This window comes from Salmo salar, chromosome 13, assembly GCF_965601325.2.
Source record: "Salmo salar chromosome 13, fSalSal1, whole genome shotgun sequence".
Classification (NCBI taxonomy): Eukaryota; Metazoa; Chordata; class Actinopteri; order Salmoniformes; family Salmonidae; genus Salmo; species Salmo salar.
This window is the reverse complement of record NC_138303.1, coordinates 82,377,314-82,449,402: the sequence shown is the minus strand read 5'-3', so window position 1 is coordinate 82,449,402 and position 72,089 is coordinate 82,377,314.

Genomic DNA, 72,089 nt, shown 5'->3' with positions numbered 1-72,089 from the left:
CCTCACCTCCTCCCTATAGGCTGTCTCATCGTTGTTGGTGATGAAGCCTACTACTATTGTGTCGTCTGCAAACTTGATGATCGAGTTGGAGGCTTGCATGGCCACGCAGTCATGGGTGAACAGGCAGTATAGGAGGGGGCTCCTGCACGTACCCTTGTGGGGCCCAATTGTTGAGGATCAGTGAAGTGGAGGTGCTGTTTCCTACCTTCACCACATGGGGCCGGCCCGTCAGGACGTTCAGGACCCAATCGCATAGGGCGGGGTTGAGATCCAAGGCCTCAAGCTTAATGATGAGCTTGGAGGGTACTATGGTGTTGAATACTGAGCTGTAGTCAATGAACAGCATTCTTACATAGGTATTCCTCTTGTCCAGATGGGATAGAGCAGTGTGATGGCGATTGCATCATCTGTGGACCTATTGGGACGGTATGCAAATTGCAGTGGGTCCAGGGTGACGGTAAGGTGGAGGTGATATGATCCTTGACTAGTCTCTCAAAGCACTTCATGATGACAGAAGTGAGTGCTACGGGGCGATAGTCATTCAGTTCAGTTACCTTTACCTTCTTGGGTACAGGAACAATTGTGGCCGTCTTGAAGCATGTGGAGACAGCAGACTGGGATAGGGAGAGATTGAATATTTTCGTAAACACACCAGCCAGCTGGTCTGCGCATGCTCTGAGGACGCAGATAGGGATGTCGTCTGGGCCGGCAGCCTTGAGAGGGTTAAGAGACGACCCTCTCTGTCGGCGCCATCTTGCTATATATCCACTACATTCCTAAAGAAAATAATGTACTTTTTACTCCATACATTTTCCCCGACACCCAAAAGTACTCGTTACATTTTGCTTAACAGGACAGGAAAATGGTCCAATTCACACACTTATCAAGAGAAAATCCCTGGTCACCCTACTTCCTCTGATCTGGAAGACTCACTAAACACAAATGCTTCATTTGTAAATGATGTCTGAGTGTTGGAGCGTGCCCTTGTCTATCCGTAAATTTAAAAAACAAGAAAATTGTGCCGTTTGGATTTACTTTGATACTTAACTATACTTAAAACCAGATACTTTTGGACTTTTACTCAAGTAGTATTTTACTGGGTGACTTTCACTTTTACTTGAGTCATTTTCTATTAATGTATCTTTACTTTTACAAGTATGACAATTGGAATGAATATGGATGGCCCTCCCTGAACGCTTGAAAAAAAACAAGTGACCCTCCCCTATACCCAGAATAATAATTAAAACATAAAGTGCATAGACGATAACATGCCTACTGTTTACCCCCACTCCTAGGACAGACAATAGACTTAGGTATGTAATTTTAGAAACTGTTCTTCGTCTCTTAAGCATTACATGGCAATGCAGCGTGCAGGTCTACGGGCCAGATGATTGGGGTTCGCAGATCGCTGCGGACATGAGTAGGAGTGAAAATATGTCCTTTATAATAAAATAATTTCATGAATCTCTCATCATATTCTAGGTTATTTTACATGAGCAGGTTGACGTTTATTGGAATGAGCCTTGTCCTGGAGGCAGAACTGAGCAATTTCCACTAGATGGGCCATCTGCAAAGTCAAAATTATCCGATCATGCACTTCGTATAGCCTAGGCCTATAGTATAGCTATAGGCTATGTATAATTTGATTGAGACCACAGGCACACGGTGCACCTGATATTGCGCATTCAGCAGAGAAACAGGGATGAGGGTCAGAATCGGGCAATACTGAAATTTCATTACAATTTACATGACCCTCCCCTGACTGAAATTGAAAAAGCATTTTTCTCCGGGTCCCAGTTCCAAAAATTTAGAACAGTCTCTTGATAATGCGCAATTCCATTGAAATACCCAATTTGACAACATGATGTCGTCAACCACTACCACTACTGGCAACAGCGAACGTTCAGCCTGCTGCACAGCAGACCTGGGTTCAAATACTATTTCAAATATCTCAATTACTTTCAAATACTTTCAAGGTAAGTATTCAGATACATTTTATTTGAAAATAAATAGTTTAATATTTTAATGTATTTGGAAATGCACTTGGAAACTAAAATACACTGACTCAAATACACTCCCATGCATTTAACCCATGTATTTGAAAATAGTATTTGAAATAAGTATTTGAACATGGTTTTTACAAATAACCATTTAAATCCTCAAATAAAATGACCTGTTCTGGGCTGTTATTTAAAAGTTATTTTAAATAACAGATACTCAAATACACATGTATTTGAACCCAGGGCTGCTGCACAGTCACCATAGAAGCTTTAGTCTGGAGCGGCCAGTTAAATTGTGTTTAGAAGCAAAGTTGGTAGAATCTTATTCAAAACGATTCACAGCTGGAAGTGCTGCCAAAGGGCCTCCACCAAGTATTAACTCTGGGGTGTGAAGACATGCAATCAAGACATATTCCTTTTTTTATTATTAATTTGGATGTGTTCTAGAATGTTATTTTACCAGGTTCTATACATCGGTAGGAAAAACATCAAATGTAATCCATTTTAAGGCAGCAAGTATGTCTCTAGCTTCAACAGTGCAGTATACCTAAAAATACAAAACAACAATACACACAAATCCAAAAAATACTAATTAAGAAATATCAGAACGAGCAATGTCATGGTGTGTATAGACAGTATGGAGAGGATAGGAAACAGGATAGGAAACAATGTACAGAACATAGGGCAGCAGTCTCTAAGGTGCAGGGTAGAGTACCGGGCGGTAGCTGGCTAGTAACAGTGACTAAGTTCAGGAAAGGGTACTGGGAGGAGGCCGTCTAGTGGTGACTATTTAACAGTCTGATGGCCTGAGGATAGAAGCTGTTTTTCAGTCCCTCGGTCACAGCTTTGATGCACCTGTACTGTTTCCGCCTTCTACAGTGGCTTGAGAAAGTATTCACCCCCTTGACATTTTTCCTATTTTGTTACCTTTCAACCTGGAATTAAAATGGATTTTGGGGGGGGTTGTATCATTTGATGTACACAACATGCCTACCACTTTGAAAATATTTTTTATTGTGAAACAAACAAGAAATAAGACAAAAAAACAGAAAACTTGAGCGTGCATAACTATTCACGCCCCCAAGTCAATACTTTGCAGAGCCACCTTTTGCAGCAATTACAGCTGCAAATCTCTTGGGATATGTTTCAAAAGCTTGGCACATCTAGCCACTGGGATTTTTCCCATTCTTCAAGGCAAAACTGCTCCAGCTCCTTCCTTCAAGTTGGATGGGTTCCACTGGTGTACAGCAAACTTTAAGTCATACCACAGATTCTCAATTGGATTGAGGTCTGGGCTTTGACTAGGCCATTCCAAGACATTTAAATGTTTCCTCTTAAACCAGTCGAGTGTTGCTTTAGCAGTATGCTTAGGGTCATTGTCCTGCTGGAAGGTGAACCTCTGTCCCGGTCTCAAATCTCTGGAAGACTGAAACAGGTTTCCCTCAAGAATTTCCCTGTATTTAGCACCATCCATCATTCCTTCAATTCTGACCAGTTTCCCAGTCCCTGCTGATTAAAAACATTCCCATAGCATGATGCTGCTACCACCATGCTTCACTCTGGGGATTGGTTCTCGGGGTGATGAGAGGAGTTGGGTTTGCGCCAGACATAGCGTTTTCCTTCATGGCCAAAAAGCTCAATTTTAGTCTCATCTGACCAGCGTACCTTCTTCCATATGTTTGGGGAGTCTCCCACATGCCTTTTGGGGAACACCAAACATGTTTGCTTATTTTTTTCTTTAAGCAATGGATTTTTTATGGCCATTCTTCCATAAAGTCAAGCTGTGTGGAGTGTATGGTTTAAAGTGGTCCTACAGACAGATACTCCCATCTCCACTGTGGAGCTTTGCGGCTCCTTCAGGGTTATCTTTCGTCAGTTTGTTGCCTCTCTGATTAATGCCCTCCTTGCCTGGTCCGTGAGTTTTGGTGGGCGGCCCTGTCTTGGCAGGTTTGTTGTGATGCCATATTCTTTCTATTTTTTAATAATGGATTTAATGGTGCTCCGTTAGATGTTTAAAGTTTCAGATATTTTTTTATAACTCAACCCTGATCTGTACTTCTCCACAACTTTGTCCCTGACCTGTTCGGAGAGCTCCTTGGTCTTCATGGTGGCACTTGCTTGGTGGTGCCCCTTGCTTAGTGGTGTTGCAGACTCTGGGGCCTTTCAGAACAGGTGTATATATATTGAGATCATGTGACAGATCATGTGACACTTAAATTGCACATAGGTGGACTTTATTTAACTAATTATGTGACTTCTGAAGGTAATTGGTTGCACAAGATCTTATTAGGGGCTTCATAGCAAAGGGGTGAATACATATGCACACACCACCTTTCCGTTTTTATTTTATTAAATTTTTTGAAACAAGTTATTTTTTTAATTTCACTTCACCAATTTGGACTATTTTGTGCATGTCCATTACATGAAATCCAAATAAAAAATAAATGTAAATTACAGGTTATAATGCAACAAAATAGGAAAAACGCCAAGGGGGATGAATACTTTTGCAAGGTATTGTATATGGTAGCGGGTGAACAGGCCATGGCTCGGGTGGCTGAGGTCCTTGATTATCTTCCTGGCCTTCTTGTGACACCAGATGCTGTAGATGTCCAGGAGGGCAGGCAGCATGCCCCCGGTGACGCATTGGGCTGACTGCACCACCCTCTGGAGAGCCCGTCCCAGCAGGGATGCTGCCCGACAGGATGCTCTCAATGGTGCAACTGTAGAAGTTTGTGATGATATTAGTGAAATATTTGTGAAATTGTGAAGAGTTTGTCCTGCCTACCAGTAGCAATACCACAAACATCATCATTGCCATGTGTTACGGCCATACAGCAAGCACAAAATTCTGAGAAAAGACATGCTGTTCAAAGTAGCTGTGCCACCAACCAGTATTACCTAGCAGCCTTCTCTCTGATCTACATGGAGCCGTACTAAGCAGCAGCAGCAGCAACTCCCCTATGGCTTATCTCAAACCACCTGTCTCACCTAACCTGACCCTGTCTCTCATGTGCTGCAATATGATGTGATCCCAAACAGTACAATATATACTGTCTTTATACTGTCACACAGGTATAAATGGGAAATATTATGGGAGTCTCATAACCTGTTCAGAATGTCTCCTGTTTCATTGCTAATTCAAACCCAGATTAGGAAGTTCCAAGAGAAAGTACAGCCATTTTATCGCTTTTTCCAGTCAATACCACCTTAACTGCTGCTGTTCAAAGTTTTTATTTATTTTGTAAAATCTCTAACTGTTTTAATGCGGTCATCGATCACACCCCTCTTCCCCCTCCTACCCCCCTAGCAGAGGAAAGACAGAGTCCTTGGGTAGTGCTTACAGATTGATCACCTCTCATAAACTCAATATAATGACAGAGAGAGAGGCCAGGCTAATTCCTGAAGTGATAGATGTTTTGTAAAGTGACTCAGAGTCCTGAGGAGAAACAAACAGTCCCTGGTTATCTGCTCTGAAGTTACCGAAGTGTAGTCAGTAATGACAGTGTCTGACTATGAGAGAAAGCTTCGAATAAATGTGAATAGAAACACCCTCAATAACAGACAGCACAACTAGGGAGCTGCAAACAGTCAAGCAATGGACGTCTTTTTCATTCTTGGATTATTTAACTTATTTGTGAACAAAATGGTGTATGTGTGTGCGTGTGTGCAGTGGTGGAAAAAGTACCCAATTTTCATACTTGAGTAAAAGTAAAGATACCTTAAATGAAAAGGACTCAAGTAAAAGTGAAAGTCACCCAGTAAAATACTAATTGAGTTAAAGTCTAAAAGTATTTGGTTTTAAATGTACTTAAGTATTCTTATATTAAGCAAACCAGACAACATTATTTTCTTGTTTTTTTTAATTTACGGATAGCAGGGGCACTCTGACAAAAATCTCAACCGAAGCATTTGTTTTTAGTGAGTCTGCCAGATAAGAAGCAGTAGGGATGACCAGGGATGCTCTCTTGATAAGTGCGTAAATTAGACAATTTTCATGTCCTGCTGTCACGACTGTCACGACGAAGTCGGCTCCTCTCCTTGTTCGGGAGGCGTTCGGCGGTCGACGTCACCGGCTTTCTAGCCATCGCCGCTCCATTTTTCATGTATCCATTTGTTTTGTCTTGTTCCCGAGAGTAATGGGCAGGTGGAGAGAGTAAACCAGGATGTGGGCAGGTTTCTGCGGTCCTATTGCCAGGACCGGCCGGGGGAGTGGGCGGTGTTCATGCCCTGGGCAGAGATGGCGCAGAACTCGCTCCGCCACTCCTCCACTAACCTCTCCCCCTTTCAGTGTGTATTGGGGTACCAGCCGGTTCTGGCACCGTGGCATCGGAGTCAGACCGAGGCTCCTACGAGTGGTTCAGACGCACGGAGGAGACCTGGTAAGCCGCCCATGGTCACCTCCAGCAGGCCGCGCTACGCCAAAAGACCTGCGCGGACCGTCACTGCAGTGAGCTGGGCCCGCGGTTTGTGGGGCCATTCAAAGTCCTGAGGAGAGTGAACGAGGTTACAGGTTACAGCTTCCCCCCAATTACCATATTAACCCCTCGTTCCATGTGTCTCTCCTCAGGCCGGTGGTGGCTGGTCCACTCCAGGAGTCTGAGCTACGGGAGGTTCCTCTGCCCCCTCTGGACATCGAGGGAGCCCCGGCATACTCCGTCCGTTCCATCCTGGATTCAAGGCGTCGGGCGGGGGGCCTTCACTACCTCGTGGAGTGGGAGGGGTACGGTTTGGAGGAGAGGTGCTGGGTTCCGGTGGCGGATGTATTGGACCCTGAACTACTGCGTGAGTTCCACCGTCACCGGCCGGATCGCCCTGCGCCTCGCCCTCCGGGTCTTCCCCGAGGCTGGTGTTGATGCACCGCTGGAGCCGCGCGTCAGGGGGGGTACTGTCACGACTTCCGCCGAAGTCGGCTCCTCTCCTTGTTCGACCGGCGTTCGGCGGTCAACGTCACCGGCTTTCGAGCCATCGCCACTCCATTTTTCATGTATCCATTTGTTTTGTCTTGTTCCCTGCACACCTGGTTTTCATTCCCCAATCAATTCATATGTATTTATTCCTCTGTTACCCATCATGTCTTTGTGTAGGATTGTTTGTGTTACGTGTATCTTGATATTGTGGATTTTGTTACGCGCATTACTTTTTGTCTATGTTCCGTGTTTTGGGCACATTTTATGTTATTTTTGTGCTGTCATTTTGACCAGAATAAAAAGTCCTAACACTCCTAACACCTGCTAAGCTTTCAAAATGTAACAAGTAAATTTGGGTGTCAAGGAAAATGTAAGGACTAAAAAGTACATTATTTTCTTTAGGAATGTAGTGGAGTTAAAGTAAAAGTTGCCAAATTTATAAATAGTAAACTACAGATACCCCAAAAAATAACTTAAGTAAAAATACTTTTAAGTACTACTTAAGTACTTTACACCACTGTGTGTGCATGTGTGTCTGTGCGCATACGTAGATTAATGCACTTGTTGATGTTTTTTTACAGTATTGCCACCTTTACCACTCATACCTTACGAGTAATTATGTGATGCACTGTGTTTTGCCAGTGTGTGTTGTTCAATACCACCAGTGAGATCACTGAGGTCATTCAGATGTCAAGAACCTCAACAGGTATCAGAAACAGCCCTCTACCACTGGACTCAACAAGTGTTATTCCTCCAGTCTGCCTCGTCAATAACTAATAAACTCCGGGACCATCAAGGACAGATCAATGTGATCCTTTCTCCTACTCTATTTAGTGGTTGTTTATTTATTTTTGGACATCCTGAATGTCTCATTATTAATATAGTCAGATAACCAGTTACTGGCCAGATTTTAAATTAATCTCAAATAACATAACGACACTGTCACGGGCTGGCTCGAGGAACAACAGGAGAGGTAGAGTCAGGCGCAGGAGACAGAGAGTTCGTGACCACACTTCTTTATTTGAAGCAACTGTATGTGGTCGACAAAGTATAGGGGCGCAGCCCTTAAAGATTCTGCGGTGGTGTACACAAATAAAATAAACCACTGGCAGAAGGAAAACTCAGTACACGTTCTTTTCGCACAAAAAACCCGGACAAGTAACACAATCACGTACAACCACATACATCCTACGCTAACCTAAATAACCCCCCCTTACTAATGACTAACCCAAAACAGGTGCGTGCCTACCTAGACCTAACCAAACGAAAGTGAAACAAAAAGGGATCGATGGTAGCTAGTAGGCCGGCGACGACGACCGCCGAGCGCAGCCCGGCCGAGGAGGGGCGCCACCATCCGTCACTGTCGTGACAGACACACTCTCATCCAGATCGTTCTTTGTTAGTGAAAAAATATTTGCTATGCTGGATGGAAATCTCCAGCCCTGGGTAATGCTGTTTGATTCTGGCCATGAAAGAGGGCCATTAATAAAGTTCTCTGTGCTGAAAGCGTAAGTACTTGGGTTATTACGTGCATAAGCAGGAAATTACATGGATTAGCCGCAAATTCATTTTCCAGGACACATGCTGTCTATGTGCCTATCCTGCCTGATTGGGGAAAATGGGGAGATAGAAAAACAATAGGAAATCCAATGACTAAAATGAGCATTCACTTTACTGTAGGAGCTTTCCTCTCATAAGGGGTTCTGTTGTGATGGACCAAATGTCAGCTAATGGATTGGCTCTCCAACAGAACAGCAGCCTTCATTGGCCTCCTCATCCCAGCCTCGCAGGCAGCCCACTCACCACCCACTGGGCACACACTGGTTGAGTCAACGTTGTCCTGCTTATTTTTATGAAATGACGTTGAACCAATGCGGAATTGATGTTAAATTGACGTCTGTTTCCAGTGGACATGCCCCATCACATCACTACAGTCTGTCTGAGTGCTCAGGCAGGCAAAACCAAGGATAGAACTCACTCGCTCACAGAGCCCCTTCTGCATGCAAACTCAATTATATTTTAATGGTCTCTCCCCAATCGAAAATATCCCACAATCCAGCTCATGTGTTTAATAAAGCAGATCTGATTATGTGGGAGGACGAGTTTATTAAAACTGTATTTCTTATTCAAGGGTTTGTCTGCTATTATTTCTCAAAGTTGCAGCATGTTCTCTCCTGCTCCTTTCCTTCATCTCTCCTCTTTCAGCAGTGTTTTATGTAAGTTTTCTCTGCAGTCGTATGAGGTGTTTTTTGCTACATGGTATGCTGAGTCTGTTAGCCTAAACTCCTTTTTCTCCCCATTACTTAGTTAAGTATTGACCTCAGTCATGCTGCCTAGTCCTCTTTCGAACATAAATCAGAGGGCTGTATTTTAACAAACCTAACACAATGGTAAATCTAAGCTCTGTCAGAAATATTTTTGCTATTTTCACAGTCGTTATTATGGGCGCAATAGCTGGTGATGGCACGAAAGGGCTGGGTTTTGATTAATTAACAAGTTGTAGGTGTGATGAAGGCTTGACCACTCACTGGCCAATCAAGGTGTTCCATGGCTTAATACTGCATACGCTTCTCTAAAGTTCTGTTATCAGGAATCAAGGTAAAACCCAGATGCAGACTGTCGAAGTAACAATATTTATTATAGCAACAGGGGCAGGCAACGACATGTCAAGGCAGGCAGGGGTCGATATTCCAGAGTATAGGGGCAAAGGTATAGGACGGCAGGCAGGCTCAGGTTCAGGTCAGGCAGAAGTTGGTAATCCATAGGTGTGGCAAAGGTACAGGATGGCAGGCGGGCTCAGGGTCAGGACAGGCAGAGTAGTTTGGCAGGCGGGCTCAGAGACAAGACAGGCAAGGGTCAAAACCAGGGGGGGGCGAGAAAAGGAGCGACTGGGAAAAGCAGGAGCTGAGAAAAACCGCTGGTTGACTCGACAAACAAGTCGAACTGGCAACGGACGAACAGAGAACCCAGGTATAAATACACAGGGGATAATGGGGAAGACGGGCAACACCTGGAGGGGGGTGGAGACAATCACAAGGACAGGTGAAACAGATCAGGGTGAGACATCTGTAGGTTATTGGTGGTCTATGCATTGTCATCAACTCCAATTCGGCTGGGGTCAAGGAATACGCTTGTCCTAGTCCATTGTGGATTGATCCTACAGTTTATTAAATAGCACAGGCTACAGACTAGTAACGATTAAAACAGCACCACTGAAAATGTCTGACAATGTGATGCTGTGTCTTTGGCATCATTAAACTGAAGACTGTTATTTTATCAAATCAATTCTCTGTAGTTATTATTACGTGATTAAACTAATCACGTAAATGTAATTAACTAGGAAGTCGGGGCACCAAGGAAAATATTCAGATTACAAAGTTATAATTTTCCTAATATAACTTTCAGATATTTTAATATCTGATCAATTAGTCATCTAATTAATGAATTATTCTTTACCTCACGTTAGTCTCATTCCAAACATCATAAATTGTTGGTTATCTGCACGAACCCAGTCTTCACTATGAATCATCCATACATCAATATTTATTAACTAACTAAATAATCACAGAAATGCATAAACAAACATTAGTACATATGGTTACAAGGAAATAATAGGGGAGGTTCCCTAGTGGGATAAACCGATATTACGGCTTGGTGGACAAAAGGGAAGTGATTAAGTGGATAGGTACATGTGGTATAAAAGGAAAATACATGTTTGTAATTTGTCTGAAAAGAATTGCTGTGTAACAGAGTCTTACTGTTATGTTAAGTACATTGCCTTCAAAAAGTATTCACACCCCTTGACATTTTCCACATTTTATTGTGTTACAAAGTGGGATTAAAATGGATTTAATTGTCAACGATCTACATAAAATACTCTAACTCTAAGTGGAAAAAACTTTTTTTTTATGAATGGAAAATAAAACACTAATATATCTTGATTAGATACCGTAAGTATTCAACACCCTGAGTAAATACATGTTAGAATCACCTTTGGCAGTCATTACAGCTGTGAGTATTTCTGGTTAAGTCTCTAAGAGCGTTCCACACCCAGATTGTACAATATTTGTCCATTATTCTTTAATAAATTCTTCAAGCTCTGTCAAGTTGGTTGTTGATCATTGCTATATAGCCGTTTTCAAGTCTTTCCATAGACTTTCAAGTCGATTTAGGTAAAAAATGTAACTAGTCCACATTCAATGTCGTCTTAGTAAGCAATTCCAGCATATATTTGGCCTTGTGTTTAAGGTAATTGTACTGCTGAAAGGTGAATTTGTCTCCCAGTGTTTGTTGGAAAGCAGACTGAACCAGGTTTTCCTCTAGGATTTTGCCTGTGCTTAGCTCTATTCTGTTTATTTTTATCCTAAAAAAACTACCTAGTCCTTACCGATGACAAGCATACAGTACCTATAACATGATAGGCTACAATGACTTTGTTCATGATCATGCATGCCACAAATGACATGTAACTAACTATAAGTTCCTTTCTTTCACTGGTGCCTTTTCATTATCTGCATAGATCATTTTTTATTTTAAGACCCCTTGAAGTATAAAAAAAATTTAAGAAAAATTACTGCTATTAGCCCATACAAACGCATTGAATAACAGATTCACCACATGGAACAAAAGATAGTCCCCCCCAAAAAATCTAAAGGAAGTTTATTCTGGAGAGATATAAAAAAGATCAGGAAACCGTTTTTTTTGTTTGTATTTAAGCCCTTGTTTTTGGCATTAAGTCTCCATAAGGACATGTGAAGCGAAAGGTGTCGAAGCCTTTGAGCCCAACAAATGGCAGGCTACCCCACCCAAACCCAGAGGCCTTGAAGCACCCTCCTGCCGCACTGCTGCGTGGATTCCACCTGGCGATCTGTTCACCGTCTTCTCTGATTGTATCCCCCTGTCTGGTACAGATACCCCCCCCATCCTCTCTCCCGAGCTTTCACTCAACTCCAGCACACAGGCACTGTTGGGGCGAGTGACTCTGAACTTACAATGGCTAGCCCCAAGTCGTTATATATTTTATTTTTTTCTTGTGCATCTTGCTATTTGCCTCATGACTCCTGCATGCTTTGTTGACTACGAAATGTCTTTACCCAACAGTGGGACAGACTATGTTTGTTCCCACACTCAGGACTCTGACTCTCTATTGATTACACAGACTTTTGGCCTCCCATCCCATTCTAACCACCTCTCACCGGCTTTGTATTCATGTTACCTGATGAAATTGCTGTACAATATGATCTTGTTGCCATCTGATGCACATTCAGACATCATAAATCAGCACTGCAGAGCTCTCCCTGTCCTATGCCGTGCCTTGATTGTATTACTGTTGATGATATCTGGAAATGTGCATGTACACCCTGGCCCATCTATAGTTGCTAGACCCAAATCTGACTTGCACTCTGATATCTGCTTCACTGATTTCTGCTCTTGTAAAAGCCTGGGTTTTCTGCATGTTAACACTAGAAGCTTATTACCTGAAATGGATAAATTGAAAGTGTGGGTTCACAGCTCCAATCCAGATGTGTTGGTCAATACTAAGACGTGGTTAAGGAAGAGTGTTTTGAATACTGATGGTAACGTTTCTGGTTATAACCTTTTTTCGTCAAGACAGATCTTCCAAAGGTGGGGGAGTGGAAATCTTTACCAAGGATCACTTTCAGTGCTCGGTTGTCTCCACCAAGTCTGTCCCAAACAATTTGATTTGCTGGTTTTAAGTTTCTGGGTGCTACGCCCCACGCCGGCCTGTACCCTACCTGCCCTAAGCTCTCTCCTGGCCCCTTACACTAAGTCTGAATGCGTCCTGCTAGGTGACCTAAACTGGGACATGCTTAAACCACCTGACCAAGTCCTAAAGTAATGGGACTCCCTAAATCTTTCTCAGATTATTACCAATCCCACAAGGTATAACTCCAAACACACAGAAAAGGCTACTTTTCTTGATGTTATCCTCACAAATGATCCTGATAGGTATTCAGTCTGGTGTTTTCTGTAATGACCTTAGTGATCACTGTTTTACAGCCTGTGTTCGTAATGGCTGCTCAGTGAAACGACCTGTCCTGATTTGTCATAGACGCTTGCTAAATAACTTGAATGAGCAAGCCTTCCTTCATGAACTGGCCTCTGTAAAATGGTATAGAATCAGCTTGATCCCCTCTGTCAAAGATGCTTGGACCTTCTTTTTTGATATTTTCAGTGGTATTGTTAACAAACACGCCCCCATAAAGAAAATGAGAATTAAAAACAGGTTCAGCCCCTGGTTCGACCGTGATCTTGCAGAGTTACACCACCTCAAGAATTGCATTTGGCAAAAGGCTCGGCACACGCATACTCAGGCTGACTGGCTCTCGTTCAGGCAAATGAGAAATAAGTGCACTCAGGCTATCTGGAAGGCCAGTGAGTTACTTTAAGGAGCAGTTCTCTCTGTGGGTCTTACCCCAATAAGTTCTGGAAAACGGTTAAAGACCTGGAGAATAAACCCTCCTCCTCACAGCTTTCCCATGTCCCTTAAAGTTGATGATGTGGTTGTTACTGACAAGAAGCACATGGCTGAGCTCTTTAGTCACCACTTCAATAAGTCAGGAATCCTATTTGACTCAGCCATGCCTCCTTTCCCATCCAACATTTCCTCATCTCCCACCCGTTCTAATGTGACTATCCCCAATGCTTCTCCCTCTTTTCTCCCTGCCCCGCTACAAAGTTTCTCCCTGCAGGCAGTCACTGAGTCTGAGGTGCTAATGGAGCTCCTGAATCTTGACCCCCAAAAAACATCTGGGTCAGATGGTTGAGACCCTTTCTTCTTTAAGGTTGCTGCCCTTATCATTGCCAAGCCTATCTCTGACCTTTTTAACCTGTCTCTCCTTTCTGATGAGGTTCCTATTGCTTGGAAGGCAGCCACGGTTCATCCTTCATTTAAAGGGGGAGTTCAAGCTGATCCTAACTGTTATAGGCCTATTTCTATTTTGCCCTGTTTATCAAAAGTGTTTGAAAAACCTGTCAATTATCAACTGACTGGCTTTCTTGATGTCTATAGTATTCTCTCTGGAATGCAATCTGGTTTCCGCTCAGGTTATGGATGTGTCACTGCAACCTTAAAGTTCCTCAATGATGTCACCATTGCCCTTGATTCTAAGAAATGTTGTGCTGCTATTTTTATTGACTTGACCAAAACTTTTGATACGGTAGACCATTCCATTCTTGTGGGCCGGCTAAGGAGTATTGGTGTCACTGATGGGTCTTTGGCCTGGTTTGCTAACTGCCTCCCTCAAAGAGTGCAGTGTATAAAGTTAGAAAATCTGCTGTCTCAGCCACTGCCTGTCACCAAGGGAGTACCCCAAGGCTCAATCTTAGGCCCCACACTCTTCTCAATTTACATCAACAACATAGCTCAGGCAGTAGGAAGCTCTCGCATCCATTTATATACAGATGATACAGTCTTATACTCAGCTGGCCCCTCCCCAGATTTCGTGTTAAATACTCTACAACAAAGCTTTCTTAGTGTCCAACAAGCTTTCTTTACCCTTAACCTTGTTCTGAACACCACCAAAACAAAGGTCATGTGGTTTGGTAAGAAGAATGCCTCTCTCCCCACACGTGTGATTACTACCTCTGAGGGTTTAGAGCTTGAGGTAGTCACTTCAAACAAGTTCTTGGGAGTATGGCTAAACGGTACACTGTCCTTCTCTCAGCACATATCAAAGCTGCAGGCTAAAGTTACATCTAGACTTGGTTTCCTCTATCGTAATTGCTCCTCTTTCACCCCAGCTGCCAAACTAACCCTGATTCAGATGACCATCCTACCCATGCCAGATTACGGAGACATCATTTATAGATCGGCAGGTAAGGTCGCTCTCGAGTGGCTAGAAGTTCTTTACCATTCGGCTATCAGATTTGCCACCAATGCTCCTTATAGTACACATCACTGCACTCTATACTCCTCTATAAACTGGTCATCTCTGTCTACCCGTCGCAAGACCCACTGGTTAATGCTTATTTATAAAACCCTCTTAGTCCTCACTCCCCCTTATCTGAGATATCTACTGCAGCCAGTCACATTCTGTTAAAGGTCCCGAAAGCATACACATCCTTAGGTCGCTCGTCTTTTCAGTTCGCTGCACCTAGCGACTGGAATGAGCTGCAACAAACACTCAAACTGGACAGTTTTATCTCAATCTCTTCATTCAAAGACTCAATCATTGACACTCTTACTGACAGTTGTGGCTGCTTTGCGTGATGTATTATGGTCTCTACCTTCTTTCCCTTTGTGCTGTTGTCTGTGCCCAATAATGTTTGTACCATGTTTTTTGCTGCTACCATGTTGTGCTGCTATCATGTTGTTGTCATGTTGTGTTGCTACCATGCTGTGTTGTCATGTGTTGCTACCTTGCTATGTTGTTGTCTTAGGTTGTCTTTATGTAGTGTTGTGTTATCTCTCTTGTCGTGATGTGTGTTTTGTCCTATATTTATATGTTTTTTTTAAATTATATCCCAGCACCCTTCCCTTTAGGAGGTCTTTTGTCTTTTGGTAGGTCGTCATTGAAATTAAGAATGTGTTCTTAACTGACTTGCCTAGTTAAATAAAGGTTAAATAAAATGAATAAAAACACATGTAGCGTACAGACATGAAACACTGAAACAGAAACAATAACGCCTAGGGGAAAAAACCAAAGGGAGTGACATATATAGGGAAGGTAATCAGGCAGGTGATGGAGTCCAGGTGAGTGATGAGGCGCTGGTGAGCGTAACGATGGTGACAGGTGTGCGTAATAATGAGCAGCCTGGTGACCTTGAGCGCCGGAGAGGGAGTATACATGACACAAACAGAGAGTGAGTTAGCTATATTGACAATTCAATGTTTAGCCACAAAGTATTTTGGCGCCGACAGAGATGGTCGCCTCGCTTCGCATTCTTAGGAAACTATGCAGTATTTAGTTTTTCTATGTATTATTTCGTACACTATTACCCCAGGAAATCTTAAGTCTTATTAAATACAGCCAGGAAGAACTATTGGATATAACAGCAACGTCAACTTACCAACATTACGACCAGGAATACGACTTTCCCGAAGTGGATCCTCTGTTTGGACCACCACCCAGGACAATGGATCGGATCCCAGTAGGCGACCCAAAAGAACAGCACCGCAGAAGGGGCAGAGGGAGCAGTCTTCTGGTCAGGCTCCGTGACGGGCAAATCGCTCACCGCTCCCGAGTATACTACTCGCCAATGTCCAGTCTCTTGACAACAAGGTAGACAAAATTCAAACATGGGTTGCCTTCCAGAGAGACATCAGAGATTGTAATATTCTCTGTTTCACGGAAACATGGCTCACTCGGGATACGTTATCAGTCGGTATAGCCAACCTGGTTTCTTCACGCATCGCGCCAACAGAAACAAACAACTCTCTGGTAAGAAGAAGGGCGGGAGTGTATGCCTTATGATTAATGAGTTGTGGTGTGATCATATCAACATACAGGAACTCAAGTCCTTTTATTCACCTGACCTAGAATTCCTTACAATCAAATGCCAACAGCATTATCAACCAAGAGAATTCTCTTCGATTATAATCACAGCCATGTATATCCCCCCCAAGCAAGCACCTCGACGGCCCTGAAAGAACTTCATTGGACTCTATATAAACTGGAAACCACATATCCCGAGGCTGCATTTATTGTAGCTGGGGATTTTAACAAAGCTAATCTGAAAACAAGGCTCCCTAAATTTTATCAGCATATCGAATGCGCGACCCGGGCTTGCAGCATTCTGGATCATTGCTACTCTAACTTCTGTGACGCGTACAAAGCCCTCCCTCGCCCTCCTTTCTGACCACGACTCCATTTTGTTGCTCCCAGCCTAAAGACAGAAACTAAAACAGGAAACAGGAAACTCCCGTGCTCAGGTCTGTTCAACGCTGGTCCAACCAATCTGATTCCACACTTCAAGATTACTTCGATCACGTGGACTGGGATATGTTCCGGATAGCCTCAGGCGACAACATTGATGTATACGCTGATTCGGTGAGCGAGTTTATTAGCAAGTGCATCGGTGATGTTGTACCCACGGTGACTATTAAACCTTCCCCAACCAGACAACGTGGATTGATTGCAGCATTCGTGCAAAACTGAAAGCAAGAACCACTGCTTTTAATCATGGCACGGCGACCAGAAACATGACCGAATACAAACAGTGTAGCTATTCCCTCCGCATGGCAATCAAACACACTAAGCGTTAGGATAGAGACAAAGTAGAGTCGCAATTCAACGGCTCAGACATGAGACGTATGTGGCAGGGTCTACAGTCAATCACGGATTACAAAAAGAAAACCAGCCCCGTCGTGGACAGGGACATCTTGCTCCCAGACAAACTAAACAACTTCTTTGCTCGCTTTGAGGACAATACAGTGCCACTGACACGGCCCGCTACCAAAACCTGCGGGTTCTCCTTCACCGCAACCAATGTGAGTAAAACGTTTAAACGTGTTAACCCTCGCAAGGCTGCCGGCCCAGACGGCATCCCTAGCCGCGTCCTCAGAGCATGCGCAGACCAGCTGGCTGGTGTGTTTACGGACATATTCAATCAATCCCTATCCAAGTCTACTGTTCCCACATGCTTCAAGAGGGCCACCATTGTTCCTGTTCCCAAGAAAGCTAAGGTAACTGAGCTAAACGACTATCGCCCTGTAGCACTCACTTCTACAGACGATGCAATCGCAATCACACTGCACACTGCCCTAATCCATCTGGACAAAAGGAATACCTATGTAAGAATGTTGTTCATCGATTACAGCTCAGCATTTAACACCATAGTACCCTGCAAAGAAGGCGCAACAGTACCTCTTCAACCTCAGGTGGCTGAAGAAATTTGGCTTGTCACCGAAAACACTCACAAACTTTTACAGATGCACAATCAAGAGCATCCTGTCGGGCTATATCACCGCCTGGTACGGCAACTGCTCTGCCCACAACCGTAAGGCTCTCCAGATGGTAGTGAGGTCTGCACAACGCATCAACGGAGGCAAACTACCTGCCCTCCAGGACATCTACATCACCCGATGTCACAGGATGGCCAAAAAGGACAACAACCACCCGAGCCACTGCCTGTTCACCCCGCTATCATCCAGAAGGTGAGGTCAGTACAGGTGCATCAAAGCTGGGACCGAGAGACTGAAAAACAGCTTCTATCTCAAGGCCATCAGACTGTAAAACAGCCATCACTAACATTGAGTGGCTGCTGCCAACATACTGACTCAAATCTCTAGCCATTTAAAAAAAATTATGTAATAAATGTATCACTAGTCACTTTAAACAATGCCTCTTTATATAATGTTTACATACCCTACATTACTCATGTCATATGTATATACTGTACTCTATACCATCTACTGCATTTTGCCTATGCCGCACGGTCATTGCTCATCCATATATTTATTTGTACATATTCTTATTCATTCCTTTACACTTGTGTGTATAAGGTAGTTGTTGTGAAATTGTTAAATTACTTGTTAGATATTACTGCACGGTCGGAACTAGAAGCACAAGCATTACACTACACTTGCATTAACATCTGCTAACCATGTGTATGTGACCAATAAAATGTCATTTGATTTGATTTTCCAAACAATGGTGGAATAGATGAAATACCAAATAAGAGTAACATTAGCTAGCTTAAGTTACCTAACGTCAGTCAACGATAGAACAAACATCTTTACTCTGCTGAAGGTAACTTCCAGTCTAGCAGTGACTACCAGTACCATGCAATACAGGACTTTAACATTTGCTAACTGGCTAACATACCCAGCTAGTCAAGCTAGGCTAGCAAGCTAGCTAACGTTAGGTTACCTCTAATTGAGAACCTTCTGTTTTGTTGTGAAGGACGAAAATTGATGGTATCGCATCACTTCTCAACTGTCCTCGAAATAGATTTCCCATCAATTCAGCCTGAAAATCCATCTGATAATCTTTGGTCACCGCATGATTCTTGATAGCCGCAAGCCACTAGTAGAATTTAGGTGAATCTCTGGTAGGTAAAATTGTGAAAGGTAACACATTTTCACAAAACACCACACATGCAGGATTTATTTATTTAACTAGGCAAGTCAGTTAAGAACAAATTCTTATTTACAATGACGACCTAGGAACAGTGGGTTAACTGCCTTGTTCAGGGGCAGAACAACAGATTTTGACCTTGTCAGCTCGGGGATTTGATCTAGAAACCTAATATAGTAATGACTATATGCCGTGGCAAAGCCAGGGTGAAATTCCCCTTTAAACTGTTAGATTTCTATGAGGATATTATTATGCTAATTCAATTTACGGGTGGGTGCGGACATCGACTCTAGGGGGTTAATAATGAACTGACATGTCTCACATAAATTGTGTAATTCTGGAAGTCAAGATTTCATTACTATAGCCTGCTGCCTGCCTTGAGACGTATCCATACAGATGTACAGTCGTGGCCGAAAGTTTTGAGAATGACACAAATATTAGTTTTCACAAAGTCTGCTGCCTCAGTGTCTTTGGATATTTTTTTCAGATGTTACTATGGAATACTGAAGTATAATTACAAGCATTTCATAAGTGTCAAAGGCTTTTATTGACAGTTGATGCAAAGAGTCAATATTTGCAGTGTTGACCCTTCTTTTTCAGGACCTCTGCAATCCGCCCTAGCATGATGTCAATTAACTTCTGGGCCACATCCTGACTGATGGCATAATCAATGCTTGGAGTTGGTCAGAATTTGTGGGTTTTTGTTTGTCCACCCGCCTCTTGAGGATTGACCACAAGTTCTCAATGGGATTAAGGTCTGGGGAGTTTCCTGGCCATGGACCCAAAATATCGATGTTTTGTTCCCCGAGCCACTTAGTAATCACTTTTGCCTTATGGCAAGGTGCTCCATCATGCTGGAAAAGGCATTGTTCGTCACCAAACTGTTCCTGGATGGTTGGGAGAAGTTGCTCTCGGAGGATGTGTTGGTACCATTCTTTATTCATCGCTGTGTTCTTATGCAAAATTGTGAGTGAGCCCACTCCCTTGGCTGAGAAGCAACCCCACACATAACTGGTCTCAGGATGCTTTACTGTTGGCATGACACAGGACTGATGGTAGCGCTCACCTTGTCTGCTCCGGACAAGCTTTTTTCCGGATGCCCCAAACAATCGGAAAGGGGATTCATCAGAGAAAATAACTTGACCCCAGTCCTCAGCAGTCCAATCCCTGTACCTTTTGCAGAATATCAGTCTGTCCCTGATGTTTTTCCTGGAGAGAAGTGGCTTCTTTGCTGCCCTTCTTGACACCAGGCCATCCTCCAAAAGTCTTCACCTCATTGTGCATGCAGATGCACTCATACCTGCCATCTGCCATTCCTGAGCAAGCTCTGTACTGGTGGTGCCCAGCTGAATCAACTTTAGGAGATGGTCCTGGCGCTTGCTGGACTTTCTTGGGCACCCTGAAGCCTTTTTCACAACAATTGAACCGCTCTCCTTGAAGTTCTTGATGATCTGATAAATGGTTGATTTTAGGTGCAATCTTACTGGCAGCAATATCCTTGCCTGTGAAGCCCTTTTTGTGCAAAGCAATGATGACGGCACATGTTTCCTTGCAGGTAACCATGACTGACAGAGGAAGAACAATGATTCCAAGCACCACCCTCCTTTTGAAGCTTCCAGTCTGTTATTCGAACTCAATCAGCATGACAGAGTGATCTTCAGCCTTGTCCTCACCAACACTCACCTGTGTTAACGAGAGAATCACTGACATGATGTCAGCTGGTCCTTTTGTGGCAGGGCTGAAATGCAGTGGAAATGTTTTTTGGGGGATTCAGTTCATTTGCATGGCAATTCATCTGATCACTCTTCACAACATTCTGGAGTGTATGCAAATTGCCATCATACAAACTGAGCCAGCAGACTTTGTGAAAATTAATATTTGTGTCAATCTCAAAACTTTTGGCCACAACTGTAGGATCTTAAATTGATCACTCTTTTATTGCTGAAAATGTTACTGTGCCACAGGAAATGCAGATGAGATTTGTGTTTTATATAAATTCATCGACAACCCACACTAACACACAGTTATATTAACAGTATTTCACTTTTCATGTAGCCTCATAACCAGCTAATAGCCTAACCACCAATCAAGAAACATTATAGACTAAACATTAAAATCCTGTTGCTGCAGGATTGATTTGTTTGTTGCGACAATACAGGTCAAAATAAGATCCTAAATCTGTACCAGTTTTGTTCCTCAACTGTAATCAAGACCTTGATGCATACAATGTACAAATATGTAGATAGCAAAGAACATGTTAGCGCAGCAGCAAGGTATAAATGGATGAGTTGTTGTCTAAAGAAGCAATCAAGTGCTTTCAAGGTCCTTGTTATTGAAAAGGTAATGCTTCTCTGATGTTTTTCCCTTATGTAGTTACTTTGTTATCTCTCTCTTTGAAGACATTATGCTCATTACATTTCAATATATTATTTGAACTGTTGCGCTACCTGACAAGAAACATGCTTACATATACAACCAATCAATCAATATACAGTGCTGTAGCCTGCCTTATGACACAACAAATAATCTGATGAAATCCTCAAATGCAGTGATTATCTTATTGAACCATTAAATTCTAGACATCTCATTTGACAATTTAGCTTTAATGTATTCCTCGGAGGTAATGACATTGAATTTGGATGAGGATTGCCAATTTAAATACACTGAGAGATGTGTCTGACTTTTATCAATAATTAATCCTTAGCTCCCATCTCCTTGAGTGTCCATTCCATTCCATTCCACATTCTAGTTCTAATGTATCCTCAAGTTCCAATCATTGAAAATAGATTCTTACTGCAGCCTAATGCAATGTTAATCAAGAGGCCCACTCTCATTGGGATTGGAATGAAAAGAACATTGATTGGTTTTCCCTGGCTATTTCATCTCTCAGTATATATACAGTACCAGTCAAAAGTTTGGACAAACCTACTCATTCAAGAGTTTTTCTTTATTTGTACTATTTTCAAATTGTGGAAAAATAGTGAAGCAATAGAAACTATGAAATAACACATATGGAATCATGTAGTAACCAAAAAAGTGTTAAAGAAATCAAAATAGATTCCTTAAAGTAGCCACCCTTTACCTTGATGACAGCTTTGCACACTCTTGGCATTCTCAGAACCAGCTTCATGAGGAATGTTTTTCCAACAGTCTTGAAGGAGTTCCCACATATGCTGAGCCCTTGTTGGCTGCTTTTCCTTCACTCTGCGGTCCAACTCATCCCAAACCATATCAATTGGGTTTAGGTCAGGTGATTGTGGAGGCCAGGTCATCTGATGCAGGACTCCATCACTCTCCTTCTTGGGATGGCAGGTAGCCTAGTGGTTATAGCATTGGATTAGTAACCGAAAGTTTGCAAGATTGAATCCCCGAGCTGACAAGGAAAAAATCTGTCGCCCTGCCCCTGAACAAGGCAGTTAACCCACTGTTCCTAGGTCATCATTGAAAATAAGAATTTGTTCTTAACCTCTTATGGCTAGGGGGCAGTATTTTCACGGCTGGATAAAAAACGTACCCTATTTAATCTGGTTACTAATCCTACCCAGTAACTAGAATATGCATATACTTATTATATATGGATAGAAAACACCCTAAAGTTTCTAAAACTGTTTGAATGGTGTCTGTGAGTATAACAGAACTCAAATGGCAGGTCAAAACCTGAGAGATTCCTTTACAGGAAGTGGCCTGTCTGACCATTTCTGGAACTTCTTTGCCATCTCTATCTTTTACAAAGGATCTCTGCTCTAACGTGACACTTCCTACGTCGTCCATGGGCGCTCAGAGCCCGGGAAAAACCTGAATGTCGTCATCCCAGCCCCAGGCTGAAACACATTATCGCCTTTCTCAAGTGGCCGATCAAGGGACTGTGGGCTTAGGCGTGTGACCTGGCCGCCCCCGTCTTTGTGATTTTTTCCTCTGTTTGCCGAAAAGGAGATTCCCGGTCGGAATATTATCGCTTTTCTACGAGAAAAATGGCATAAAAATTGATTTTAAACAGCGGTTGACATGCTTCGAAGTACGGTAATGGAATATTTAGAATTTTTTTGTCACGAATTGCGCCATGCGCGCGACCCTTATTTACCATTTCGGATAGTGTCTGGGACGCACGAACAAAACGCCGCTATTCGGATATAACGATGGATTATTTTGGACCAAACCAACATTTGTTATTGAAGTGGCAGTCCTGGGAGTGCATTCTGACGAAGACAACAAAAGGTAATCCACCTTTTATAATAGTAAATCTGATATTGGTGAGTGCTAAACTTGCCGGGTGTCTAAATAGCTAGCCCGTGATGGCTGGGCTATGTACTTAGAATATTGCAAAATGTGCTTTCACCAAAAAGCTATTTTAAAATCGGACATATCGAGTGCATAGAGGAGTTCTGTATCTATAATTCTTAAAATAATTGTTATGCTTTTTGTGAACGTTTATCGTGAGTAATTTAGTAAATTATTAGCAAATTCCTCTGGAAGTTAGTATGCTAGTTCTGAACGTCACATGCTAATGTAAAAAGCTGGTTTTTGATATAAATATGAACTTGATTGAACAAAACATGCATGTATTGTATAACATAATGTCCTAGGTGTGTCATCTGATGAAGATCATCAAAGGTTAGTGCTGCATTTAGCTGTCTTCTGGGTTTTTGTGACATTATATGCTAGCTTGAAAAATGGGTGTCTGATTATTTCTGGCTTGGTACTCTGCTGACATAATCTAATGTTTTGCTTTCGCTGTAAAGCCTTTTTGAAATCGGACAGTGTGGTTAGATAAAGGAGAGTCTTGTCTTTAAAATGCTGTGAAATAGTCATATGTTTGAAAAATTGAAGTTTTTGTATTTTTGAGGAATTTGTAATTCGCACCACGCCTATCATTGGATATTGGAGCAGGTGTTCCGCTAGCGGAACGTCTAGATGTAAGAGGTTTTTAACTGACTTGCCTAGTTAAATAAAGGTAGAATAAAAAAATAGGCCTTACACAGCCTGGAGGTGTGTGGGTCATTGCCCTGTTGAAAAACAAATGATAGTCCCACTAAGCTCAAACCAGATGGGATGGCGTATCGCTGCAGAATGCTGTGGTAGCCATTCTGGTTAAGTGCGCCTTGAATTCTAAACAAATCACTGACAGCGTCACCAGCAAAGCACACCCACACCATGACACCTCCTCCTCCATGTTTCATGGTGGGAACCACACATGCGGAGATCATCCGTTCACCTACAGTAAAGACATATCCGTTCACCGTTCACAAAGACACAGCGGTTGGAACCAAAAATCTCAAATTTGTACTCATCAGACCAAAGGACAAATTTCCACCAATCTAATGTCTATTGCTCATGTTTCTTGGCCCAAGCAAGTCTCTTTTTCTTATTAGTGTCCTTTAAAAGTGGTTTCTTTGCAGCAATTTGACCATGAAGGCCTGATTCACAAACAGTTGATGTTGATATGTGTCTGTTACTTGAACTCTGTGAAGCATTTATTTGGGTTGCAGTTTCTGAGACTGGTAACTCTAATGAACTTATCCTCTGCAGCAGAGGTAACTCTGGGTCTTCCTTTCCTGTGGCGGTCCTCATGAGAGCCAGTTTCATCATAGCGCTTGATGGTTTTTGTGACTGCACTTGAAGAAACTTTCAAAGTTCTTAAAATGTTCCGTATTGACTGACCTTCATGTTTTAAAGTAATGATGGACTGTCGTTTGTCTTTGCTTATTTGAGCTGTTCTTGCCATAATATGGACTTGGTCTTTTTACCAAATAGGGCTATCTTCTGTATACCACCCCTACCTTGTCACAACACAACTGATTGGCTCCAGTGCATTAAGAAGGAAAGAAATTCCACAAATTAACTTTTAACAAGGCACACCTGTTAAAATTGAAATGCATTCCAGGTGACTACCTTATGAAGCTGGTTGAGAGAATGCCAATAGTGTGCAATGATGTCATCGAGGCAAAGGGTAGCTACTTTGAAGAATCTGAAATATAAATATATTTTGATTTGTTTAACAGTTTTTTGGGGTACTACATGACTCCATATGTGTTATTTCACAGTTTTGATGTCTTCACTATTATTCTACAATGTAGAAAATAGTAAAAATAAAGAAAAACGCTTGAATGAGTAGTTGTGTCCAAAGTTTTAACTGCTACTGTATATATAAAAAAGTACATTGTAGTATCTATATTTCCTATGGAAGATTGACAGTTATATTTAAAACAATGCATATTTCCGCTGAAGTCAACATGATCTGATGTGTGGACCTCCAACCAGCTTTGTCGTCTCATTAAAAAATGTAAATATTCAGGCTGCAACTGTCACGCCCTGATCTGTTTCACCTGTCTTTGTGATTGTCTCCAACCACCTCCATTAGTCCCTGGGTACTTATTCCTGTGTTCCCTGCTTGTCTGTTGCCAGTTCGTCTTGTTTGTCAAGTCAACCAGCGTGGTTTTCCAGTTTGCCTGCTTTGTCCTTCTCTCTGTTTGCTAGTCCTCCCAGTTGTTACCCTTGCCTGCCTGGACTCTGTACCTTCTGGACTCTGACCTGGTTTTGATCTTTTGCCTGTCCATGACCATTCTCTTGCCTACTCCTTGGATTATAATAAATATCAGAGACTCAAACCATCTGCCTCCCGTGTCTGCATCTGGGTCTTGCCTTGTGCACTTATAGTAACACAACAAAATGTGGAAAAAGTCAAGGGGTGTGAATTTTCTGGGGAGGCTCACTGTTTTTCGTTAGTTGGGTTTATATTACATGGCTCATCATTACCATTACAGAGAATTTAATCCACCAACTTCAATGGGTAAAGTATGTCTTTGTTTATATAGGAGTGCACAGGGTTTATATTCAGTTTTCTTTCTTCTTGATTTCTATTTATGAATATAGATATTGGTTTGAATTTCAAACGAATGGATGGATGGTCTCCAGAAACTGTGCAATAAAGACTTGCATTATGTCAAGAAATTGATATTCAAAGCTAAACTACGTGAGACCTAGGCCCCAGAGTTATTTTGTGATTGTCACATAAGATTTGAAACTGTACAGGTGACACAGAAGTCTATGTTCCATTTTGTGGAGAAAAATGTGCAGTGAATGTAGGCTTACAAATTAAATGAAACTAAAGAACACATTGTATACAGTTGAATCAGTACAATTGCAACAGAGTAAGCTGCAAGTTTGTGACAATAAAACAGATAACTTTAGACAGCATGCGGTAATAGGAGCTTGTTTAAAACAGGCTGCAGAAACCTTCATGAACTTCATAGATTTCAATAAGCAATTAAACATTGGCTGATTGGCAGCCCTTCTGACCTCTGAACTTTCCCTGACTAATTGGTCTCATTTTGCCAATCACATCAACAGCTAGGTGAGGATAATCATTCTACCACAGTGTGGGAGGCTCTCACCCAATTAAAATAATATAATTATACAATACAGTATCTATGCTCTAATCTTAACAATCCATTCTACTGACCTGTCTTGTTCACCAACCTGGCCCAATCAACCAAGTGAAGGCCTGATGATGATGATGTAATGGATTTGTGATGATTAGCTCAACATCCTTGCACGAGAAAAGTGTTTTTAATAAGTCAGGACCAAACTCTCCTTTGGCTTCCTGGATTCCATATCAGCTGCGGTGTCTCCTTTATCTCTATTCTATGTGGTTGATGATAAGGATCATACTTAAGCTACTGATAATCCTGTTTCTGTAAGTGGGTTCTTTAGATGCTCCTTGGACATCATGTAGGCTACAGCTTTCTGAGGGCTGGATGATAACGGGTCTAATTTGTATTCTACAGTATTGTTTATTCATAAACTTTATGTGGGCCTGAAATTCAATACCTCAGGACTGTGTGTATTCAGATGTTATGCAAATCCTTTCAAGGCTTTAGTGCTCAAAGAGTAACAATAATGTACTAGTAGGTTGCCATTTAAAGATTGAATGTCTAAAGCTGTCTTTTTCTTCAGCAGTTCAATTGAGTTGAGAGGACAAGCTGACAGCATTTCAACAGCATCAATCAGGCAAAGTAAATTGGCTGTGATGAGTGTAGTTACACTTTAGAAGGGAATTACAGTATAGTACAATGGAGGTGCAAAGAAAGAGATGAGCTGGGACTAATGTTACCCAGGGGCTATACGTTTCAGATGGCAAGTATTGTATGTAAATATATTGAAGCTGGCCGGTCTCCTGGGGTTGCTACATATAATCATTGAATAACCCAAGGACACAATGTGATTTAATAGACGTGCTGTCTGTCTGCAGTCGGACAATGGGAAATCACACTAGGAAAGAGAACTTAATCAACTGTGATCTTTATGGAACACATTTAAATTGTGGAGCTAAACATCTTGCCACACATAGCACAGAGACTTTTAAGCACTGAAAAATAGTATAAAAACGAATAATTAATGTACCGTAAATTCCGGACTATAAGCCGCAACTTTTTTCCCAGGCTTTGAACCTCGCGGCTTAAACAATGACGTAGCTAATATATGGATTTTTCCAGCTTTTTATTTTTTTTTAAAAACACATTCTGTGACGTGCTCAGTTTTTTGGCGGCATGAAGCTTTCATTAGACCAATGAAATTGCCGAACGGGTTAAGGTCAAACAACTTTTTTGTTTACTGTTTAGATTAAATCGAGCGCTCTCAAACTTCCCATCATTCTGATTACGGTAGTCATTTTGTCACCCTCATCATGGCAAAGACACGGAGAAATGCATATGATGCAGCTTTCAAGTTGAAGGCGATTGATCTGGCTGTTGGAAAAGGAAATAGAGCTGCTGCACGGGAGCTTGGTCTTAATGAGTCGATGATAAGACGTTGGAAACAGCAGCGTGAGGAATTGACTCAGTGCAAAAAGACAACTAAAGCTTACTGCAAATGTTTTCTTTTTTGTTACAAGCCGTGTTTCGTTAAAGCCTATTTATTTTTTGTTGCAAGCCATGTTTCGTTAAAGCCTATTTATTTTTGTTACAAGCCGTGTTTCGTTAAAGCCTGTGTAAAGTTCATTTGTTTCAATGTACCGGTAGGCACCTGCGGCTTATAGACATGTGCGGCTTATTTATGTTCAAAATAATATATATTTTTTAATTCAGTGGTTATATTCAGGTGCGCTTAATAATCCGGAAATTACGGTAATTGATTGAAATGTGTCCAATCTCTCGGATCTACACTATATGATACCAATTACAAAGTGTGTATGGGAGTGAACATACTGCAACAGAATATCAATATGGATCTTCTCAGGGGAAGGTTTTGACCTTAGAATGGGTGGACTTTTCTTGATTCAACAAGAAATTATGATCTGGGAGACAATGGAAGACAAAAAGACAATGTAATGCACATTTCCTAAGTGGATAGTATTTGCCAAATGCAGAGCTTTTGAATGTCCCACTCTTTCTTATTGACTTACCCTCTCTAGTGATTGCTACCACTTAACATGTATCCCTCTGTATACAGTGCATTTGGAAAGTATTCAGACACCTTTACCTTTTCCACATTTTGTTATGTTACAGCCTTATTCTAAAATGGATTAAATTGTACCCCCCCCCATCAATCTACACACAATACCCTATAATGACAAAGCAAAAACAGTTAATTTTATTTTTATTCAAACTGAAATATCACATATTACATAAGTATTCAGACCCATTTCTCAGTACTTTGTTGAAGCACCTTTGGCAGCGATTACAGCCTTGAGTCTTCTTGGGTATGATGCTACAAGCTTGGCACACCTGTATTTGGGGAGTTTCTCACATTCTTCTCTGCAGATCCTCTCAAGCTCTGTCAGGTTGGATGGGGAGCGTCACGGCATATTTGCTCCGTTCATCTTTCCCTCGATCCTGACTAGTCTCCATGTCCCTGTCAACTGTGGGACCTTATATAGACAGGTGTGTGCCTTTCCAAAACATGTCCAATCAATTGAATTTACCACAGGTGGACTCTAACCAAGGATCTCTCTGTACTTTGCGCCGTTCATATTTCCCTCGATCCTGACTAGTCTCCCAGTCCCTGCCGCTGAAAAACATCCCCACAGCATGATGCTGCCACCACCATGCTTCACCGTAGGGATGTTACCAGGTTTCCTTCAGACGTGATGCTTGGCATTGAGGCCAAAGAGTTCAATCTTGGTTTCATCAGACCAGAAAATCTTGTTTCTCATGGTCTGAGAGTCCTTCAGGTGCCTTTTGGCAAACTCCATGCGGGCTGTTATGTGCCTTTTACTGAGGAATGGCTTCCGTCTGGCCACTCTACCATAAAGGCCTGATCGGTGGAGTGCTACAGAGATGGTTGTCCTTCTGGAAGGTTATCCCATATACACAGAGGAACTCTGGAGCTCTTTCGGAGTGACCATCGGGTTCTTGGTCACCTCCCTGACCAAGGCCCTTCTCCCCCGATTGCTCAGTTTGGCCTGGAAGAGTTTTGGTGGTTCCAAATTTCTTCCATGTAAGAATGATGAAGGCCACTGTGTTCTTGGAGACCTTCAATCCTGCAGAAATGTTTTGGCACCCTTCCCCAGATCTGTTCCTCGACACAATCTTATCTCGGAGCTCTACAGACAATTCCTTCGACCAATTCCTTCGACCTCATGGCTTGGTTTTTGCTCTGACATGCACTGTCAACTTGTGGGACCTTATATAGACAGGTGTGTGTCTTTCAAAATCATGTCCAGTCAATTGAATTTATCACAGGTGGACTCCAATCAAATTGTAAAAACATCTCAAGGATGATTAATGGAAAGAGCTCAATTTCGAGTCTTATAGTAGGTATTTCTGTTTTTTATTTTTAATACATTTGCAAAACAAATTGTCATTATGGCATATTGATGAGGATTTTTTTTACTTCATCCATTTTAGAATAATGTAAGTCTGTCACGCAACAAAATGTGGAAAAAGTCAAAGGGTCTGAATACTTTACGAATGCACTGTATACACAGAGTCTACATGCTCTACATGCTCTACATGCTCTTTCCATGACATAGACTCACCAGATGAATCCAGGTGAAAGCTATGATCTCTTATTGATGTCACATGTTAAATCCACTTCAATCAGTGTAGATGACGGGGAGGAGACAGGTTAAAGAAGGATGTTTAAGCCTTAAGACAGTTGAGACAAGGATTGTGTGTGTGTGCAGTTCAGAGGGTGAACGGGCAAGATAAAATATTTAAGTGCCTTTAAACGGCTATGGTAGTAGGTGACACCGATTTGAGTGTGTTAAGAACTGCAACGCTGCTGGGTTTTTCATGCTCATCAGTTTCCCGTGTGTATCAAGAATGGTCCACCACCCAAAGTATATCCAGCCAACTTGACACAATTGTGGGAAGCATTGGAACAATATGGGCCAGCATCCCTGTGGAACGCTTTCAACATCTTGTAGAGTCCGTGCCCGATGAATTGAGGCTGTTGTGAGGGCAAAAGGGGTGCAACGCAATATTAGGAAGGTGTTCCTAATGTTTTATACACTGTGTATATGCATGTAGGGTAAACAATCAGTTGATTAAAAACCTTTGGGTAACTGAGTTTTTTTTCTTTCTGAAACCTAATGAAAAATAAAACCTGACTGACTCTGGTTTACCTAATCTACCAAAATCTTCTTTTGACAGCCAGGTTAAATTCTTTCTCCTAATCATATTTTCTCCCACAGTAATTGCCTTTTCTTTCCACTTCTTTCTATTTCTCTGGCTCAGAAAATAATAATTGATTAAATTGTGTATCTTAGCGGCACTTGGGAAAAAACACAGAGAGAAGCCTCAGTAGCCCAATCAGTCAGCCTGGCTTGTAATGCATCTTTATCTCTGACTAACGAGCACAATTATTTTCAAATTCTCATTACCGTCCGCTGGTCTGTATGCAAGCACCCTTGTCTATCTTTTCCTGGGGAGACTCGTTAGAGTGAGACTGTGAAAATGTGTGTATATCTTGTATTTGGCATGGCTCGTCTAGGGTCCACACTGAATTGACCTGTGTTGGGGTCGTGTCAATAGTGTTCGTCAATTACCTCGCTGTTGTGTTGGGCTATGATGAAATGGTTTTTAAACAGTACACCAGAGATTTGTGAATGTGTTATCATTATTGTAATTGCATTTCATGTGAGGATCATTTTCTGGTTTAAAATGAAATCATCCATCAGCCTTGGAAAAACATTTTTTTCATAAAACATGCTTCTGTTCCTGTGGGCATAATAAGACCTAAACACTTTTCCTTTCCTAACTTCTCCACTCTACATGTTCTTTCATAATGTATAACCGTCTCTCTCCCCACTCCTCTCCTTATTTGCTCTCCTTCCCTAACCTCCACCACCTTCCCCCCATATCTCCTGTGTGATCTTTTCTCTCGCCTCCCATCACCTCCTTTCACAGACGTTTTTACAAACCAATTTCCCTGGGGGAAAAAATCTATCCATTAGAGGGAGGCTGCAGGAGGATGAGAAAATGAAATAATTAGGGTTGATCAGTGAAAATACAGGTTTAAATTAGCCTGTCCACTTGCTTAACAAGGTGTCGTTTAATATTCTTGAGAAGTGCCCCCTGCATTAGCATACAGATAACATTTTAGGAGAAGACCAATTTACTCCTCAAAATCAGTTAGGCCCACTCTATTACCTGAATTAGCTGGTTGGAGTGATGTGGGGTCTGGGACTCCTCAGGTTTACACACAGGTGGCTCTGCAGCATAACAATTAAGGTAAATCTAAGAGCTCTTGACCTGGTTTCATAAAAGCATCTTAAGTCTAAGTTCATCGTTAGAACCTTAACAGGAGCATTGTTAAATCTCCTAGCTGTTTCCCAAAACCATTGTCACTAAAGTTGCACTTCAAAAGGCTTGTTATTTAACGACTGCCTCAGACCACTCATAGAAAAGCTAAATGCGTCGTTAGATGCTTTTTGCCCTTCCACGTCACTTTGTATACAGAAGATCTCCGCTAAAAACAAAATCAAGACGTTTATCTGTCTTTCTGTGACAGCCAATGACTTCAGAACGAATTTGACTATAAATGCAAAGTTGCCAATGTCTTTGCAATTGTTACAAACAAGAGAAGGATATAATGATGCGACAAATGAAAACCAAAATGACTATTATTAAAAGATAAATACAGTAGGCTATAGTCTACATATAGGCTACATTTATACATTATTTTAATTTCATGTTAATTCAATTGAGTTTTATTCAGTTATTTGTAGACCTACACTACTGTCTGTACTTTTTGCCTCAATATAGTTAATGATGTGTTGCCTACATGTGCTGGTAAGTATAAGCTGCCTCAATATTTGTAGCTATAGGTGATATTATCTCGCATGAGCTGATCCGTAGTCAGTATTGTGGAATAATTCGAATTTAAGGTAAGAATTGAAAGGGAAAACGAGAGAGCAGCACTGCCTTTTTTTCAATCCTATCAGTATCAACATATGCCACAACAACGCGCTAGGGAACGTTCTCTCTGAGTGGTGTTTTGGGAAATGCATGTTACATCTTCGGCCGTTGTACTAAAGTCACATCGTAAAATGGTTCTCATGATTATCTTAACTCTATGAAGGCTCTGGGAAACAAGGACCTATTCGGTCAAAACTGGTGTCTGATAGTTTCTAAAGTTGGATAAAACAACATGGCGCACATGAAGAGTCGGCTAAAATTCTATATTCAACATGAAGAGTAGCCTTAAATCCAATATCTGGCCAACTAGACAACAAAAGGTGAAATGTATCAGGGCTTATTCATCCCTGGGATTCAAGATCACAGATAATCAGAGATATGCTACCTAATATGCTACTATGTTACACAGTAACATAGCAGACAGAACATTGGTAATTGTGTTGGGTTTAGTAAGCCTAGTAGCAATTTTATGGGGCATTTATAATTATTGGGAGAGAGAGAGAGAGAGAGAGAGAGAGAGAGAGAGAGAGAGAGAGAGAGAGAGAGAGAGAGAGAGAGAGAGAGAGATGGAGAGAGAGAGAGAGAGAGAGAGAGAGAGAGAGAGAGAGAGAGAACTGGAGATACATCATAAACATTAACAATTTGGATGCAAAAATGAAGGGGTGTTATTGAATCTAAATCTATGAAAATGGGATAAACAGACAGATCTGAACTACCCCTCCAACACTTTACCTTAAGTGTACATGAATTAATATGTAACAAATAGTAATACATGTATTTAGAACATAGTAGTTACTTGTAATTACTATGTAAATACTATGCAATTAAACTGTAATAAGGGTTTAGCGGTATAGGTTATTACACAAGTGGAACAAGGCCATGCAATTACACCCTATCATTAACTACAGCTTCAGTTATCTTATTTCCATATTATTTGTCTTAATGGATGTACTTAATTAAATGTAAGAGCAATGTTTTTACAATGGATATGCATGCCACTGTAATGTACCTACTCAGGAGCAAGCAATGTAATGTAAAGTGAAACACATAATGGTATAACCTTTGTAAATACTATGTACCTGCCTTTGAAAAGGGATTTAAGGCTTTATTTCTCTGGCTTCAAAGGTGTAATGTAAGAAAAATGTTGTTCAAAATAATTTCATGTTAATGTAGGTACTCATGAGCAAACAGCTTCAAGTAAGTGATGAACAGTAGGTTAAACCTTTTTATTACAATCATTGGGAAAATACACTTCAGTGTAGAATAGCTGTAGTTACAGCACCTTTAAGTATAATTACTATGCACTTTCAATATTATAACATATTTTGCGGGGTATATCAAAAGTTTAGTTATTACAATGTCGTTATAAAGAAAAGTATTGTAAATACAATGTTTCTATACAGGAACAAGCAACTTAATGTAAAGTGAAACATTTTATTTACTCATGTAATTATTAATATGTAGTTACTATGTTACAATGTGTTTTGATTGTATTAGGTGAAGTTTGGTAATACATTTTCTTGAGGGTTGGTGCATAGACTGTTGATCGGACAGTGATACAGTTGAAGTCGGAAGTTGACATACACCTTAACCAAATACATTTAAACTCAGTTTTTCACAATTCCTGACATTTAATCCTAGTAATAATTCCCTGTTTTAGGTCAGTTAGGATCACCACTTTATTTTAAGAATATGAAATGTCAGAATAATATATATTTCAGCTTTTACTTCTTTCATCACATTCCCAGTGGGTCAGAAGTTTACATACACTCAATTAGTATTTGGTAGCATTGCCTTTAAATTGGGTCAAACGTTTCGGGTAGCCTTCCACAAGCTTCCCACAATAAGTTGGGTGAATTTTGGCCCATTCCTCCTGACAGAGCTGGTGTAACTGAGTCAGGTTTGTAGGCCTCCTTGCTCGCACACGCTTTTTCAGTTCTGCCAAAAATATTTTCTATGGGATTGAGGTCAGGGCTTTATGATGGCCACTTCAATACCTTGACTTTGTTGTCCATAAGCCATTTTGCAGCAACTTTGGAAGTATGCTTGGGGTCATTGTCCATTTGGAAAACCCATTTGCGACCAAGCTTTAACTTCCTGACTGATGTCTTTTTGGTGCTTCAATATATCCTCTGCATTTTCCTCCCTCATGATGCCATCTATTTTGTGAAGTGCACCAGTCCCTCCTGCAGCAAAGCACCCCCACAACATTATGCTGCCACCCCCGTGCTTCACGGTTGGGGTAGTGTTTTTCGGCTTGCAAGCCTCCCCCTTTTTCCTCTAAACATAATGATGGTCATTATGGCCAATCAGTTCTATTTTTGTTTCATCAGACCAGAGGATATTTCTCCAAAAAGTACGATCTTTGTCCCCATGTGCAGTTGAAAACTGTAGCTTTTTTATGGCAGTTTTGGAGCAGTGGCTTCTTCCTTGTTGAGCGGCCTTTCAGGTTATGTCGATATAGGACTTGTTTTACTGTGGATATAGATACCTTTGTACCTGTTTCCTCCAGCATCTTCACAAGGTCCTTTGCTGTTGTTCTGGGATTGATTTGCACTTTTTGCACCAAAATACGTTCATCTCTAGGAAACAGAACGCGTCTCCTTCCTGAGCGGTATGACGGCTGCGTGGTCCCAAGGTGTTTATACTTGCGTACTATTGTTTCTACAGATGAACGTGGTACCTTCAGGCATTTGGAAATTGCTCCCAAGGATGAACCAGACTTGTGGAGATCTACAATATTTTGTTGTTGAGGTCTTTATTTATATAGCCCTTCGTACATCAGCTGATATCTCAAAGTGCTGTACAGAAACCCAGCCTAAAACCCCAAACAGCAAGCAAAGCATGTGAAAGAAGCACGGTGGCTAGGAAAAACTCCCTAGGAAAAACTCCCTAGAAAGGCCAAAAACCTAGGAAGAAACCTAGAGAGGAACCAGGCTATGAGGGGTGGCCAGTCCTCTTCTGGCTGTGCAGGGTGGATATTATAACAGAACATGGTCAAGATGTTAAAATGTTCATAAATGACCAGCATGGTCAAATAATAATAATCATAGTAGTTGTCGAGGGTGCAACAAGCACGTCCGGTGAACAGGTCAGGGTTCCATAGCCGCAGGCAGAACAGTTGAAACTGGAGCAGCAGCACGGCCAGGTGGACTGGGGACAGCAAGGAGTCATCATACCAGGTAGTCCTGAGGCATGGTCCTAGGGCTCAGGTCCTCCGAGAGAAAGACAGAAAGAGAGAAAGAGAGAATTAGAGAGAGCATATTTAAATTCACACAGGACACCGGATAAGACAAGAGAAATACTCCAGATGTAACAGACTGACCCTAGCCCCCCGACACATAAACTACTGCAGCATAAATACTGTAGGCTGAGACAGGAGGGATCAGAAGACACTGTGGCCCCATCCGATGATACCCCTGGACAGGGCCAAACAGGCAGGATATAACCCCACCCACTTTGCCAAAGCACAGCCCCCACACCACTAGAGGGATGTCTCCAACCACCAACTTACCGTCCTAAGACAAGGCCGAGTATAGCCCACAACGATCTCCGCCATGGCACAACCCAAGGGGGGGCGCCAACCCAGACAGGAAGACCACGTCAGTGACTCAACCCACTCAAGTGACGCACCCCTCCCATGGACGGCATGGAAGAACACCAGTAAGCCAGTGACTCAGCCCCTGTAAAAGGGTTAGAGGCAGAGAATCCCAGTGGAAAGAGGGGAACCGGCAAGGCAGAGACAGCAAGGGCGGTTCGTTGCTACAGCCTTTCCGTTCACCTTCACACTCCTGGGCCAGACTATACTTAATCATAGGACCTACTGAAGAGATAAGTCTTCAGTAAAGACTTAAAGGTTGAGACTGAGTCTGCGTCTCTCACATTGGTAGGCAGACCATTCCATAAAAATGGAGCTCTATAGGAGAAAGCCCTACCTCCAGCCGTTTGCTTAGAAATTCTAGGGACAATTAGGAGGCCTGCGTCTTGTGACCGTAGCGTACGTGTAGGTATGTACGGCAGGACCAAATCGGAAAGATAGGTAGGAGCAAGCCCATGTAATGCTTTGTAGGTTAGCAGTAAAACCTTGAAATCAGCCCTTGCCTTAACAGGAAGCCAGTGTAGGGAGGCTAGCACTGGAGTAATATGATCAGTGCTATATATATCCACATGTACACCTACAATTGACTCAAATTATGTCAATGAGCCTATCAGAAGCTTCTAAAGCCATGACATAATTTTCTGGAATTTTCCAAGCTGTTTAAAGGCACAGTCACCTTAGTGTATGTTAACTTCTGACCCACTGGAATTGTGGTTCAGTGAATTATAAGTGAAATAATCTGTCTATAAACAATTGTTGGAAAAATTACTTGTCTTGCACAAAGTCGATGTCCTAACCGACTTGCCAAAACTATAGTTTGTTAACAATACATTTGTGGAGTGGTTGAAAAACTAGTTTTAATGACTCCAACCTAAGTGTATGTAAACTTCTGACTTCAATGTTTGAAGCAATGGAATCCAGAGTTTCATGTGATATCAAAAAAGTGTACGTGGAGTGACCCAAAAAACACCGATAGCAACAAAACATGCTTATAACCCTGTCAAAAGAATGAAACACATTCATTTGCTGTATGATCGTAGTTCCAAAGACATCGTATTGGTTGATAGAAATGAAAAGTTGAGATTCTGTTGCCGGGTACTCCCGGCTCCATTTCCTCTGGGGGGTGTATGCTAAGAGTGAATATCTTACAGCTGATATACTAATCGGATGTCTTTGAAGAGTTTAGAGAGTACTCCTTTCTGATTTTCTTTACCCAACCAGTTCATCCACTTAATAAAATGAAGATGCTTCTTTCAACTTTTTTGGGTCCGATTGCCCCTTGGCCTCCAGACCTGCCCCTTTGTTGTCTGCCACGCTCTTTCAATGTGTTGTGTGTGACATCCTGTATGAGGATCCACAAAGTTGTTTGTGTGGTTGACTGTCTGGTGATTGCAACCCAGCCTATTCAGAGACCTGACATACGCTCTCCAGCACTCACTCAGAATGGTGGAACCTCTTCGCACATGTCGTCTAATGATAGGGATTAAGGTTTCCTGTGAACGGTTTTCCACCATTTTAAGATCTGAGCGCCGTCTGTTGTGTTTGATCTCCATCATTCCAAACACCCAACCCTGTCTTCTCCACGTTGGCCCCATCCTTCCACAATTGTACTGAAAGATAGGAATAAGTGCATTTCGTTATTTTGTCACAGGGAGTTGGCCAGTGGTTCGTCACGCCTTGGAATGGCGGAGGATCAGTAAATCCATGGGAACTAGCATAATGTCCCTTAAGGTCTGATGGGTGAAGTTGTATAATGTTGAAAGACCCAAAACACTATCCTAGGAAACAACGCCGATGATTTGTCCAAGAGCACATAGATGTATTTATCAAATAGTTCAGTATATGAAATGGACAAGCCCTCTGTTTTTTTTTATCCATGTCAGTATATCTACTGAGGAGTACTAAAAAGGCAACTGATTACCATGAGTGAAATATATCAACGAATTATCTCTCAGTTCCCAAGTCTAGATAAGGAATGTTACTACATCAAAATGGATAATGTTACACCTTCCTCTTGTGCGAGAACTTGGATTCATCCATCACCACCAATCTCCATAGAGAACTTGTTCCAATTTGGAAACCCTTCCTCCTCTTGAACTTCATCAGGGCTTGTTGCAGACCTTCAATAATGACAGATAAGACAAATGTTAGTGATACGAGAAGACTTGAGTGTCCCAGGGAAGCATGACCATCAACTTCTATAGGAGGGGCACTGAAATCAAATCTCACTTACGGTCCCAAATTGTCTTGAGCTGACACTGCTCCTGTCTCATGGGGAAATACACTTTAATGGAAGTTGTCACAAAATAACTGAGTTTGATTTTGTCTGTTGTTCCTATTTGCACTACAATGCACTGTAAACATTTTAATATTAGATAAAACATTCAGCCTAAAACACATTGAGTAATCAAAGTAATAACTGACAGATTGATTATCGAAATAGTTGTTTGTTGCAGCTCTAAAAATGGTACTCAAAACACATTTGTAACAGCTTTTACTTAATTTGCCTGAATAGTGTAGGCTCACAAGATGTGGCGCAAGCCACCCCAGTCGCAGCCCAGTTCCTGGCCTGCCACCATGACAAGTAACCGAAATACCTGTGGGAAACACTGGTTGGGATGGGTGGCAAAATAAGCTAAATGTTGAACATCTTGGAGAGCCCCTATAAACTGTCCAGATAATAATGCATGAAATATCCCAAAAGCCTGATTATTAAAAATACCCTTTTACATACAGTTTGTAAATTAGCAAAAATGTCCTCAGAGTGAATATAGGTAAACAAAGCTGGTGGCTTTTTCAGAGTCAATATTCCTCATAATTCTGCGTTGATCAGCAATTATAACAATTTCGGGCTTTTCGTCATTCTTGTCAGGGTCCTTGATCTCCGTACAATGTCATCCTCTATAATATCAACTTGCCTCAAGTGTAGCCCCTGTGCAAATCTGCAATATTGCAACAAAGAAATGAACAAATCAGATCAATGGTATATGACAATAGAAACCCAAATATTATTTTCAGAAATTAAACCTATGATAGGCCCCAGACTCAACTCAAGATTTTCGTAATGTGGTGGAAATTCAACACCAGGGACACCTGAAGTCAATATTAAAATGAATCACTCTTTATTATTATCAATTAACTGGAGAGGTTACAACAAACTCTGCACACTCAGTACAGGTCGATCAGAAGCTCCCCTAGGGCAGTCCCTTCAGTTCTCTTATATACTGCTACACAGACAACTTATATTTGCATGATTTACATTATTCACTATTCACCATTAACGTTGGTTCCTGCATGTGACTGACCAATACCACACGAGGCTTCTTCTCTCAAAGCTGAGACCTTGAAACTGAGATATCCATTTTGGTTCCCAGAGCAATGTTCGGGGCGTACTGCCAAATTGCTTATACTGTGATAGTGAGGATTCCTCCCATGCACAATCAATCAGTCACTTGCATGAACCCAACCGAGTCGGTTATACAATCTGTGTACGATCTGACACACACAAACTGAACATTTCCTTCACAGTAACACAACCTTAACTTGCCCTTAAACCACATTCTCTTCAGCCTAGAGACGTGCTTGCCATACCTTGCTCCACTTCTGTACTAATCTATTCCACGGAACACTAATTAACATGTAATTATCAAGGCACAAGGCGAGACCCAGATGCAGACACAGGAGGCAGATGGTTGGAGTCTTACAATGTTTATTAATCCAAAAAGGGGTAGGCAAGAGAATGGTCGTGTACAGGCAAAAGGTCAAAACCAGTTCAGAGTCCAATAGGTACCGAAGGGCAGGCAGATTCAAGGTCAGGGAAGGCATTATGATCAGGCAGGCGGGAAAGTAATTCAGAGTCAGTCAGTGATCAAAACCGGGAAGACTAGCAAAAGAAAATAGAAAAGGAGTACGGGGGAAAACACGCTGGTTGACTTGACTAAACATACAAGACGAACTGGCACAGAGAGACAGGAAACACAGGGATAAACACACTGGGGAAAATAAGTGACGGGTGAAGACAGTCACAGGGACAGGTGAAACAGATCAGGGCGTGACAGTAATTACTTAGCAGAGAGCCCCACACTCACCAGTACCTTGTGTATGGTTGTTATGCTTAATTTTATTGGGGGCTGAAAGAGCATGGACTTTCTGTGGGTGACAGTTATTAACAAACAAAGTGTTGAAAATTATGTATTTTCTGACCTTGGCAGGTCTACCACTAGCCCAACTATTTAATCATCAATGAAGCACGCCATTCCAGTGTAAAAACAAAACAAAAAAGTGTTAGGGATTTTTGGAAGCCCTTTGGGGTAATGCAGCCCCTGATTGTGAACCAATTTCTAAAAATGTCATTATCCAAACTTTCTTAGTGTGTCAAGTTCATTAACCTACCGATGAATAAATGTTACCCAATCCGTAAGTGTAACCCAAGAATGGCTAAACATTCATTCAATCAATCAAAAGTATTTATAAAGCCCTTTTAACATCAGCAAATTGCTATCGGCTTCCTATATCGCAACAAAGCATCCTTCACTCATGCTGCCAAACATATCCTCGTAAAACTGACCATCCTACCGATCCTCGACTTCGGTGATGTCATCTATAAAATAGCCTCCAACACTCTACTCAACAAACTGGATGCAGTCTATCACAGTGCCATCCGTTTTGTCACCAAAGCCCCATACACTACCCACCATTGTGACCTGTACGCTCTCGTTGGTTGACCCTCGCTTCATACTCGTCGCCAAACCCACTAGCTACAGGTTATCTACAAGTCTCTGCTAGGTAAAGCCCCGCCTTATCTCAGCTCACTGGTCACCATAGCAGCACCCACTCGTAGCACGCGCTCCAGCAGGTATATTTCACTGGTCACTCCAAAAGCCAATTCCTCCTTTGGTCGTCTTTTCTTCCAGTTCTCTGCTGCCAATGACTGGAACGAACTGCAAAAATCTCTGAAGCTGGAGACTCATATCTCCCTTACTAGCTTTAAGCACCAGCTGTCAGAGCAGCTCACAGATCACTGCACCTGTACATAGCCCATCTGTAAACAGCCCATCTATCTACCTACCTCATCCCCATACTGTATTTATTTATTTATCTTGCTTCTTTGCACCCCAGTATCTCTACTTGCACATTCATCTTCTGCACATCTACCATTCCAGTGTTTAATTGCTATATTGTAATTACTTCACCACCATGGCCTATTTATTGCCTTAACTTACCTCATTTGCACTCACTGTATATAGACTTTTTGTTTTATTTTGTTCTACTGTATTATTGACTGTATGTTTTGTTTATTCCATGTGTAACTCTGTGTTGTTGTATGTGTCGAATTGCTATGCTTTATCTTGGCCAGGTCGCAGTTGCAAATGAGAACTTGCTCTCAATTAGCCTACCTGGTTAAATAAAGGTGAAATAAAAAATAGAAAAATACATTGAATCCTTCCGGATGGAGCAGGTCGGAGTCTGATGATGCCTCCTCTTGTTTTGAAAAATCCTGCAAGGAAACATGCACATTTAACTCAGACACAGGTTCATGTTTTAGAAACTGACACTAAGTGATAATTGAAATGGAGCATAGGCCAAGTAATTCTATTACATTAAATTCCATTCTACTATGATTTCAATGAACTTTTTCAATAAGAGTAGGAATACATCCACATTTTTGGAAATAGGAGAACAAAAGCTTTCCAGACAGACATGAAACATCTTGAGTGGTAGGCTGCAGGCCAAATGTAGACCAGAAGGGTGTGCGTCTCCTAAGCTCTTCACTCGCTCTACATGGGCTTGCAGTCCATAGTGTCCAGAGCTGGAATGCAGCCTGGACACAGAAATGCGCGAGCCCTTGTAGAAAGACTGGAAATCTAATTTCTCAAGCAGCACATACACAATTATGAAGGACACTGGCCACTGGAAAGCTTTGATTATTCTCTTCAATGCATGTTCATAGCAACATAAAAAAAAAAAATTCTGGCTGGTTAAATAATTGTATTGGTCAATGTCAGAGGAGGCTGGTGGGAGGAGCAATAGGAGGACGGGCTCATTGTAATGGCTGGAATGGAAGTAATAAAAAGGTATCAAATATACAGAAACCACGTTTGGCTTCGTTCCATTTATTCCATTACAGGCATTACAATGACCCCGTCCCTCTATAGGTCCTCCCACCAGCCTCCACTGGTCATTTTCAGCCCTGCCTGGCAGTGTACATGCCTCGAACCTATGAGAGTAGCTAACTAGACTAGATACAACCTCAATATAAAAGTTAGATTCAAACATTTCTTACAGAACAGAACTCCTCATTTCAAACTTTACCAAAGTTCTCTAGGCTAATCAATACCAGTTGTAACATTAACTTACCATATGTATCCATCTTTGCAAGCATGCTGGATCCTTTTCTGCTTGTGGCCACAGATACAGTAGGACACCTCACAGTATTCTTGAGCAGGCCTTTCTTCTGGAGATATTTGATAACCTTCTTTTTTCTTTTTCTGTTGTTTTTTTGCCGACAATATATCACTTAGCACACGAGCCATGTTCAATTCAAAATCCTTGGATCAGGTAAAATCAGTATTGATTTGGGCGCACACTAAGCGTTTCAACTTCTAGAAACGTTACTCAGCAAAAAAAAAGTTCACTTGTTCTCATGTTTTTGAACAACATCGAGGACAAAAGTACACTGACAGTCAATGTTGACTAAGGACAACCAAGGTAATAAATAGTAAGATATTCATGTAGTTAAAATGTAGAATTGAATTGTCTTGATAATCAATGGATTTCATATGACATCTGAGTGCAAATAAGGGCCTTCTGTGGGAGTATCTCGTTCTCTGTCCCAGCCTGTCGTTAGCAACATAGCTAGCTAGGACTAAGTGACAGATCTGGAATTTAGCTGGTTTACACAAACAGAAGCTAGCTAGTTGTATTTGGCGAATTATATAATCTTCTCTTGGTTTATTATCTAGCCTACAATGTAACAGACGCAAAAGGCATATTACTCGTTGCCATAGCAAAATAAGACAGTTTGCTGACAGTTAGGCTAACCAGTTTACACTGATTATCCAACTGTCAACTAACTTTTTGAGGGCTAGCTAACTATAGTAGGTAGCTAGCTAATTACATTATAATAGCATTAGCTAGGAGTCTGGCTATACTGTAGCTTGGCCATGTATAGCCGTTTGCCATGTTTATTCTGGCTATTGCTTGGTCATGTGTAGCTGAGTAGAAGCCCACTCAAATAGTCCGGATCTAATTTAGATCTCCTTCATAAGCAAATGTAAAGTTTCTAGCCTGTACAGTAGCCTAGTTAGCTGTAGATGATGATATTCCTCCCATAGATGGTAAGCATTGCTTGATTCATCATTATTTTTGGTTCCATTATAATTGTATTATTTGTATTTATTTATTTTACCTTTATTTAACTAGGCAAGTCAGTTAAGAACAAATTTTACCCTGGTCAAACCCTAACCCGGGCGACACTGGGCCAATTGTGCCCCGCCCTATGGGACTCCCAATTCACCCCATGCAAATACCCCTCTCACACTAATAACCAGGGTATTACCATGTATATTTGAAGTGGGTTTAACCTGTGTCAGACCCATTCATACTAAACCTATAACACAGGTAATAAGCATGCAGGGCCTTTCATGGAAAATACATGTGCAGCACACAAGTAGTGCTGTTGCGCTTGGACATTACTGACTACGGGTCAGTGAACACAGATAGACCCATACAGACCTACGGCTCACCCATGTTTTACACGTGCTATTAGGTACAGTAGGCCCTCAATCCATCTTGATTGTTAGTGTTTTTAATATTGTGGAGGAAAGAATGGTTATCCAACCTGTTTGTGTGTATCACAGATCTGTGCATTAGCCAGGCTGTAAACTACAAAAAGGGTAGGCCGGTCCACGGCCTGAAAGCAAGAACACTTATGTTATTCCGCATACTTATTAGTGTGCATGCTGAAAGCAAGAACACTCTTGTTCTTCTGTAAAAGTAATATTATTATTCCTTTTCTGCCCCCTTTCTGTGCTCACTATCTACTTTAAAAAGCGTTTTAACTATTATCACTTCAACTGTATTCAGTCCAGGGTTACATGTTATTTACAGCTATGACTTTTCTTCTTGATACTTCTTTTTTTTATGTTACATACCTTTTATTACCCCAAAGTTCCCATAGCCTCCTATTCAATTTCCTCAACATTGCAAACTGACCATTTTTAAGTCTGCTGAGTTTTATCTCTTGTAATTTCAAATGAAAACAGGTCCTGAGTACTTTAAGGGCTGCTTAACTCCCACTTTGATACCATTTGTTTTATTTATGTTCTGTCTTTAACTTCCCTAAATGCCCCAACTACTCTAAATACCCCAACTACCCCAACTACTTATGAATGGAATTCTATGGGAGATATGCTTTTAAATCGGCACATGCTCATTGTTTAAGCTAGAGACTCCATTTATCTTTCCAGAGATTTAAGAGTCTTAAAAATAAAATACACATGTTTTTCTATTTTGAGGAATCGGATCATTAAGTATAGGAATCAACTAAATCTTATCAATACCAAACCATAGCCTGTGTGTGAGTGGCAGTGAGTGGAAAATGGAGGGATTCAATTCAATGCTTTGATAGCCCTATTGTTTAATTACCTTAACACATATCATGTGGGGGAAAAGTAGTTGTTTAACAGGTTGTCGCGGTTCGTCGGCGGGATGCATGCACCGCACAGTCAGGTTCAGCAACCATTATCGTCATGTGTAACCGGAAAAGGAATGTTCTGTAACATATAACTCTCCCTTTATGTGTCAGGGGACAATGTTGCCAGATGTGAGTCGGACAACAGCTCAGATTTTTCAAGCTCAGACAGCTCATCATCCACTGACAGTGATAATTAGAAAAAGAAGAAGAAGGGACAAAAACGAAACCGCTAAATCTAGAGTTATGTGTCTTGACACTAAACACATTTAAATAATTGAAATCAATGAACATTAGACACTTTTTTATGTGTTTTAAAGGCAAGCTAGCAAAGTCAAGCTGTCATATGGCATGTATATTCATGGAACACTAATGAAAAAAAGTTTCAATAGAGTAGAAATTCAACAATATTGCCCACTTCCACGGAAAATCCCAAGGTCACGTCGGAAATGCCCGATGAATGTAAGGGGAACAAAAGCGGCTAGCTTCCTCTCTCCCAACAAAATGATTATGTTTTACAACTAAGGTCATATGTCTTTGAATTGCTGTCAGCTATTTCAACAAAAGCATTTTATAGTTGGCATACATGTCAATACCTACTGTTTATGTCAACACATATTCCTGTTAATTTACTCAAATCAGTTTGAAGTGCAGCTAGCTCACTCCTGCACAGACTAGCTAGCAAAGGGGCGTTAGATGGTAAACTTTGATCTAGCATTAGTTAGCCTTTGTAACGGTCGTCGTATATAGTGGACCAAGGCGCAGCGGGTTGAGTGCTCATTATAAACTTTATTAGAGACACGTAACAACAAAACAAACGAACGCACAGTATTACAGGCTAAACACAGCAGTGAAAAAACAACTTCCCACAAAGGACAGGTGAAAACAGGGCTACCTAAGTATGACTCCCAATCAGCAACAACAATGTACAGCTGTTCCTGATTGAGAGCCATACCAGGCAGACACAAAGAAATACACAACATAGACAGAGCATAGAAATACAAAACATAGAACATAACCTAAAACCCCGGAATACTCTAAACAAACACCCCTCTACATAAACACATATCCCAACAAACCCCGAACCACATAAAACAAACACCCCCCTGCCACGTCCTGACCAAACTACAATAACAAATAACCCCTTTACTGGTCAGGACGTGACAGCCTTGTTTCATTGCTTGGGTTACCCTCCTGTCATAAAACTGTGCATTATGGGTAGAGTTCTGAAACAAGGTCCAGATGCAGTAGAAAAATATGAGGGAGAATCTAAATTTTACCTTTAAAAAACAAAAATGCTTTTCTACTTTTGGGAAATTTCAACTGCTTAGGGGTTCTGTAAGTGACATACGTTGTTACTTTTGTGGATATTTTAGCCTGGAACATTGTCTTTAAGAGCAAGTTTTAGGCATAATGCACAAAATTATATATATATATATATATAAAAATAATCCCCTGTCCACGTAGGAGGACTTTTGCCTTCTGGTTGGCCGTCATTGTAAATACGAATTTGTTCTTAATGATAGGGTGACAGAGTCCTAGCCTAGCTTATTTTGGTGGTAGTGACTTATTTAGTTACATGTAACAAAGTTACATAATAGGATGCATTGTTAACATGGTGCTACACAGGAGACTGCAACAGTGTAATTACAGAACACGTTACATTTGAAACTACACAGCTTGTAATTACATATACATAAATCATGAGTAATTACACATGTGGAATAACCTCCAACAAGCTGATTTGTAATGACAAAACCTTGTCCGTGAATAACCTATACCGGTAACCCCTTATTACAGTGTATTTCTGTTGTATTTACATACATTATTACTATTTAGTTACATGCTTACTATTTATTACTATTTAGTTACATGCTAATTAATGTACACTTAAGGTAACACAATCCAGCGAAAGTTTTCTCCGGTCATGAATGATCTCCAATACAGTAAATTGCTTTCATTTGAAATTTGGATTCGATCATGGTGACAATTATTTCAGATATCAGTAAGGTAAGTCAATTGTTTTTATAGCCTACTCCTTTAACAACTAAATTGATCCTCTTAAATGGTCGATAAACAGTGATTAATCTACAATTGCATTTCCTTAATGACCGTAGCCCCTCATATAATGTCATTAGATCCACTATGGCGCATTAAAACAAGTCTATGATATGTCATTTCATTCATTTTCTTTAAAGCAAAGTGAGGTTTTGAATATCCGAATGTGATCCATCTTTATTTAAGAGTTGCATTTAATGATGCATCAACTGTCCCGTCACAAAGACAGTTTGGACAAAAGACTTCAGTAGAGTAGGCCAATATGTCACATCACTGCATATAAAAGCCTACATCAGGCCCATCTCACACATGAACAATTAAAATATCTTCTACTCTCATCAAAACACTCCTTCTCACTCCTTCTCAAATGTCAGGGAATTTACACTTGAATTGTCAATTGATTCCATTGTCAGGGCAAGGCAGACTATATGTTGAATATAGAGTTGACACTGAGATTTACATATTTCTTCAGGGGGAAAGCCCCCCATGGGGAACATAGCGAGATGGCCTGCAACCCCAAAGATGGCCCAGCTTCATGTCCCTCTCTTTCTCCCTTCAGGTCTCCCCTCCCTCTCTGCCAGCTCCCCTCAGGCCCGTGGGTTGACCATGCTGAGGACATTGAGCCCAATGCCCTTCCGCCTGCCTAACCTGTAAGTTCTAGTCCCTGCTGGTAAAAGGCCCAGCTGAATTTGTATGTTTGAAGTTAAGGTTCTGTTTAAGTTAGTGCTTTTTTTGTTCCATTTTATTGTTCATGTGGTCTCATTCTTGTGTTGAGATGGTGATGGTGTGTCTCAGGTTGACACTGAGAGCAATGGGGGATTGGCTGCAGGCTGTATCATTGCTGGAAGACACAGAGGGTCGAGAGGGGATGACCCAGCTACAGGTAATTCTGCTTTGTCCTGCAAGTCAGAGGGCAGCTCTCGACTGCATCAGAAAGCTGGTGTGCCGCCACCCTGATGACTTGATGATTGCCCAGGGAGGGGTTCCAGCACCACGGGGTCTGAGGTCGCTCTGTGAGCTGCAGGCGTGCCAAACCTTCACTTCGGTGGCATGATGAGTGTCAAGGTCTCCATCCTGGGCCAAACTTTCATATTAACACTAGGCTACAACAACCTCATCCTCACCACTGTAACGGCACCATTGGTCAGCTCCAACCTGACCTAGCTGAATCCCATCCCCAGCGGACAGCCCAAGCCATGCCGACAACGTCTGAACCTCTGGAGGAGGCCCAGAGCCAGGCTGCGTCGGAATGTCGCTTTGACCACTGCTCTAAAGATGCTTCTGTTCTACACCCTGGGCAGGTTTGTGGACAGGGTCTGCCCCCTTGATGACTTCTCTCCAGAGACAGGCCAGGACATAAAATAATGTGTGGTGCTGACACAGCAGCTCTTGAACCTGGTCCAGGAGGCGATGGCCAAAGCCTCTAAAGCCAAAGCCCTGTGGCGAAAACTGAGGAAGCTCACTGAGCCCAACCAAGACCATAGCCTGCTGAAGCTCCAGCTGAGAGACCTGCTCTTTAGCCACTATGCGGAGGAGTTACCTTCACAGAGCCACCAGCTCTTGGATGTGTCTGGTATGGTGAGCAGGGTGCTGCTGCACCACTGTACCCCCACAGTGAAATTCAGAGAAATTCTCTGTGACATCAGGGAGATCAGCCTCAGACCTCAGCTCCAGATGACTCACTGTGGGAGCCTTTCTGATCTTACTCTCCCCGAGCCTTCAACGGATACTTTCAGCGAGGTAAGAATTGAGAATGAAAACCACATCCACTCTGAAACAGTGTTTCAGAAATATGTTTGACGTAGCCTTATTATTAAATCTAACCATTTCATCTGACTTGTACTTCTGTGTTTCTAGTCCGCTGATGAAAATGATTAAGAGCTGAAGCTCTCAAAGGGATTGTTTCCCAGAATGCACTGCAAATACACACCTAATTTAGCCCTGGGGTTGAAATATTAATGTCTAACTGTGAACTGCTAGGAATCAAGGGGCAAACTTAGCATTTGTTTCTCTCTGGAGGCTGTTGGAAAGGAGAAACAGATCCACAGATGATGCAATCTCTATTGCACTCCACACTGCCCTTTCCCACCTGGACAAAAGGAACACTTATGTGAGAATGCTATTCATTGACTACAGCTCAGCGTTCAACACCATAGTACCCTCAAAGCTCATCACTAAGCTAAGGATCCTGGGACTAAACACCTTCCTCTGCAACTGGATCCTGACGGGCCGTCCCCAGGTGGTGAGGGTAGGTAGCAACACATCTGCCACGCTGATTCTCAACACTGGAGCTCCACAGGGGTGCGTGCTCAGTGCCCTCCTGTACTCCCTGTTCACCCACGACTGCATGGCCAGGCACAACTCCAACACCATCATTAAGTTTGCAGGCGACACAACAGTGGTAGGCCTGATCACCGACAACGACGAGACAGCCTATAGGGAGGAGGTCAGAGACCTGGACGTGTGGTGCCAGAATAACAACCTATCCCTCAAAGTAGCCAAGACTAAGGAGATGATTGTGGACTACAGGAAAAGGAGGACTCAGCACGCCCCCATTCTCATCGACGGGGCTGTAGTGGAGCAGGTTGAGAGCTTCAAGTTCCTCGGTGTCCACATCAACAACAAACTAGAATGGTCCAAACACACCAAGACAGTCGTGAAGAGGGCACGACAAATTCCCCCTCAGGAAACTAAAAAGATTTGGCATGGGTCCTCAGATCCTCAAAGGGTCCTACAGCTGCAACATTGAGAGCATCCTGACTGGTTGCATCACTGCCTGGTACGGCAATTGCTTGGCCTCTGACCGCAAGGCAATACAGAGGGTAGTGCGTACGGCCCAGTACATCACTGGGGCTAAGCTGCCTGCCATCCAGGACCTCTACACCAGGCGGTGTCAGAGGAAGGCCCTAAAAATTGTCAAAGACCCCACCCACCCCAGTCATAGACTGTTCTCTCTACTACTGCATGGCAAGTGGTACCGGAGTGCCAAGTCTAGGACAAAAAGGCTTCTCAACAGTTTTTACCCCCAAGCCATAAGACTCCTGAACAGGTAATCAAATGGCTACCTGGACTATTTGCATTGTGTGCCCCCCCAACCCCCCCCAAACCCTCTTTTTAAACTGCTGCTACTCTCTGTTTATCATATATGCATAGTCACTTTAACTATACATTCATGTACATACTACCTCAATTGGGCAGACCAACCAGTGCTCCCACACATTGGCTAACCGGGCTATCGCATTGTGTCCCTCCACCCACCACCCGCCAACCCCTCTTTTACGCTACTGCTACTCTCTGTTCATAATATATGCATAGTCACTTTAACCATATCTACATGTACATACTACCTCAATCAGCCTGACTAACCGGTGTCTGTATGTAGCCTCGCTACTTTTATAGCCTCGCTACTGTATATAGCCTGTCTTTTTACTGTTGTTTTATTTCTTTACTTACCTATTGTTCACCTAACACCTTTTTTGCACTATTGGTTAGAGCCTGTAAGTAAGCATTTCACTGTAACCTGTTGTATTCGACGCACGTGACAAATAAACTTTGATTTGATTTCATTTGAAAAATAAGAAAGGAGTCCGTGACTTCTTCCACAAAGAATGGAAGAGACTTAAGTCCTGTGCTACACTTGGCTGTGTGCGCTCTAACTAAATTGCTGGACTCACATGAGACTGGACCACCACAACACTGACCAGTTCAATTCACTCTGGACTGAGCTCCAGTTGTCTGGTTTCATTTTTCTACCATGAAATATTTTTGTCAATTAAAATAGTTTATTGTAATTAGCCTAAGCTTATTTTCTTTAATGAAAATGGAAAAATAATAGAATTAGGCCTAAACAGAATATGTTGTTTATGTCTGTCTTTTTAAATGATCTTCTCTACCGTGGTAGTAACGCTCCTCTATTTGCAAAATATTATGATTTATTTCATATTTTACAGCGGGTGAATAATAATATTGTGGTCTCCAAGCCTAGGCCAGGTAGGAAAGCCTTGTTTTACATGTCCTGCGACTGTTCACTGGCGAATCACATGCAGTAGCATTTCCGGTATACCTGGCTTTCTTGTTTTAACCATTAGTCTTTCCATATAAATAACCAATGTCCATTCTGAACAATAATTTGGAGTATAGTCCTATGGATTTGTCATATCACAACATTGGGAAACATAGCCCCTAGCTACGTCGGCTAATTAAAGAGCTGTGGCCAATTGGAGAGCAGTCTGTAGTCTGGTTCAGAAGCTACAGTTTGCAGCTGGTTTCTCCCCAAGGTACATGTAGGCAAACACACACACACCTTGCTAGCTTGTATAATAATTATAGTGCTATGACTACTTCTTAGCAGGACTATGTTTTGTAGGCTACTGTCACAGGGATCGTTGAAAGGGGAAACAGAAAACATAGAAACAGAAATACATACAAAACAATACCACGCCCTGACCATACTACTATGGCAAATGATCTCTTTCACTGGTTAGGACGTGACAGTACCCCCCCCCCCCCGAAGGTGCAGACCCCGACTGCACCCAAACAAAAACCCAACAAAAACAACCCCAAACACAAAGGGAGGGAAGGGAGGGTGACAAACGTCTATGGGGGCTCATGCCCTACACCCAGACCCCTACTCTGCCTCCGCTCCTCCAGCAACGGAGGTGGCTCCGGATCAGGGCGTAACCCTCGTTCCGCCCACAGATCCCTCCGCTTCTGTAACCCTGGCCTGTGGATCATTATCGGGCTGTAGATCCTTACCGGAAGCTCTGTGCTGTAGACCGCCGCTGGAGGATCTGGGCTGCAGGCCGTCGCTGGAGGCCCCGGGCTGAGGGGCGTCGCTGGAGGCTCCGGGCTGAGGGGCGTCGCTGGAGGCTCCGGGCTGAGGAGCGTCGCTGGAGGCTCCGGGCTGAGGAGAGTCGCTGGAGGCTCCGGGCTGAGGAGCGTCGCTGGAGGCTCCGGACTGGAGACCTTTGCTGCAGGCTCCGTGCCATGGATCATCACTACTGGTTCCGCGCCATGGATCATCACTGGAAGCTTTGTGCCATGGATCATCACTGGAGGCTCCGGGCCATGGGTTATCACTGGAGGCTTCGTGCCATGGATCATCCCTACAGGCTCCGGGCCATGGATCATCACTGGAAACTTCGTGCCATGGATTATCCCTACAGGCTCCGGGCCATGGATCATCACTGGAGGCTTCGTGCCATGGATTAACACTACAGGCTCCGGGCCATGGATCATCACTGGAGGCTTCTTGCCATGGATTATCGCTGGAGGCTTCGGACCATTGATCATCACTGGAGGCTTCCTATGGGGAGCTGGAACCGGTCTCACCAGACTGGGGAGACGCACTGAGGAACGCGTGCTCAAAACAGGCACCGGCTGTACTGGGCTATGGAGGCGTACTGGAGGAAGAGTGCGAGAAGCAGGCACAGGACGTACTGGGCTATGGTGGCGCACTGGAGGGAGAGTGCGCGGAGCAGGCACAGGACGTACTGGGCTATGGTGGCGCACTGGAGGGAGAGTGCGCAGAGCAGGCACAGGGTACACTGGGCCTTGGAGGCGCACTGGAGGACTGGCGCTTAGGGCTGGCACAACCCGTCCTGGCTCGATGTTGATTATAGCCCGGCAAGGGCGGAGCGCTGGTACAGGACAAACTGGGCCGTGCTGGTGAATGGGAGGTACCGTGCGTAGAGCAGGTGCAGGATAACCTGGGCCGAAGAGACGCACTGGAGACCAGATACGTTGAACCGGTGCACTTCTCCCTGGATGCCGGCCAACTCTAGCACGGCAACGGTGAGGAGCTTGCACCGAGTGCACCGGGCTGTGAGTGCGCATGGGCGACATCGTGCGCACCACCGCATAACACGATGCTTCTACTGTCACTCGCTCCCCACGGTAAGCACTGGGAGTTGGCTCAGGTCTTAACCTCGCCTTCGCCAATCTACCCGTGTGCCCCTGCCTAGCCGTTCCTCCCAGTATCGTCGTTCCGCCTTCGCTGCCTCTATCTCCCACTGCGGACGGCGATACTCCCCAGGGATTGTCCAGGGTCCTGCCCCATCTAAGATCTCTTCCCAGGTCCACTCCTCTGAACCATACTGCTTTGTCCTGCTCTTCCTCCTCAAGAATGCATGCTGCTTGGTCCGTTGGTGGTGGGTAGTTCTGTCACAGGGGTCGTTGAAAGGGGACCAAGGCGCAGCGTGTATAGTGCTCATTCTTACTTTATTTTATGAGAACACTTAAACAAAATAACAAAACGACAGCCAACAGTTCCGTAAGGTAATCAGACAAAACGGAAAACAACTACCCACAACCCCAAAGGAAAAACAGGCTGCCTAAGTATGGCTTCCAATCAGAGACAACGAAAGACACCTGCCTCTGATTGGAAACCATACCCGGCCAAAACATGGAAAACAAAACATATAAATAGAATACTAGAAAAACCCACATAGAAACAGAAAACCCCAAAATACATACAAAACAAAACCCCCCTGCCACCTCCTGACCATACTACTATGGCAAATGATCTCTTTAACTGGTCAGGGCGTGACAGCTACAGTATTTGGTAGCTGTCTTGTCTAGCCTAACAAATCCTAGTCTCTTATGACTTATAAACACCAAAATGAACCTGTATGTCATAATTGACTATCAAATGTGTGCGCAGGTCTATATTACTGGTTAACTTACTCATAGTGATTAATTTCTTAGTGATAGAATACAGTATTGCCACAGTAGCCAGAGCAGATAAGAATGCCATCGCTCCCAGAAAAGAGAGACTGCTACTGAAACGTGATACAAATTCACAGTCACATTCATTTCTGAAGGCGGTAGAAGGAATAAATCATCCAATTAATAACATAATTCCTCTCAAATTCTTCCCCTATGGCTTTAATTAGAACATTACTCCTCCATCCTGCAAGACATTTAGCCCAAGCCTAGGCCCACATACAAAGCCATGATTTATCTGCGATACAGCTACAGTACTGTGTTTTCTTCCCTTTTCATTGGGTATTATCAAGGAAAGCAATAGAAATAGTGACATTATTTTATTAGTCTCACTAATGTCTTTACTAATTGTAGCATCGTATGGGTTTCTGTACATACTGTAGGTACTGTTTTGTTTATATGTGTGTTACTTTCAAGCTGTTCTGTAAAAGTCTATGTCCAAAACAGCTCTATAAGGGGGATGGGGGGCAGTGAGGTCACAGTCTTACTGTATGTTGCTTTTTGATTGCTATCAGGGTCAATGTGGGCATTCATTTCTCTGTCCAGCTGCAGACACAAGGAGCAGATTGAATTGTGAGCATGGCCGTAACTACCTATGAGGACACCGAGGTCCGGACCTCAGTAACTTTTTCTAATTTGAAAAATAAATGAATAATAATAATAATATCCTATCTATCTATATCTATATATACAGTACAAGTAAAAAATGTGGACACATCTACGCATTCAAGGGTTTTTCTTTATTTTGACTATTTCCTACATTGTAGAATAATAGTAAAAAACACATATGGAATCATGTAGTAACCCAAAAAAGTGTTAAACAAATCAAAATATATTTGATATTTACACAATAAAGAACATCTATTACGGGTCAACATCTAAATATTGCTCTCAGCGTTGATTAAAGTTCAGAAACATATATTATTGATCTGACTGAGTTCTAATCGTGCCTGCCTCTTTGGAACTGAGTGGAATTATGAAAAGTGGTTTGTTCATTATGTTTGCCTGCGTCCCCTGGTTTTGCCTTTTTAGAATCACATTCACCACTCTCTCAAACGGCTAAGTCCACCCTCTTGAACTACCCCAGCTCGCAGTCGGATCAAGTAGGCATTTTTAAACCGTCCCTCGATTCCTGCTGTGTCTACAGACATCCCCCAAACAAACAAAAACTAACTCTCTGACAATGAGTGCACAACTGGTAAATAGTAACTTATACAATTGCAGCAGGAAGTTTACATACTGTACACCTTACCCAAATACATTTAAACTAATTTTTCCACAATTCCTGACATTTAATCAGAGTAAAAATTCCCTGTCTTAGGTCAGTTAGGATCACCACTTTATTTTAAGAATGTGAAATAGTAGAATAATAATAATAGTAGAGAGAATGATTTATTTAAGCTTTACTTCTTTCATCACATTTCCAGTGGGTCAGAAGTTTACATACACTCAATTAGTATTTGGTAGTATTGCCTTTAAATTGTTAAACTTGGGTCAAATGTTTCAGATAGCCTTCCACAAGCTTCCCACAATAAGTTGGGTGAATTTTGGCCCATTCCTTCTGACAGAGCTGGTGTAACTGAGTCAGGTTTGTAGGCCTCCTTGCTCGCACACGCTTTTCCAGTTCTGCCCACACATTTTCTATAGGATTGAGGTCAGGGCTTTGTGATGGCCACTCCAATACCTTGACTTTGTTGTCCTTAAGCCATTTTGCCACAACTTTGGAAGTATGCTTGGGGTCATTGTCCATTTGGAAGACCCATTTGCGACCAAGCTTTAATATATAGGACTCGATATAGGACTCGTTTTACTCTGGATATAGATACTTTTGTACCTGTTTCCTCCAGCATCTTCACAAGGTCCTTTGCTGTTGTTCTGGGATTGATTTGCACTTTTCACACCAAAGAATGTTCATCTCTAGGAGACAGAACGCGTCTCCTTCCTGAGCGGTATGACGACTGCATGGTCCCAAGGTGTTTATACTTGCGTACTATTGTTTGTGCAGATGAACGTGGTACCGTCAGGTGTTTGCCCATGATGTCAAACAAAGAAGCACTGAGTTTGAAGATGTAGATACAGTATGTCAGTCAGTCAGATGGCTCTAGATAGCTAGAAGGATGAAGTAAGAAGCTATAGCTAATGTTAAACAGAGCCTACCACAGCAGGAGCAAAAAAATAGAACTAAGTTCTCATAATAACTTTGCTTTACAGAGAGTAGGCTACTGAGGCGGTGGGGGGGTGGGGGGGGAAACTCACTAAAACTCAAACCCTGGATAAGGCCCTGATTGTGAGTGCCACAGCACTCTTTCAAGGACAGCAGACAAGAGTAGGGGGAGCAGGTACATGCTCACCATGCTGTAGTGAATATGTCTGTAGAGTGTGAACTATGTGTAGTCCAGTGGTGCAGTGGTGCCTGGAGAAGTGGTTATACTCTAATTTTGCCAAACATTTCCCAAATGGCCCGCCCGGCGTAGGGAAAGCGCCCTGTGTGAAAAATTCCCTGAGAAACAGTGACATGACCTAAAATTATAAATCCTACTGTCCAAGTACTGTAGGCTAATGGTAGGCCTACTACAGTCCATTTTCAACCATCTCAAAAATGTTTTCTTGCCTAACATCATTATTTGGAAACGGTATATTGATGATATTTTTGTTCTATGGAGGGGTGATGCAGAACAGCTCCAGGCATTCCATGCTTTTCTTAACTCCTGTTCTGAGCATGTGAGATTTACTATGCAATCTGATACACGTCAAATCAGTTTTCCTGATCTTCTGATCTTGTGTGAAAATAATGTTCTATATACTGATCTTTACAGGAAACCTACTGATCGTAACAGTTTGTTGAGGGCTGACAGTTGTCACCCACTTCCCTTGAAAAATAGTTTGCCCTACAGCCAATTCTGTCGAATCAAAAGAATTTGTAAAAAACAATCAGATTTCGACAGAAATATGGCTGAGACGCACAGAAAGTTCAAGGAGAGGGGGTACAAAAATGATCAGATTAATATTGGCATTGAGAAAATTCAAAACAAAACGAGACATGACCTTTTTCAAGGTTAGTCTCGCAAAAACACGCATTCTTGCGTTCTAACTACCCGCTATTCAAAGCGCTCTGAACAAATTAAGGGAATCGTTCTCAAACATTGGCACATTCTAAAATCCGATGATAGTCTCGGTAATGTGTTTTCGGACTTTCCCTTGGTCGTATTCTCGCGGGGCAGAAATCTCAGAGACCTATTGGTACACTCTGATTTACCACCCCAAGATATTCCTGAACAACGTCTATTTGCGCCCCTACTGGATGGAAATTACAAGTGTAATGGCTGTGCTCAATGCAATGGCACTTATAAATCTAGATCCTTCAAACACCCACAAACAGAGAAATCGATCCCAATCAAAGGTGTTATCACGTGCTCCACTAAGGCAGTTATTTATCTTATAACTTGTCCTTGTGGTAAAAATGATGTGGGTAAAACAAAGCGTGAATTAAAAGAACGTATCTCAGAGCATCGTAGCACCATTAGGTGCAAAAACTTGACTTACCCAGTGGCGGCCCACTTTATGGAAGCAAACCACTCGATTTCGTCTCTGCGTTATATTGACATCGAAAATGTCACCCTCCCTAGGAGAGGGGGTGACCTTGATCATTTATTGTTAAAACGAGAGGCTGCCTGGATCTTTAATTTTAAGACTCTTGCTCCCTTTGGTCTCAACGTAGACTTTGATCTGAAGCCATTCTTGTGATTATTGTGACTTTGCCATTGTAATTGTTGGTAAGCTTGTGTAGTCTAAAATGTATCTATGATCGTATGCTATCCATTTGTTCTTTTGTATGTTCTTTGTATGCCATTTTTATATTTCAGAGTTAACCAATGATATTAGGCCACATTTGGCCATGATTACAGACACCTGTGTGTCTTCTGACACTATATAAACAAGTCATCTCGCAGTGTTTGTGATGATACCCTGATGAAGACAGCTTGGCTGTTGAAACGTTGGATATTACATTTTTGCATCTGAGCTCCTGAGCTCTCCCTTATTTTCAAGTTTTCTACTCCGCTAGCCAGCACCTCGCCTTAATAGGTGTGCGTTTCTTTTTCTTCTAGATAGGCCTACTATTGAAACAGATAAATAAGTCTATCAACTAAGACAGAAATGCATTTTTTTTCTTCAGGTTTTCACTCTGAAAGTCACACTTTTTAATAGACAAACAACCACATTGGATGTTTCTAAGTCCATAACAATGCTTAAACCACATCAGGAGACCACTTTTGAGGTCTGGGAAAAAGCTAAGACATTAAGATTTTTCAGTGTAGTTACCCTTTACTTGAAGATTGCATGCACCTACCACTGTTGTTTGGTTAGCAGTGTTTCTGTAGCACAATAGATTGATTTTGCAAAACAAAAATGGCCACAGAATTTATGCAAATAATCATGATATCATTCTGCCAGGTAGGCATATGCTTCTTTGTAGCCAGTTGACATTTAATTGAGAAGGTTTTTGGGAAAACCTTTACCTCTACCAAAAGAAGGTTCCCACTGTGCAACAAGTATTTGAATCAACATGGTTTCCACGTCATTTCAACAAAAAAATGTAATGTGATGACATTGAATCAACATTGGAAAATGATTGGATTGTCACGTGTGCTCCCTCTCCGGCCTCTAGGTCAACAGGCTGCTCGTTAGGGCGCACACCTGTTAGGCGCATAATGACACTCACCTGGACTCCATCACCTCCTTGATTACCTTCCCTATATATATGTCCTATATATGTTCTTCCCCAGTTGTCATTGTTTCTGTTCTGTCGGTGCGCTGTTTGTGTTTCTTGTTTTGTGCTTCTTTTTATTAAACGTATTTACTCCCTGAACTTGCTTCCTGACTTTCAGCGTACATCGTTAAATGAATTTGCAAAAAGTAATCAACTTCTGGGAACTGTATGTTTTCACCCAACTTTTAACCTAAATCCAATGACATGGTGATTTAACAAAAAATTCACATTAGTTGACAACTCAACCAAAAGTAAATCAAGACATTGTAATGGCGTCTGTATCCAGTGGGTTAGGCATATTATTAGCGTTGCTATATTTTTCCTGTTCCTTAATTCCTTGAAACCTGGGCATTTTACTTCATACTATGAGACATGTCTTATCTTGCATCAAAGTAGCCTATAGCCAAATTCCTACCATTGAAACGTGGAGGCAATTATTTTATTAAGACTACCTCATATTTGTTTTCCTGTTCTATTGCTTTTCTTTCAACTTTCTTCCATTGTCTAGCAGTCAAAGGCCTTATCCTAGTCATATTAGCAACCCATGATAGTTGCTTAGATCTTCCCTCTTTCTATATTTCTAATGGATATTTCCATCTCTATCAATAAAACCGCTCGCATGTGCGGTGCACATTTTAAAACAGTGTTTTCCCGCAAATTGCAACATTCGCTCGTATGCCTACCACCGTGTGCACATTGCTGCACCTAAAATGTGAAGAAATAATAGTTTATCAACATTTTAAGCTAAACATTCTGATCTGTTCCATCAGCCTTATTAATTGATACGGCGTATACCTCCACTAGACTACTTTGATAAGCATCGTGGGGATTAAGAAGTGAGAATATGCAATGCCCACTGAAAAATAAGTGGGTAAGCGGTGTATACCTGTGTATACCCACCACTACACCACTGGTGTAGTCAGTGATTAGGGTGAATCAGTGAATTTTTATTAGGATCCCCATTAGCTAACGCTGTAACGTTAGCTAATCTTCCTGGGGTCCAACCCAATTTGATTGGCTTCATACAGACATCATAGATTTCTTTTGATGCATTCAGAGTGCTGCATTCTTGGAAGAGGCATGTGTGTAAATCATTTGACGAAACTGTGAGTGTGTGCATCAGTGCATGCATGTGGACATGTATTCTGTACTTCAATTGAAATCCTGTGTGGTTAACTGCATGTTACTGCTTTGGTTTGGTGTCTTCAGAAGAAATTACTACTAGGCTATGAAATTATTAACTGCTGTCAACCAACAGCCAACATCCAGTATTTGTGTGAGAAATACACTGCAGTGTCTGTCTTTGGCTCCACTTGAAGCTCTCAGAGGTTCATCTTCCTCAGAGTGGTAGGCAGTGGCGTAGGAAGGCATCTTGTTTTCAGGATAATACTGTGGCAGAGAAAATGTCAATAGCAAAGGCATGAGGTATAAACAACTCAGATAACTTTGCTTCACAGATAAGCATAAAACTCCACAAAGTATAGATTTATGTCATTTCACCTGTCAGCGATAGAGCCGTTTGTCCTCATCTAATGGAAGTTAAGAGACCTACCGGTATTCATCTACATACTGTACATTTCCTTGAAAAAAATACAAATATATATAGTAATATATTTACAAATAATTGTACTAAAATGTCTCTCTTTTTACTGTACAGTAGCACCACTATATTTTGAAATATGCTTAGTATTTGTGTGTGGTTTTAGCCAAGGTAATGTTGTTGGTTGGTATCTTTCAGTAACAGAGTTATTTTCAAGAATGCCATAGATGTTTTTCCAGACAGTGTTTTAATCAGTGTGTTTAATTGGAACAGACTGTCCTCGCATCAGTTTTGATGTGCAATCAATAGGTGAGCTCAAGGCTTCCAATTCCAAGAAAGAGAGGAAAAAAGGGGAAGAGAAGAATGAGGATGTAATAAAATAGCACCCCACCACCAATGGTAAAAATACATAGCCATTAAGACATCCGCAAGGCCTGATCTGTCAGTGTGGCAGGTAACCTAGTGGTTAGAGCATTGTGCCAGTAACTGAAAGGTCCCAAGTTTGAATCCCTGAGACAACAAGGTGAAAAATGTGCACATTAATTAACACTTGCACATGTCTGAAATAGGACAAATATAAGCACCCACATTATTATTACCACCAACACCTTGACGTAGAGACACTGCTAATTGTAACGAATAACAAGTGGAGCATTTTTTGTTTGTACATTTTGCCATTTCCTTATTGTTTTCTTCCACAAGATCAATAACACCAACTGCCAATGAATAATGGCAGGGTTTTTCAAATGCAGTCAAAATAGAACAGTCCTTGGACTGAGTCACCTGATAATCATGACTCCTAATCAAAGTAAATATCAAGTGATCAAGATGAGAGAAAAACAGTAGGGAATTGTTGGCGACCATGTTAAAAACGGATCAGGGCTGAGATGCAAAGCTGGGTTCAAATAGTATTTGCTGTCTTTCAAATACATTTCAGCATGTGATTGAGCTTGCCTAGAGTGCCGGATGTGCAGGGTTAGCACTTTTGGGACTATTCCATTGGTTCTATTGCACCAGGCAATGTTCACTCAAGCGCAGCTAAAGTATTTGAAAGAAAACAAATATCGTTTGGACCCTGGTATGCTGAGGCGACGCACACTGGCCCAGCATGCTGTAGTATTGTTATATGCTTTAGTATATTCAACACTGCTAGCAGGGGCCCTGCTGTGACCAACCACACAATCAGAACACTCACAGAGAGAGGCAAGCCAAAGATATCACCTTCACACGGCCACCAGCACACTGCGGGCAGCTATATGGCTGTCTCTGACTTTGTTCTACCAGCCAAGCAGTCTAACCATGGTGCCTTGGGAGATGTCATGTGTCACCTTCTTCCAGGTCTCCGTACCTGTCTCATCTGGTTCAGGATCACCAGGACATGGCTGCTATTTTTTACCCTGGTCAGGACATGTTGATATTGCAGTCAGATCATGACCTAAAAATGCCATGTTCTATTGTTGCTCTTCAAGCTGAAGCAAACTGGTATCTCGTCCTCTAGTCAAAGGACACGAACCATGTTAAAGCACAAAACTCTCTCTATAACTGCTCCTTGTCCATTTGAAAACATACTTCACAAATTATCAAAATTACAGGCTATATTGACACTGACAAACTGAGAATCTGAGATCAATAAAAACGACTTTGTCTTGAATCCATCAAAAGCCTGAGCCTATGCCTATGCACACATATTGTACAATGTGAGGATACAATTATAGTCCTACAAAAGCTTTCCAGTTTCACTGAACTCACCCAATGATGCGGAGCTCACTCACCAGCAATTGTCGGTGTGCTTGTGTCAAAAGCCTCTCTCTCTCTCTCTCTCTTGTTTTACTTTCTTAAACAATGCTCTTCGCTCAATAGGCCTATTTGGAAGTTGATAACATATTTGGTATCCTACACGGCAGATATGTCTTCTCTTTTCAGCAGGAGCCATTTGCTTTCCAACCTGTGTTTTCCCACGATTGTATTTCAAAATATTGCGAAAGGCCTGTTTTGGCTGCATGCATTTGACTGACAGATTTGCCGCGCATTCCCGAATGTAGGCATGCCTTGTGATTGGGCTACACACAATCCGCAGCTAGTCCAACAAGAAAAGAAATGCTATTGATCCTCTGTGGCTAAATTATAGGTCTACTCCTGGTGTAGTATTCCGAATTATTTCATGTCTTTCTGGAATGCAGTGATTCTATAACTTTGGCAAATTCATTTCAATTTATCAGGGCTGCTGCCTCACCTCCAGCACTCTTCCCGTGCCTATGATTCTATAAGGAAATACATGATGAAGTGAAACGCTGGAGAGATGAGTTGCAGGCTCATGTCTGTCAGAGCAGAGAGAGATCATAGAAAGTCACTTTATTCTAGTTCTGTGAGCCTGAGATACAGATGCGCTTCTCTCTCTCTCACAACAGCAATGGCCACGAGTTGGTCTATAGACTACAAACCATAAACACGGGCTGGCCCAACACGAATCAATTCTTAGAATATCAGGCATGTTTTCACATTATGTTTTTTAGGGGGCAGGAGAATTATAGAGGAAGGAACTTCAAATAACTGTCATTGCTTTTATTCAAATTTTCTAATTGCTAACAGTGAAAATTATGTTTCATGCCACAAGAGGTAGGCTACCAGATCCTGGCAAATGGGTTCCGGAATGAAACAGTCCAAAACTGAGAGGTGCCGGATCCGTCACTGCCCGACACACACACACAGACACACACACACACACACACAGATATACAGTACGTATAGGTAAATACTCTCTGTGTGGAGATACAGTAAGAGAGCAAGGTAAGCTCCCCATTCCTATGTGGCTTCTTATGCCTGGAGTAATAGTGGAGTTGATAGCCTTGGTTCTGTCCTCTTGATGTCTGAGCTGAAGGGTACACTGAAAAATGATTTATCTTCTGTCTGTCAGCTGCCTGTTAGAGTTCAGGAGTGAGGCAGAGGTCACTGTCTGAGAGACAGTCAGGGAAAGAGAAGGGGGAAAGAATTCTCTGTTACAGTATACTTATTTTTTCCCTTCCACCTCCCTCCAGAGTAGCGCCACACACTACTGTCTCATCCAGAGGGGTGATGATGTATTAAAGACTGGTGAAGATGGGGTCAGAGGAAAATGATGAAAGGTCTGAGACAATGGGGATGTTGCAGAACATCTTTATTGCAGTCACTCTGCACAGATGATCAGATCTCACAACGTCCAGGACAGTGTTTAACATGTCAGGAACCATGTTAATATGATATAGAAATCTTCTGAGATGTGCAGTCTCAAGTGAGACTGCACAAAAAAAGACCTGGAACGCCACTAATATGTGGGAGTATAGGCCAAGACAGAGTCATGCTTATGTAGTCGTCCACGAGTGAATCTGCTCCGTTGAGATATGGTTAGAAACAGGCCCCATGGCAGAATACATAAAGTCCGGCATTCAATCAAATCCATGCTCCCCACTTCAACTTTTCCATAGATATTACAGCTGACACTGTTAGAACAACTAGACCCCCTTAAATTATATCCCATCAATCACATGATTTAAATGTGTGAATAAAATGAAATACAAACTTAGTGTGGTGCTGCCATCAGTTGGTTATCACATGTAATCACATGAGGAATTCACTCATTCTCTACCTGAAAACACTTCAGGTATACTGCAGCCGTATTCCATTGAACTCTACTGCCCTATTGCACCACCTAGTGTTCCTCAGGGAAACTGCCCATTGGAATCCTCATGTGAATGTGACAAAATAATCTGAAGCATACATTGTTGTCATATAATTGAACTCTCATAGTTACTGGTATTAAGGGGTCCTGTGAGTGAGAGGGTAGGAAAGAAAGTAACTTTAGCATTTTACACATTTGCTGTGGACAACACGCTAAAAACATACTCCTCAGCATTTTGGCATCAACATATTGTACTCTTTTCTTTCAGGTTGGTGATGGAAATCAGGGGCGCAACTTTGGTTTTCGATGTGTGGGGGGGGGGGGGGGGTCGGGGGACTTGCCGGGGATCTGTGGTTCCTCCCATTTTTGGAGACTTCTGAAGCTCATTTCCTGCATTTCTACACAATCTAATATGACCCACTACCGTTCTAGCCGTCTCTAATTTAGAACAAAAAAAGAGGGAAAAAATGCCCACAGTCATCAAGCTGGGTAAGAGATCATTATTAAATATGTTTAAGTGATTGATAAGACTAAACTAGATAATTGATCATTCAATAATCAATATTGTGTTGCAGCTTTAACCAATAGCCTAACAAATGAACAACTCTTACAAATGAAGTACAAAGACGTAACTTTTGATTGGCTTTGTTAAGACATCCTCTTAACCAAATTTCAGCCAGACTGTCCAGCCTGCCCGAGCTGCCTGCACGGTACTGTAGAGCTCTTTTGAAAACTTTATAACAGTCTCCAGTATCAACATTTCCTAGCAAACAAAAATAGGGAGAATCTGTAGACATGCTGAGATAAAATAACATACTCTTTGCCAGAATTCAGACAGCTTTCACAAGACCATATCATATGCAAATATTTCCCCTTTTGTGTTTTACACCTCCAGCAGAGGAATTACATTTCTGAGTGCATGATATTCAGTTTTACTGGCATATAGTACATTCTATGGATGGTCTAAAACTGCAGTCATTTATGACTGAGATTATATGAACATGGCTGGGCATTCTAACATATCTGTATCCATTCATCAGTATCAATAGCATCTCCCAGGTCTTCCTCACATTTTTGTTTTACATGTTTTGTGTCATCGGGAAAAGCCTCTATCAACCCTTGATACAGTTTGGAAATCAACTTTTGAGGTTTGTCAGACTGCCCTAAAATAGTTTCAATATTTGAAGCTTCTTGCTTTGTTCAGTGTTTGCTGCACAGAGATAATAAAGTGTTGTATCTGCAAAAGTTCACCTCTGTGCCGCCACAGACTGGTCTTCCCTGGCTGCCTGGCCCTGATGAGACCCCTGTCACCATCTGATCCTGCTCAGATGAGGCATGACAAAGAATTACCTTAGTGTACATTTATACATTATATTATCCAAGAGCAGAATCAATGATTTGGTAATTGAAATGACCATTATGCCCAGATCCTAGACTGTAGCCTACCCATCAACTCAAGATGGAACTTTGTATCCATTCACTGATTGGTAAAGCTAATATACTGCAAAATTCACCTGAGCTATGTGGACTGGTTTTCCCTGGCTGTCTGGCCCTGCAGGGACACCTGTCACCATCTGATCCTGCTGAAACATGATGAGCATAGTGTTGAGTATTGACAGCATCATGACAGTGAAGCCTGTGGAGCTGTTTATACCATGTCAGTGTGAAAAGTAGAGAATTACCCAGGGAAACTGACAGATTAATAACGGTACATTGCTATATTGACGAATAAAAAAGTCAGAATATCAGTCTTCAATCATTTGCCTGCAGGTTTCATCGTTTGATGCAGGTCTAGTGTGATTGATGTAAAAATAATACCATAAGTTAGTGAGCTAGCTAGACAGCTAATGTTAGACAACTTTTGGCTAGCTCAATCTAATGGTATAATGGTACATCATCAAATGTGACTCGATTCAGGAAACTAGGTGCATGTCGCAAGTCAAGGCTTCACAGGAGAGCCGTTTCAACGTTAAACCATTTTTTTTAATCAAAATGCGTTTTTTTTGGGCAGAAATGCCTTTTCGAACATGTGAACTTTCATGTGCCTTAATAACTTTTATGCCATCTGTAAATACGAATAAAGTTTCCTAGTTGGTTAAGCCAAAGAAAAAGTCAGGCACCTTCCCGCTAGCCATAATTGGCTGAGATAGTGAGTGGGCTGGACATGCTGAGAGATGAGTTTCAGATTGTTTTACGGTGTAGCATCTTGTGTCTATAAAATGACCTAGATAATCCTTTCTACTGCAGTTTTTTTCTAAAGATATAACATTAGCCATGAAGAACTGCAAATAAGTTGCTACTGCTCTCAATAACATTGCTGCCCTGAATTTATCAGGTGCTATCGACAAAGGTCAGTGGGAAAAAGTTGTGATGGACTACTTTCTGGAGGACGATCGTGCTCTGAAAATTAATCAGACGATGAGGAAATTCCTGATTTAGGTAAAAACATTTTAATTGAAGACAATTTGTAGAGTCTTCTGATGACGGTGATGGGAAAGAAATGGAGATCAACAGTGTTGTTGTCACGAAAGAAGTTGACCGAGTTTTGAAATCAACACAAGGGGCCAAACAAGCTGTGCAAACTAAACCAAAACGACACAGGATGTCTTATTTAATGAAAGGAGATGCAGTCTGCCGTGAAGCTTTCATCCATGTACAGTAAACGGGTAAGAATCCCGCTACAGTTTCAGATATTATATGTATCTAATTTTGTCAGAAATTTGTTTTCATTGCAAGTTTAGGCTTGCTGTTAGCTAGCCAGCTGGAGGTCGATGGCTGGCTTGCTAGCTAACGTTAACATTGAACCATAACTTATTTGGTTAACTTTAGCTATGACAATAGGTTTGTATTGCTAGTAACGTTACTCTATGGATTGGGATTATAGTTCATTTTTTTAGTGTGCTAATGTTAACGTGACATGTCTAAACAAAAGACCCCAAGTTAAAGCTTGCTGTTCGCTAACTCACGTTAGCTGAGGTTAGATGGCTGGCTTGCTTGCTAACATTCATTTACTTGTATGAATTGTGTGTAATGTTAGTGATGTTATTCTCTGTTTTACAGCTTTGATGCTCTGGGGCCTGGTGTTGTTGTCGCCAAGAAGCTTTCGGACTGTCGGGACCCGGTTTCGGCTGCTGCGCAACGCTGACATCCTTCCTCCCATAGATGGTCTGCCTGTACAAACACCACCTGGACTGGACACAGCTAGACAAATGTATCTTTTTCAGAAGATCAGGGAGTTGTGCAACGAAGAGGCTACGGACATCACATGCCCTGCACCAAAGTCAAGGGCAGGACAGAAACAGGCTCTCCGAATAGAGATTCCCTGTTCATGCGTGGTTCGGACGGACCAGTCATCAGCACTATCTGCAATGCCTCTATTCAAATGACTCTCTCCTAACACACACGTCATACATTGCAGCTACTATTATGAATTTTTTTATCCTGCTGCTCAGCCACTTTACCCCTGGTTGTATGCATATAACTACCTCGTCTATTTATTTCACCTTTATTTAACCAGGTAGGCAAGTTGAGAACAAGTTCTCATTTACAATTGCGACCTGGCCAAGATAAAGCAAAGCAGTTCGACACATACAACAACACAGAGTTACACATGGAGTAAAACAAACATACAGTCAATAATACAGTAGAAAAATAAGTCTATATACAATGTGAGCAAATGAGGTGAAATAAGGGAGGTAAAGGCAAAAAAAGGCCATGGTGGCGAAGTAAATACAATATAGCAAGTAAAACACTGGAATGGTAGATTTGCAGTAGAAGAAAGTGCATAGTAGAAATAGAAATAATGGGGTGCAAAGGAGCAAAATAAATAAATAAATACAGTAGGGGAAGAGGTAGTTGTTTGGGCTAAATTATAGATGGGCTATGTACAGGTGCAGTAATCTGTGAGCTGCTCTGACAGCTGGTGCTTAAAGCTAGTGAGGGAGATAAGTGTTTCCAGGTTTAGAGATTTTTGTAGTTCGTTCCAGTCATTGGCAGCAGAGAACTGGAAGGAGAGGCGGCCGAAGGAGGAATTGGCTTTGGGGGTGACCAGAGAGATATACCTGCTGGAGCGCGTGCTACAGGTGGGTGCTGCTATGGTGACCAGCGAGCTGAGATAAGGGGGGACTTTACCTAGCAGGGTCTTGTAGATGACCTGGAGCCAGTGGGTTTGGCGACGAGTATGAAGAGAGGGCCAGCCAACGAGAGCGTACAGGTCGCAGTGGTGGGTAGTATTACATTTACATTTTAATCATTTAGCAGACGCTCTTATCCAGAGCGACTTACAGTAGTGAATGTATACATTTCATTTTTTTATTTTCTTACCCTATTTTCTTTCGTAGTATATGGGGCTTTGGTGACTGTGATAGACTGCATCCAATTTATTGAGTAGGGTATTGGAGGCTATTTTGTAAATTACATCGCCGAAGTCGAGGATTGGTAGGATGGTCAGTTTTACAAGGGTATGTTTGGCAGCATGAGTGAAGGATGCTTGCTAAATAGGAAGCCAATTCTAGATTTAACTATGGATTGGAGATGTTTGATGTGAGTCTGGAAGGAGAGTTTACAGTCTAACCAGACACCTAGATATTTGTAGTTGTCCACATATTCTAAGTCAGAACCGTCCAGAGTAGTGATGCTGGACGGGCGGGCAGGTGCTGGCAACGATCGGTTGTCTATCACTGATATCGCTATTGATATTGTTCTTGTACATACTGTATATTATTTTGACACTATCTATTTCTGATAATGCTACTATGCGAGTAACCATTTGGCTGTACCGTTTACACCTTCTGTAGAAACCCATCCACTTAGCAAGACAATATGAAAATATTGATATATAAAATGAATATTGATATGTGTGGTCGTAACATGATTTTGGAACATACCACAACAATACCATGTGACCGTATCAAGTGTCCACCACATAAATATATGGTGCATGCATCTGTTTCGTACATGTGCACCTCACTCTGGTTTCAACTCAGGTTGCATGGACTTAACTTATGTATGGAATACTATGTGATAAGTGCATGTGTAACAGTATATAAAGTATGATACTTGTGTGAAGGCATTTGGGCAGTGGTCAAAAGTACTTAAGTAGTACTTTAAATAATTTCTACCTAAATCTTTTTTCGGGGTATCTGTACATTACTTTACTATTTATATTTTTGGCAACTTTTACTTCACTACATTCTGAAATAAAATAATGCACTTTTTACTCCATACATACACTTTCCCTGACACCCAAAAGTACTCGTTATATTTTGACGGAGAAAATGTCCGATTCACACACTTGTCAAGAGAACATCCCTACTGCATCTGAACTGGCAGACTCACTAAACACAAATGCTTCGTTTGTAAATTATGTCTGAGTGCTGGAGTGTGCCCCTTGCTATCCGTCAATAAAAAAAAGAGAACAAATTTGTGCCGTCTGGTTTAATATAAAGAATTTGATATGATTCATACAATTTAATACTTTTTACACCACTGGATGTGGCTGGGGGTTACAGCATTTCTTTCACATTACCCATCAAATTAGACAAGTGTGTCTGGGTAAGCGTCATCTAATATTTATAAAATATTTTTATCTGGACACTTTCTGTTTACCTGGAATTTTTTGTTATTGTAGGCTACTACCACTTTTTGTCTTAATCTTTACTACACGAAGGGAACATTTTGGCATTTGCTGTATGATTTATGAGAAACTCCATATTGCAAATGTACGGTCCCTTACTAGACGTCCGCGAATGTTTCTAAAATTCGCCGAAGGCGGCGGGCCGTGCACCGGCGCCAGATCTTCCGGGAAGTCATCAAACGAAGTCTCTCGGACATTAGGTTTGTGTTTTATAAAATGTTCAAATTTTGGTCATTTTTCCATTGTCCCGGTAAATACTACCAGAGGGTGAATGGAATCATATTGCAAACGTACAAAACATCACCAATCACGACATGGCCATTTCTCCTGAATGAAAAAGACTTCGAAGATGAAACTTGGTGAGCATAGGTTTGGCATAATGGGCAGTTAGCCCCGAACAAGATGGCGTCGAGGCCTCAACGCTTTTTGAGTTAAGGCCATTTTTCTGGGATTAAAGGTCAAAAACAAAAATAGAGCACTAATTTGACTGCTTCACATCAAAGTACATGAACCTATGGTGTCAGGAAAAAAAGAACCAGATCTATCGTAATTTAAGAGAAATAGTAAAATGTACAATTGGTGATGTTCAAAGAAATGTGTTTTTTTTCTTCAAAAAAGTTATAGATCCAGTTGCGGCATGTTCAGACGAATCCGTTAACGTGGGTTTCGGAACTCTACATGATTTCTGTGATTTTCTGTGATTTTCTGAAATAACACTCAATCATTCAACCATCTGTAAATAAGTCAGTTCTTAACGTAAAGACTTAAAACGCAAAATTCTGTAAGACCCTACCCCAAGGAGGATATGTGTTCACTTTCAGCTTCCTGTGTTAACCCGGAAGTGCCTTAAATTGGGGTCATAGGGGCTGTTTCGAAGGGTTATAAAGGTCAGTTCTTTTCAAAACTTCATATGTGTGATTAGGCAACCCTCATGAACTGTAAATCAGTAATTTCTCCCAACAGATGTCAAAGAAAAAAACTCTCTCTCTCACACACACACACACACACACACAGCAAGGATGGATTGACACAGTGCAGGGCTTAAAGACACACAGAGCCTACAGTGGCATTACCATTATCTCTAGGCTGTGCCGAGTTCAACGAGATGCCCCGCTTGACCGTAGCTCGCTCGGTCTGAGCGCAGCGACCATGAAAAAAAGTAGACCCATAATGAAGCCTGGACCTAAATTTCAAGTGCTTTTGGGTGACAGCGAGAGAACCGTTAGGGTTAGAAGCACAATTTGACCTCAGGAACGTTCCTGAGGTCCTGCCGATCTGTGCAAGCCTAACCTTGACCGTGTGGCATTAACCCTTAACAGTGAAAACAGGGTTTTTTCATCTCACCGTTTGCAATGTCATCTCTCCCCATAGGAATACATTGCCTTCTCTTAAAATTCAACCTGAAGCCTATGTGGGTTATGAATGCCTTATGAACCTGGCTTCGATGACAATTCATCAGGCTACTATGAGGTCTACCTGTGTTGATTCTAAGCTTCCTGGAGCAACCGAAAGTGGTTAAATTCACCCTAAAGGTGTTTTGATGTACCAGAAGTTGCAGTTTGTGAAACTCACTGCATTAAACCCTGTGTAAATCAGTAAATTCTTAACGTAAAGACTTAAAACTCAGGATTCTGTAAAAGACTACCCCAATGCGGATATGTGTTTACTTTTAGCTTCCTGTGCCAACCGGAAGTGCCTTAAATTGGGGTCAAAGTGGCTGTTTCGAAGGGTTAAAAAGTTCAGATCTTTCCAAAACTTCATGTGTTTGATTAGGCAACCCTCATGAACTGTAAATCAGTAATTTCTCCCAACAGATGTCAAAGAAAAACTTCTCACACACACACACACACATAAAGGATGGAGTGACACAGTGCGGGGCTTAAAGACACACAGAGCCTGCAATGGCATTACCATAATCTCAAGGCCGTGCCGAGTTCAACGAGATTCCCCGCTTGACCGTAGCTCGTTCAGTCTAAGCGCAGCGACCGTGAAAAAAAGTAGGCCCATAATGAAGCCTGGCCTTAAATTTCAGGTGCTTTTGGGTGACAGCAGGGGAACCGTTAGGGTTAGAAGCACAATTCAACCTCAAGAACGTTCCTGAGGTTCTCCCGATCTGTGCAAGCCTAACATTGACCGTGTGGCATTAACCCTTAACAGTTAAAAGAAGGTGTTTACATCAAACAGTTTGCAATGACTTCTCTCCCCATAGGAATACATTGCCTGCTCCCCTAAATTCAACCTGAAGCCTATGTGGGTTATGAATGCCTTATGAACCTGTCTTCGATGACAATCCATCAGGCCACTCTGCAGTCTACCTGTGTCGATTCTAAGCTTCCTGGAGCAACCGGAAGTGGTTAAAATCACCCTAAAAGTGTTTTGCCATACCCAACCTGCAGTTTGTGAGAAATAGTGCATTCAACCCTGTGTAAATCAGTCAGTTCTTAACGTAAAGACTTAAAACTCAGGATTCTGTAAAAGCCTACCCCAATGAGGATATGTGTTTACTTTAACCTCTCTGGGGTATGTGGGACGCTAGCGTTTATATCCCATTTTAAAGATACACTTCTCGTTAATCCAACCACATTGTCCGATTTCAAAAAGGCTTTACGGCGAAAGCATAACATTAGATTATGTTAGGACAGCGCCGAGACAAGAAAAACCACACAGCCATTTTCCAAGCAAGGAGAGGCGTCACAAAAACCAGAAATACAGCTAAAATTAATCACTAACCTTTGATGATCTTCATCAGATGGCACTCATAGGACTTCATGTTACACAATACATGTATGTTTTGCTCGATAAAGTTCATATTTCTATCCAAAAAACCCATTTTACATTGGGGTGTAATGTTCAGAAATGTTTTGCCTCCCAAAACTTCCGGTGAATGAGCACTTCAATTTACAGAAATACTCATCATAAACGTTGATAAAATAATCAACAGTTTTTCAAAGAATTATAGATACACTTCTCCTTAATGCAAACGCTGTGTCAGATTTCAAAAAAGCTTTACGGCGAAAGCAAATTTTGCAATAATCTGAGTACAGCGCTCAGATATCAAAACAAGCCATACAGATACCCGCCATTTTGGAGTCAACAGAAATGACAAAAATTACA